The sequence below is a fragment of the Leopardus geoffroyi genome, chromosome A2 (genome assembly GCF_018350155.1).
Source record: "Leopardus geoffroyi isolate Oge1 chromosome A2, O.geoffroyi_Oge1_pat1.0, whole genome shotgun sequence".
In the NCBI taxonomy this organism is placed as follows: domain Eukaryota; kingdom Metazoa; phylum Chordata; class Mammalia; order Carnivora; family Felidae; genus Leopardus; species Leopardus geoffroyi.
Genome location: NC_059331.1, coordinates 142117876 through 142185537, shown reverse-complemented (window position 1 = coordinate 142185537; position 67662 = coordinate 142117876). Strand labels below are relative to the sequence as shown.

At 38.5% G+C, this 67662-nt stretch overlaps 1 protein-coding gene across 1 annotated transcript; it reads left to right on the top strand.

Annotated features, from left to right (window-relative positions):
* Window positions 1-25404: 25404 nt before the first annotated feature.
* GPR37 (G protein-coupled receptor 37) lies at window positions 25405-47822 on the top strand. Its single transcript, XM_045495495.1, has 2 exons — window positions 25405-27327; window positions 44224-47822. Exons 1-2 carry the CDS (start codon window positions 26305-26307, stop codon window positions 45040-45042), a joined length of 1842 nt encoding a protein of 613 aa, XP_045351451.1. The 5' UTR covers window positions 25405-26304; the 3' UTR covers window positions 45043-47822.
* Window positions 47823-67662: the final 19840 nt, after the last annotated feature.

Below are 67662 nucleotides of genomic sequence, written 5' to 3'. Positions count from 1 at the left end.
ACAAGATTAAAGACAAGGAACAGACATTAAGAGATATGTGGGATAATATCAAGTTGTCTAATATATGCATATGTGAAGTCCCAGCTGACAAGAGAGAAAATGGGAGAGAATGAATTCAAAACATAATACCTGAGGTATGAAAGCATACCTCAGATTTCAAAATCTTAGTAGAATTAATACATAGAAAACTGTAAGTGTACACATCATAAACTCTTGATAACAAAAACTAAAGAGAAAATCTTGAAAGTTGTCAGAAGTATGTGTGTGTGTTAGAATATTAGTATATACAGGGAAACAATGATTCAAAGATGAATTGAGATGATTGAAATCTCAACAGAAGACAATGGAACAAAATGTTTAAAGTGCCAAAAGGGGATCCTTTCAACTCAGAATTCTTTCTTCAGAAGAAATCTCTCTAAAAAATAAAGGCAAAGATTTTTCAAATAGATAAAAGCTGATAATTTCCTACCAGAAGACATACACTACAAGAGATGCTACGGGCTTTTCTTCAGGTTGAAGAAAAATAATGACTGGCAAACTCAGATCTGCAGGAAGGAATGCAGGAAGAAAGATGATTATGTACATACATGTGAAACAGTTATCTTTTTCTTCCCCCCTTAACTTCTTTTTATTAAAAGACCACTGCCTTTTAGTGCAAATATGATAAGCTTGTATATTATTTAATTATTTAATGGAAATATTATAAGCTTGTGGTTTACAATGTATGTGGGTTTGAAATATAGGTCAACAGAAAATGGGGGTCAATGGGATCATGCTCTATTTAGGCTTTCATATTTTAAGTCAAGTGGAAAAACATGAACTCTAGAGTGATAAAGATGTGCATGGTAATTATACATAAACTACTTAAATCAACACAGAGGTGGGGCTAAAAGCCCAAAAGATTTAAAATAGAATGATAAATAATAGTTAACCCAAAGGAGGGCAAGAAGGAGATCTGTGCATTTCACTGGATGTAAAATTTAACTTTAATAAGGCGTAAGAAAAATACAAAACAAAATGAACAAAAATAGATCTTGTGGATCAGAATTAGGGAGTGGGGTTCAGGAATTTGTATAACACCCACTCCCCCCGAATATGATGGTCGCTTGGTTTGAAACTACTGATGTAGATTGACTTCACCAACCTTCCTGTGCTTATGAAAGGACAAGGCCTCTCTCGGGCCATTCTCTCCACACAGACACATCACTCCGTTGGCAGATGGAGCGTCAGGAACCTCAGACTTTGTCAGCTGGAAGAAGCTGGATGTGGCCTGATGGTCTGCAAGAACTGTGTTATCAAAATGACAGCAGTTACCACAGCCTTGGAGAGCTTAACAGCTTGCTATTTTCTCTTTTATTCTTCCATACCGCTTGCTAACTTTTATCTTCCCTCAATTTGTCTGCCTTTTATAGGCATTTGATGGGGAGAGAATTATCATAATCTGACACTTCCATTTTTACAGGAAAAAGAGACTTGTAAGGGAATATCGGTGCTCCCTGTCAACTCACACATTTACGGCCCGAGCAGGTTTGGCATTGAGGTTTTAAGGAGACAAGTCTGTGGCACTTACTATACTTATATAAAACCAAAGCTGTGTGAAAGATGGAGAATCTGTCAGAAATGCTGGAGATTCCGACGAGACGTGTGCAGTACATTATCAAGCAGGTCATGAGAGATTTGATATAAGCCTCTTTCTCATGCCCTAGATGTCACCTTCTATCATGCTGATGCAAAAATGTAAAAGAAATCTCTTCAGGAAATATGCTGATTTGAACTCATGAGAATGATTTATAGCGGTAATATGCATGAGCTGAGCATGGAGATCACATGTGCAAACCTCAATGTGGATTTTTTTTTTTAAGTGTAGAATTCTTGGAATATAAATGCTTATTTAATGTAATATAAAGTAAAGGCAATTTTAATCATTTTGGCTATACTGATTTTTTTTTTTCCAGTAGCCTTCAAGGATGGCAGATAAGGTTCCATATTTCCCGGTACATAATCTCATAGGAATCTTCTAGTTTCTTAATTTAATACCCTGATTTATGGTTATGTCTACTTAATGTCTCTATTTCTGACTCTCTGAGTTGTCTTTTTTTTTTTTTCACTCACTTAATATTTATTCAGTAGCTAATATATTCCAGACTGTGCCAGGCCACGGGGATACTATCCCAATCCTTATCTCTCTAATCTAATGAGAGGTGCCACAATTAGAGTTATGAGATATTGTGTGAAGCGCTACGATAAGGAAGTACAAGCACATAGGAAAGGGCATGTAATTCAGACTCGGGAGATCAGGGAATGCTTCCTGAGAGATGGGAGATCTCTGAGAGATGGGAGATCTCTGAGAGATCTCTAAGATGAGACTTAAAGAATGATTAGCATTTGGGAAGTAATGGAAGAAGAAGATAACGTACAGAAGAATGTTCCAAGAAGAGATTCTAGCATATGCAAAAGCCTACAGGTGGGAGAAGGCATGGCAAATTCAGTAAACCCAAACTAACTCAGTCTACCTGAAATATGGAGTGAGGCAGAAGCAACTACAAGTTGTTGCAGTGTTTTAAAAAGGGGAATGACATGGTCAGATTTGTGTTGTAGAAAGATCACTCTGGCTGCAGTGTAGAGAATGGGCTGGGAGGCGGGGTACGTTTGGAAGGACTAGGGTCAGGAAGACTTATGTGGATATTGTTAGTTAATCTGTGTGCAAAGTAATGGTGACTTGAAATGGGATGGTGACTGTGGGATAGAGAGAGGAGTGTAGATTTCTGAAATATTGAAGTGGTAGAATTGCAAGACTTGCTATATTTAAAAAAAAAGGGTCATTGGAATCTAAACTGTTATAAAAAATGTGAATATCAAAAAGGAGTTCATAGAAGTGGTTTCAAGAGCACTGAGGTCACTGTGAAGTAAAACTTCATGTTTAATGAAAGTCACAGATTGAGAAAGCTGGAAGAAACTTTGTGCACAGAGTGGGACTTTCCAGTCAAGATCCCGGAGGTGGAGGAATGTCACGTGATGATAAAGCCCAGGATGTGCGATGGGGGGAGCTTGTGACTGAAGTTAAGTGGAGGTGAAGGTCATGGGGGACAGAGAGCCAAGGAGGCAGTAGGTGTAGCAGTGGAAGAGATCTTCACGTTTCTTTTGAATTTTATTTTATTTTTTTAAAATTTTTAATGTTTATTTATTTTTGACACAGAGAAGAGAGAGAGCATGAGCAGGGGAGGGGCAGAGAGAGAGGGAGACACAGAATCCGAAGCGGGCTCCAGGCTCTGACCTGTCAGCACAGAGCCCGACGTGGGGCTCGAACCCACAGACTGCGAGATCATGACCTGAGCCAAAGTTGGATGCTCAACCGACTGAGCCACCCAGGCACCCCATATTTCTTTTGAATTTTAAAACGAAAATTGAGGTTGACATAAAAACCATGAGTCAGACACTAAAGGCTTCAGTGAATGCGAGGGAGTTACCCGGAAGTCAGTAGATGACAGAAGTAAGGAGTAGAGGTTAGTATAGACTGAATGACATTATAGTAAGCAAGCCTGTCTATATAACTCAGAAGAAACAGAAAAAAATTTCCTTCAGTGACATTCTTCTCTAGCTTGCCAAGTCTCCCAGATGGAAGCTGATGAGTGCAGTGTTGCTTTTATAGCCTAGTTACATCTTTGACATCACTACCTCATTTAGCCTCTGCTGATTCACCGTTATAGGATCCCCTTGAATCCTAGTCCTCCAAGAGTCCTACTTTAGTGGTTTCCCTTATTCTAACATGTACAGATCCTTGGAAGTGTGTGTGTGTGTGTGTGTGTGTGTGTGTGTGTGTGTGTGTGTGTGTGTTGGGGGGGGGACTTGGGGGCAAGGATAATGGTCATTCTGCCTGTTCAGTTTTTGTGCTCCAATTTTAGCTCGTAGAAATGATGATTCTTTGGGAAGATAAGAAAATGAATCCATGACAAGAGGTCAGCTGAGTATACAGATGTAGTCAGGAGTATATAGACGATTGCATATGCACAATGTAGTCAGGATGGGCATAGACAAGCACTAAAGATTGAAAACATGAGAAGTCAGAGAATCACGAAAAGCAGCACTGAGAGGAGAGATGTTTAGTCTCTACCCTGTTTTAGATAGACCACTGTGCTTGAGGTTCTGGATTCTGAGGACTTCACCGGAGCCAGAACGAAATCATAGGTTTGCAGGAGTTCATCTTTCTGTTAACAGGGGCATGGGAGAAACAAAAGTGAGATGGAGGGGCAAATCGTATTTATAGAAACAATTATGAAGGCCTTTCATGCCCAAAGTAAATGCTATAAAATAGGGGAGGCCTTTTACATGTCTCCAAACAATGAGATCATTGAAAGCAAAAATTGTGGCTTACTATCTTTACTTTGCCTTTAAGGGTCCCTGCAACTTTATTATAAGATTTGAAGTACGAATTTACAATTTTCTGCTGGGGATTCATTGAACAATTCATTTACTGTATAATTATATTATTTACTTTCTTTCATATTTGCTTTCTCAATTTCTTAAAGTTCTCTTTCTTTAATTAAAATCAGGAGTGCTTTAAATGAAAATTTCCACTCAGACTTTCTTCAGACCACAAAAGTGATAATTTGGACTAGAAGCTCAGGTGAAAGCTTGCTAATGGTTATAAATTGTCAGAGGAGACATTACCTTCTTTGTTGTACTCTTCTAAAGAGAGGATTTAGTCCTTATTCATCTTTACTTTGAGAGTTTGGTATACTGGGGTACATGCTGTGTTTAGGCTGTAGCTTTCACCTCCTGTCTCCTTCCACCCAGTCCTGCGATGGGGTTGTGAGAAACCACTGATAATAAAGCTAATTTTGTCACTTACCTCCCGTGTTCTCACTTTCACTTCAGATTTTGACTCTAGTCCTCAATTTTGTGCCAGATTGGGTAGGCACTGAAAAAGATTTTTTGATGTTATATCTAGCATTTTTGTTGTCTCAGTAGGAGGACCATTCAAGGTATAGAACTCGAAAGCCTTTGAGTTCACTGTCAAGCAGGAGGAAGCCAAATACTGAAAGAGACAGGATGTGAGAACTTCCTCAGAGTGGATAGTAAAAGTTCCTGGGAGTAATGGCAGCTAGAGTCGTGCAGGATAAAGCGGGAATCTAGTCTGATGAGCACAGAGGTAGGCTCAAGAGCTGAAACAGGGGCGGTAAAGGGAAGTCTGGCTTGTGTTAAGGAAACATGCTATGTGCCATCCAGGAAGAGCGCATTTATATCAAAATGGAAAAAAGCATTGCTTCCTGTCAGCAGTTTAGCAGGGTGTCTGCTCTAGAACATATAAATTGAATGCACATTATATGGTCAAATAAGGTATCCCTCTTTTATTGAAAATCAGGGGGGAAATGCCAAGCGTAATGAATATGAAAGCAAATGATAAATCTTGCCTCTGAATTCAATGTTTATTCCTTTTTATTCCTTGGAAAGAAAGTAGAACTATACAAGCAAAAGAAACTAGAGTGGACATTAAACTTGTCACAGGAGGTAAAGGTAAAATGATAGCATTACCTCATCTTGGGGGAGAAGGAAGAGGATGAAGTGGGTGGTGGAGGTCAAGAAGGAGAAAATTGGGAATGTGGACAATAAGGCTTGAGGACAGAAGTGGAAGGAAACATCATGAGCAGGAAGAAAGCAAGAGGATAAATGCAGATAATGTAAAAGGGAAGGAAGACTAGGAGCAAAATGCAATGCATGTGGTTGAAAAACTGAGAGACTGAAAGAATTAAAAACAAAGAAACAGACCCAAGAAATGGATAAAGATGAGGACTAGAAAATTTAAAAAGGAAAAGAGTTCAAAGGAGAGAAGAGATGAAAATCCTGAGAAAGGAAAGGAAGTGCAATCAGTCAGTGTTTGTCCATGCCTCTTGGCTTAGTTGTGGGAATGTTTAGGCATGGCTCCAAAAAACATGGTCTCCAGTCTTTGGAGGAACTTACAGATTGTCCATTTACAGGGAGCTTAAATGTTTCTTCCTTAGTAATACAGAACAAAACGAATAGGAAAAGAGGTGTAAACAGCCCATGGGCAGTGAAACAAACCATAAATAATACTTGCTCAGAATAATTTAGTTTTTATAGGATTTGACTTCCTTTATAACTCTTTAAAATGGGTTTTTAAAAATTATTTAAATAACATGTAATTTGAGTAAATATCTAAAGGAAAAAAAAGTACTTTTCCTGTTCTTCTGTAAACTCTGCCAACAGGTGTTGTAGGACCCACTGCGTTTCGATTCCTATACAGACAGGCTCTGTGAGAGTTCAGTGGAATTTGTGACACACAATTACAAAGCAGACAAAAACATTAGATCTATTTATTTGTAGGCAGATAAAACATTTACAATCTGATTCTTGCTTTGCTACAGTGTACTTAAAAGTACTTTGAGATATACACTAGATTTGCAAATATGGAAAGAAAAGGAAGGAAGAAAAGAGAAAGAAAGAGTGAAAGAAAGAAAAAGAGAAAGAACGGAAAAGAAAAAGAGAGAAAGAAAGAAAAAGAAAAAGAAAAGGGAAGGGAGAAAACACCTTACAATTGCTTGGAGGATTTCCCACGTACATTTGTTAGTTTTGAAAGACTTAATTTTTTTTTTAAGTTTTATTTATTTATTTTGAGAGACAGAGCAAGTAGGGGAGGGGCAGAGAGAAGGAGAGAGAGAGAATCCCAAGCAGGCTCCGCATTGTCAGCATGAAGCCCGATGTGGGGCTCGATCCCATGAACTGTGAGATCATGATCTGAGCCAAAACCAAGAGTCAGATGCTTAACTGAATGAGCCACCCAAGCGCCCCTGAAAGACTTAAGTTTTATTAAAAATGTATGAAGACAGTCTCAAGAGTGTCTTAGATGTAAGATGGCAACATTACCATGTATCTAAATCTCTCTATGTAGATTGCCATTGAATTGAACAGTGTATTATTTAACCAAAAAAAAAAAAAAAACAATAATAATAATTAAAAAAGTAAAGAAACCCTTCACTAGAGCAGTTAAATATAGAATAGTGATGGCCACACTCCAGAAACAGATTTTTCTCCATGTAGAGCAAGGAGGAGAATGAAGGGCAAATGGAAACTGCCACCTCATAGCCAAGTGTCCCTGGGAATACGTGGAGAACATGTCAAAGAAAGTCTGGATGTTCACCAACTGGGGAGCCTGTGACAGAGTCACAAAGAGTGTGCTGCATCCTCCATACTTAATGTGTCCTGGTGTATTGTGCACACAAAAATGGTGGCCTACCACAGTTGATTTCTGGTTGCCAATCAAAACAAAATTTAGGGGCGCCTGGGTGGCGCAGTCGGTTAAGCGTCTGACTTCAGCCAGGTCACGATCTCGCGGTCCGTGAGTTCGAGCCCCGCGTCAGGCTCTGGGCTGATGGCTCAGAGCCTGGAGCCTGTTTCTGATTCTGTGTCTCCCTCTCTCTCTGCCCCTCCCCCGTTCATACTCTGTCTCTCTCTGTCCCAAAAATAAATAAATGTTGAAAAAAAAAATTTTTTTTTAAAAATTTAAAAAGCTAGTATCGTCAAAGGAGAAGAGTGCCCCTCTTTATTGCCTTCAGTCTGTTGTATCTCTTAGATAGCTGGTCAAGTAAATGTACAGCCTAAATTAATCCCTTTTCTCTTCCTCTGCACCCAGAAGATTCAGGCAGGGATCTGTACCAAGGTCTGATGGACCTCATTTCAACTACAGACCTTCCTTTAAAAGGTAGAGTAAATGGAAACAAAATAGGTCATTATTAGACTCACAAAAACACATTCCAGTTCACAAGAAAAGTACAAACATTTTCTTTGTAAAAAGAATGCAGCAGGAAATTTTAGAAAAATTTCCCCATTTCTTTCAATAAGTATGGGTAATTGCTAAAACTAGAAGTCATATGCAGAATGTTTCCAATGTAGCAAGGAAGCAATAGCCGTTTGAATAGACGATTCAAAATCGTCTCAGACATCTCCATTTATCAATTCCCTCCTTAGACTTAAACATGTGGCAGCATTTGGGATCAAAGGATGCGGGTTCAAGTCTTGACTTTTTAAATTCTATCAGCTGAATGTTCTCCGAAATGTTGTTTGGTACCTTCACCTATAAAAATAAGGAAAAAATATTCTACGATATTTTACACTTGGTGCAGTTAATACGAAAATTAAATGGAGTGAAACATATAAAAAATGCCTGTCCTGTGGAGGATTCTAAACACATCTTAGCTTCTCTTTCTTTGTCTCACCTTTTCCATTCTCCTTTCCTTGTTTCTATCACCCCTTTCCAATTAGTGGTTCATGTTTCTCCTCCACTTCATAATGAGATTTCTATAACAGACATTTTACATTTGTCAGCTTTTACTTTTTTACGCCCATCCCACTCTCTTCCTTTGTGTCTTATTATCTCATGGAAGCCCTAACATTTGTTAAGTTAATCTCTACCCAGATCCATTTCTCTTCTTTCTAGTTAGCCTCTTTTGACTTCTTGTTGTCTCTCATACCAAAAGCGAGTATTTCTCCTTCTTGCAGTCTTTCCTAGGCATCGTAGGTGCTATTGTGGATCCTCAACTCCAGTTCCACACTGAATTCATTGACCAGTACCGTACCCAGGAAATGGCAAAGAATTGTGGGAGAAAGCAGTTATTAGCCAATGGTTTAGCCCGAAATCTACAGTGTAGTGGTTAAGTACAAGAAGTCTGGAACCAGACCTTGATTGAAAACACAGTTCTACTACTTCCTGGCAGTGTGAGCTTGGTCAAGATATTTGACTCCCTCGGCCTCAGTTTGCTTAGATTTCCTGGAATTCTTGAGGTTTAAAGGGGGTAATAAATGTAATGTAATTAGCACAATGGCCGGTACATAATAGTAGCACATAAGAGTACATAATAAATGGCCGGTAACATTTGTGGAACACTCTGTAAGTGTTAATTCATACTAATTTGAGGATCTTCCAAATGAGTGATGAGAATTAAGTAAAGCACAGATGAGTGACATTATAGAAAATTACTTTAATTACTTTTGTGTTTATCTTCTAATCTCATACTTTTTCATAACAACTTCCTAACAGAGGTTGAACTTTCATGGTTAATATTCAGAAACTGTAATACATTTTCAAATATTTATGAAAAGAGAAAAAGAATTTGATCTCAGAATGGTTACTTAAATACACTCATTTTAATTCTGAAGACATGTCTGAAAACTCTATTTACTGCAATGAATATTATAACACATTGTGATGGAGGTGCCAGGTAAGGTTCTGAGTACAAGAGCGTTTTCCTCTGGCATTTTGAGTATTTATATTTTATATTTCATCTGTTACTAACAAGTGAAAAACTATCTGGTATTAATTAAAACTCTCTTGACCTTCAGTATGTCTACAGGTAAGACAGATCTTTCTGTGGTTTGTGTCATTTTCATTACAGGGCTAAAGCATTAAACTTTAATATCTGGTATTCATACATCTGTCAAAATTCATTTTAACTCCTGCATAAACATGTCATTTGCATGTTGATTAACTGCCACAATTTCCTCCGTAACAATCTCAGATTGGAAGTGCACATAAATCACAACGGAGCAGATTCCTATTAATTCCAAAACTTCATATGAAATAATTGTTGTTTTTCTGGAGAAAATCCATAGTCAACGTGCAAATTATACATTTTGTGTATACATGTGATCTATGGTTGATGTTGTAATTAGACATTTGTTTATACATGAAACTTGGATTTCCAAATGAAAGGCTATAAATATAAAAAAGATTTAGCCAAGCCAAAGTGCAAACTTTGTGTGATCAAATTAACTAGTTTGGCTGCAGGAGGCAGTTGACGAAGCCACCCTGGCGATTGCCCGCAGCGGCATTACCTTCTAGAGGCAGGCGAGGGAGCTCTTCCCCACAGTATCCTGGTCTAGTGGTCCCGGAGAGAACCGGGCGTGAGAAGCCAGCGCCGTCAGAGGAAACAGCCCACAAGTTTGAGCAGCATCATGGCAGTGCTGTGTTTGGAGACCTTGAGAAACATAATTAGGTCCATCGCAAAAACGGGAGGCCATTTTTGGATTCTATTGAGGTTTTCAGAGATTCCAAATGGTTTAGGAGGAATAGGGAAGTTACGGTGTCTACCCAGAGCTAAAAATGGAGGGCTTTGAATTCAGGAGGTTCATTCAAGTTCATTCCCAGCCTACAATCTGAAGTGTGCTGGAGTCAAGCTATACTATGTGGGTGGGGGCTTTGTGATACAGACAGTGGATTTTGACTTTGGATTCTGGATCGCTTTTTTCACATATCCTTTAAGCGTTCTGAAATACAAAGAAGTTTGTGATCTTTGGAGGGCTGAAATTTTGAACTGCCTGTGCACTCTTTAAAGAATGGTTTTAGCTATATATTTTGGGAGCTCAACAAACTCCTCCTGCATTCTTTTTATTCTGCTTTAATTTGCACTGTGCTTGTCACGAGCCTCATTGCTTTACTTAAAGCATCACGATAGCATGGAAATGCTTATTTTTGTTAACAATGAGAGGGAGTATTGCATAGTCCCCATCCTTAAGACTGAGTATCTGCTGATAACATCTAGGCCTACTTTTAAAGGAGGGTTGATATTAAATTGTGATGGGGTGAATTAAAAAGCTCACATTAAATTTGTTCTCAGAAATAAATGGAAACATCATCTGTAAGCTTACGTTATCATGTTGAAATGATGACATCCTTCAATAGGTTTCTAACATTCAGAAAATAGTCAAGGGGGTTATGTATGTTTTCAAGGAAAAGTTAGGAAAATGGCACCCAAATGGCATTCTATGGGCAAATTGACATCTAGCTGTTCTTCAATGAAAATCTTTGGCCAGGGAGGCAGTTTGGGCCGTAGCAGAAGCAGCAGGAGAGTGAAGACACCTGCTCCTGGGTCTACCACTAATTAGCTGTATCAATGCAATGTGTGTTTTCTGCTCTGAGTCTCAGGCTACAGAGATGTCAACTGTGCAGAATGGGGCATAGTCAGTTAAGGAGTTAACATTATTCACCTTTATACGGTATTAGAAAAAAACGAAAGTATATATTATATATGTGTATATATCTATACATACAGCTATAAAGAAATAAGACCTATATGTTAGATACAGGTAGATACTAATACACACAAACATGGCCTGATAAGGCAATATGGAAATAAGAATATGAAATATGAAAATAAGAATATGGAAATAAGTAAAATGTGCAAAAGCTGGAGACAAATAGTTTGTGGGTAATAATTCTCTTCTGTTGTTTTCATGGCACAGTTGCTTCCAAGTTTCTTGAGTTAAAAGGAAACAAAATGTAAAATATTTCTATCCTATAGAAATAAGTTTTGTTTCACTTCCAAGTTGAATGGGCTACTTTGACTTAATTACTTAAGTCAAAAAGGTTTTCAGAAACTAATACATAAATTTTGCTAAGCAATCTCATTCTTCACTGTACCCTCAGCTCCTGGAACAAGTGCCCGGGGTTATCAGAGATGCTAAAGAAGTATTTGATGAATGTATAAGTAAATGGAAAAAATATAGGATATGACCCCACCTTAATAGTCTGTACACCATTAAAGGCTGTATATGTTGAGACATTTATATCCTTAAACTGTTATGTTAATGCTGCCTGTATTAGTTAAGGTTCTCTAGAGAAGCAGAGAAAGAGAGAGATTTATTGATGAATTGGTTCACACAATTATAAAGGTCGGGAAGTTCAAATTCTGCAGGGTGGGCTGCCAAACTGGAGACCCAGAGAAGAGCCGATGTTACAGTTGAAGTCTGGAAGCAGTCTGCTAGCGGAATTCCTTCTTCACTTGATCTGAGCCAAAAGGCCCAGAAGCGATGCGGAATTCCTTCTTGTGTGGGGAAGGTCAGTCTTTTGTTCTATTCAGGCCTTTAACTGATGGGATGAGGCCCACCCACAGTATGGAGGTGCTTTGCTGAAGGTCCACCAACTTAAATGTAAATCTCATCTAAAAACACCCTCACAGAAAGAGTACTTAGAATATATCCCCCAAATCACCAAACTAATCTTTTCACCTTAGTTAAGTAATGAAATCAGTCAGCTCAAAAGGCATTTTGAAACTTTACAATTTTATTATTTACATGTCTACTACACGTGTGGCCCTTTGCTTCATACTGGCCTTACATAGGTGAATGAAATAGATTTCCCATATTCACAGAACTTACCGTTTGATGGTAAGATAAACATATGTGTAATATCACATTATGATTTTCATGTGCAATGTGAAAAAAAAAATGCAACCTAAATTTTCTCTCCTTAGTGTCACAATTACACACTTACGACACCGACTTCTTGTTCTTTGTGCAATGCTCACCCTATCACTGTGGCCTCAGCTCTCCTGCCTTTTCTAACAGTTGCATCCACAAAGGCCACACTTGTGTTGATCGGGACCTCGGCACTATTGCTTGTTAATTTGGATGGGTTACCGTAATGCTCAGAGCCTCCCTGTCTTCATTTCTAAAGTAAGTGAAATAATTTCCACAATGTCACAATGGGATGGTAATGTGATGGACAGAAAGATAGAAGGTTTTAGTGGCAGTTGGTTAGGAACTTTACAGAGATAGCAAGAACAGAGAGCAGTTACATACAATAGGGGTTAACACGGGTTTTAGAGGTGCAGGTATGGCTTCTCGTATTCCCTCCAGAGGCCAGTGGTATCCTGCAGCTTTGGATGACGCTGCCTGCGTGGAATAAGGACCCTTCCAAGCAGGAGAAGCTTCCCTTGCCATTTTCAAGCGTTCTTTATACGCTGCTGTTGGTATCAACCAGGCTGTTGTAGAGACTCTGGCTGCATGCCTGCCTCCTCACTAGGTGCAAATAACTAGTGCAAAATAAAATTAGCACCTTCCTGAGCATTTATATGGAGGTGGAATGAAGTGAGGTTCTATTACCCACGATCAGGCTTCAGCAGGCCTGGGCTTCAAGCTCTGTGAGGGCCTTTCCTGCAAACAACTAGCTCACAAAGATAAAGATGCAACATGGAAATGTTTAAAGCACCTGGCATATAACAGGCACTCAACCATTTAAAAACTGGAATTCCGTGACATATACGATGTGCATAATTCTGTAGGTGTATTACTGCATTATTAAATTGAGTTGAAAAGACAATATTCTGTGATCTGGGTTCTCTTTGTTGCTGACGTCAACCATAACAGCAAGTTATTAAATTACTACGAACGTATTATTCTGTATATTATCATTCAGCGTACTGTGCTCACACTGTATTCAGATTTTTCATATTCCTAACCTCTTGTGCATTTGCTATATTTTAAATTCTCTAAAAGAGGAACACTGTTCACCTTTGAATGTCACCAGATATTTTATTCATTATTATACAGCAGTGTATATGCTTAAAGGTGATTATTCAAACATTTAATTGGTTTTAGGATGAGGTTTTTTCTCGATTCTCTTCATCTTAAGAATAGCAAATTGTACTACTTTTGAACACAAATTGTACATTTAAAAGAGGCATTTGGTTGTGTTATGTTACAAGTGAACAACATGCAAAACTTGTGATTGTGTTTTATGTCTACTGACTTAATATTCTCTTTATATATGATGCTATATTTGTGTTTTTCCACAATCTAGATACAAACCACTTTATATTCAACTCCAATTGCTCTTACCATAGGAGAAACTGTTAGCAAGGACAGTTGTCTGTTGGTAAAATTCACAAGTGATCAAATAGAGTACAAAAGTAAATGTGACTTTGCCACTCACCAACCCCCCACCCCAGCAGACACACACACACGAACGCTCGCACGCACACCACTGAGCACTCCATTGACTTTATAGATCTTTCAAGATGCAAGTAAGCCCTTTATCATGCCATGCCTTGATGCTTCATGGCTTGGCTCCTTTGTCTTGAGCCCCGTCTCCAGCTACAGCACCTTGGCACGCTCTGCTTTAGCCACAGTGACCTCCTTTTAGTCTCTCAACTGATCACGTGCCTTAGGACATCGATGTTTCTTCTGCCTGGAGTATCTTTCCCTTCCCTTGTTGAGTAGTTAGCTTCTAAGAGTCCTTCAGAACTTCTTTATAGAAGCCATCTTAGACCCTCTGAATTGCTTAAAAGACTCCAGTCATAGATCCTAAGCATCACATAGCTGTCCTTTGTCAAATTTGTCTCTACTAAAATTTCACATTTACTTGTGTGAACTCTTAATTGCTATGCCTGCCTCACCATCTCTGTTAAGCTATGGGCTCTGTGAGGGAGTATTTGTCAGTGTCTGCTCACCGTAACAATCCCCCAGTGCCCAGCACTGTGCCTTGGAGTAGCTGAAGCTTGATAAGACTCTTTGTAGAAAGAGTGAAAAATGAGTATGAGTAGAGCATGAAAGCATATAATGTTGGCCAAGTTTCAAGGCCACATATTTGTGCGATTGAATATCAGAAGACATAATAGATGGTTTAATTTATGTGTTTGGAATTAAAAATCAAAAGATTTCAATGAAGGAAGTGTTATTTATTTCTGCCCTTGCTTTTGATTCCTTAGGGCACCTGCTAATTTGTCAAATGCCTTTGATGAAACTGTTTGCATTTTGTTTAATTTTTATTTGTTTTCTTGTCATCCTCAGGGAGCAGAATGTCTGTCTGACTCACCCTGACAGATCAGCTATGGCAGGTCTGCTGTTATAGAAAATTCTTCACCCCACAGGCTCTCCTGCAGGGAAGCCTCATGAGCAAATGCTGTCATTAGCAACCGTGCATTGCTGAAGACACACAGTGAGAAAATATGTCAGGCATTGTTTCGATGCATAGGTTTAAGTAGAAAAGTATAAAGATTCTCAGGATATTGAATACAGATTAAAGCAATAACAACCTTTAACCTGAATCTTGAGCGTTTCCCTTTTCGTTTTTATTTTTTGATTTTTCTTCCCCATCTTTTGAGAATTCATGCATTTGTCCTTGTATTTTTCAGGAGAAAGTACTTTCATCAGAGAATGTTTTAGCTATATGATTGGATTTCCCTTCACTTTTTACATAGTCTGCTTCATACTTCTTGGTAAGATCTCTTTTTTTTTTTTTTTTAAATGTACCTACAACCATATTGCACTGTCTTGTGCGTAACAGATAACCAATGCGTGTTAGTTGAGTTAATATTCTGCCCTCACGAACCATTCTGGGAAATAGTAATTTTTTTCATGTAATTTGGTGAAGGTATAATGTTTATTTTTTAATTTTCAAAACTGTGCACTAGTGGGATAATACCCGGCTCTGCATGGGACAAAAAGTTGGATGAATGAATTCCTGATTTGACCAAGAATGAAGTCTCTTAAAAAATAGCAGTAATTTTGGGTGCCTGGGTGTCTCAGTCAGTTAAACGTCTGACTCTTTGTTTCAGCTTAGGTTATGATCTCACAGTTTGTGGTTTCAAGCCCCTTATTGGGCTCTATGTGGAGACTGCTTCAGATTCTCTTTCTCTCCCTCTCTCTTTGCCCCTCCCCTGCTCACATGCTCGCTCTCTCTCTCTCTCTCTCTCTCTCAAAATAAATAAATAAACTTAAAAAATAGTACTAATTAGAATAATAGTCAGGATTAAAAGCAGATTATTAATGGGTACTTTGAGATAATTGTCTTACAGCTGTTTTCTTTCTGGTTGTTATAGTTCAGGAGGCATCTATGCTTTGCTGGTAATTAAAGAAGGATTTGAAAAGGGAGGATTGGTTTGAGATTCATTTGTAAGTCTAGTAGGAAAGGAGTCACAGAAATATTATTTATCCTACTATATCTAGAGAAATAGTTGTAATAGGAATTTTCTTATCTGATTCAAGTAGATCCTATAGTTGGTTACATCACTGAAGAACAGTCAGTGTAAGGAATCATCAGAAAGTGATTCATGCATGCCTTAAATATTTTAATCTTTATAAAACATAAATCTGTTGTTTATTTAAATCTATTTCTGAATATCCTTCATTTGTCTTTCTAACTATAGATTGCTTTTCTGTGTGCCTTTATCCTCATTGGAAATATGGCTGCCAACAACACCTGTCTGAAGATCTACCTAAATGGGAGCAACTCCCCATACCTTCTCCCTGTTTCTTTCATAGTTGGAAAAGTTCCAGACATGGGATTGATTGGCTAAACTTTGGTTAATTTGACAGAGCCAGTACTAGGACAATAAACTGGGTGGGCATACTTCCCAGAAGAGTGTGTGTGTGGTTGGTGGTAAGACAAAACAAGGGGTCCTTGCAAAAATTTCAATATCTTCATTGATATTCAAGCAACTAAAATAAAGCAGTTAAATAACAGTTACCAGCTATGGATGTATGTGAAAGTACACTCTGATTTTACATGCATTACCTTTTCCATCATTACAGCAACTTTTCTAGTCAGTGCAGTGAAGACCCATGACTTTTCCCGTTCAGAACCCCTTCTCTATCGGGAAATGCCCCCACGATTTTTCCGTGAATTCACTTAGCCATTCTACATATAGCACACACGTAGTTCCTGGCATAGAGGAGGTAAGCAATAAGTGTTATCGAATAAATAAAAGATTAATATGGATTTAAACATTGCTAGAATCACAATAAGTAGATCTCTAAGTCAAATGTCATCTCAGTATTGCCCTAATTGAGCATCCCTCAAAAAGTAAAATTGACAGTAAACTTTTTTCCTTAAGAACACAAATTCTCATCCATTATTCCTAGAAACCCTGAACTGCTTGGTGTTCTCTATACTTCAGCCTTTTTTCTGTTCTCCCTATTTTTGCTGGACTCAATCCCTCTGCTTGCACCATGGACTCTTCCTCCTCCCACTTCAGTAACTAACTCCTACCCTTCTGCCCTTGTACCATCCACCTCCTTCAGGAAGCCTCTCTGAACCACTGGCTGGTGGTCCTTTCTCTTCACTCTCAAAGAACTTGGGTTTTAGTCCAAGTTCTGTTCTGCACTGCATGATATAGGGGAAATTACCTCACCCATTTTGGTTTCAGTTATTTCTAAAACAAAGGAGGTTGTACTAGATGAATGGTGTTTAGTTTCTTTTTAGCAGCCAAATCCTCTTATTTTATAAGTAAAATTCTTTCATGGAGTTCAATATGCACATTAATGGAAGTCATGTCAGAGGGTGCAAGTATCGTGTTTTCTCTAATGATCTAAAAAGCATCTTGAAATCATGGAAACTACTCCACTCTACACTGCCTAAAAGAGGCCACCCTTGTGGACACCTTGTAATCCCAGGGGCACCTCGCTTAGAAGGTAGAGCACTGCAAGGGACTTCAATCATATTACATTATGTCCTCTCTGTCATACGAGAGGAGATAATCAGCTTCTTTGTTTTCTGACAGTTGAAATGAAAGCCTTCCCTTCTCCAAAAGGTAGATGCTCAGGAAAGGATATTGAGTTCGTGAAGGGATGAGCATAAAACCAGTCCTAAAAAAGCACTCTGTGGACCAGCTGGGGCCTTGGAAATGGCTGCATATGGTAGCCTGAAAATGCAAACACAAAAGAACTAATCTCAAGTACAAATTTAATTGCCTTAGCCAAATCTTAACATTTTGTTAATTTAACCACTCAAAAATTTTCTGTTATCAGATCAGTTTGTTGTAGTGATAATACTCAGTCACACCCTCTCAATATATCAAGTTAAAAATCACATAAAGGAGGTCTTCTAGGGGTTGTCTGGCTGCCTCAGTAGGTAGAGCATGCAACTCTAAATCTTTGGGGTGGGGTTGTGAGTTCAAGACCATGTTGGGTGTAGAGATTACTTAAAAATCACATCTTTAAAGGAGATCTTCTAAAAAGGGGAACACAAACCAGAAAAAATTATACTCAAAAGGTTTATTGTTTCCCTTTTGTTGACCAATCTTTAGGGTAGAGTTTTATGACTCTCACTCGCAAAGCAAACCTTGTTTTAGAACCGTCTATATTTCAGCTGCTAATCAAGAAAATAATTGCAAAAAGTGCCAAGACTCAAGGCTTAGATGTGTTCATTGAATTGATGTCTTTGCTGGAGCTAAAATTTAAAAGGTTGCTGAGAGACAGCCAGCTCAGTGATGTATTCTCTTTTAAAATCCTTCTAACTATCTCAGCTCTTCACTTTTCGTATAGAAATGCATGATCTTCCTTATTGGCTTGGTACGGAAAAATTGCATTCTGGTCAAATTTACTAGTATTTTTAAGTTTTAAACAAAGATAATGCTTCTCTAGCATTAAAAGCTTGGCTTGACTTGCTTTTATGCTTGAGTACTATTCAGTACCAATGTTACACAAAAACTGATTTAAAGAGTGATGTTTGGTCAGAGATGGGGCAACAGTAGAACAGGATGATTTGTTTTGGAGAGTCTTAGAAGGAACCTTATTGATACAATATACAACAACATGGATCCAAACATCAAAAGAAGGAAGTATAATGTGTCTTTTATAATATTACATTTTCTTTGGATAACTGTTGAAAAGTTCTGCTTACTGTGATTATTTACAGGAATAGAACTAAAGTAATAAAATTGCTAGGGAAGACATATTATTTGAGAAGTTATGAGGGACTGACGCCTGAGGTAATCTGGTTTCCTGGGATATCATTATTGGCTCAGTGCCAACTAAATATCATTGCTTCTCAACGAATTTTCATAAAATGGTGGGGCTGCATTTGATAAAGAATTACCTTGATGAAGAGACGTGAAAGGTTAGAATGTTTGGTTATATAATCTTCAATTTTATCCTTTTCTGAATTCAAGTTTCTTTCCAATTAACAACAACAAAAAAGATTTAGTTATGCAATATAGTGTAGTGGTCTAAACATAATTTATGCAGCCCAACAGCTACATAATTTTTTTTCTGGCATAAGTAAAGGACCATTTTAATTATTGTTTCATTTAAAATACTTTACATACTTTAATATTGACATTTTATTTTTAAGATAGACATAATCATATTAGTGTTTTATCCCAAACAGAACATTTTTTCCACTAATTATAATTAATTCTAATTAATTCTAATATGTGGCAAAGGGAGGGGGTAGAGTAGGTAGTCAAGGAAGCTACCAAACTAACATTTAGTAATTTAAGGATAGAGTTCGCAATCACAAACTGTAAAAAAAAAAAAAAAAAAAAAAAAAAAAAAAAAAAGACATACTTTGAATCTCAGAAGATAATAAACTATTGTTTGCATGTTATAATTTCTTTTAGAGAAGTGGTCCATTTGAACTCTCTGAAGCCGAAAGGAAAGAAATATTATTTGAGAAGTAAATTGGGTCCTGAGTAAAACTTCCTCTGTTCAGTCATGTATCTTAAAAGTTGAAATAGTCATTTCTCTGATTTTGTAATGTGTCCTAACTTCACACCAAACACTAAACAAAGTGTAATAGATTGTACAGAAATGCCAAGACATGTAATAATTTACATGTTCTGTTTTGTATATAAAAAAATCAATATTATATATTATAAACCCTGTGGGATGCTGACACAGAAAAATCCATGTTCAAATCAGTTCTTGTGCAGATAAATGACCCCTGATGTAAATCAGACAATGATTAGGCAACATATTTTCTGATCTATATATCTATGGTAGAAACTACAGAAATAGATGAGTTGTGACTATTCCTATTTTAAAAATTATGGTTACAGATGAGATAAGCTTTGGGAAAAGATTCAAAGACATTTGTTTCTTCTTTTTTGCAGTGAATGCTTTCTAAATTTAACCTATTACTTCAGACTTTCTTTTATCAACCATGATCTCCTTCACAGCTTGTGTATTCCTGTTGTCATTTAAATTTTACTAATAGCAACAAATAGTTGAATACTAAAAGGAACAAAGACAGATATTGTACATTTTATGAAGTGTTTTCATATTTGCCTAATCATCATAATGACTTGGGTGGGCACAGCTGAGAACAGGTGTGAATATCATTGTTGTACAGATAAGAAAATTGTTGCCAAGAAGATAAATGATTTACATTGTTCCAGGCTCCAACAACGTGGCTGGAGCTCTCCGTAGTTTTATTCGCGGCCACAATAAGCCTTTACTTAAGGAGCCAGAGCATGGTAGCCATCCTAATAGAAAGACACTATTGTTCAGGCAGGTTAAGGAGGTATCATCTCAGACCAGCAAAGGCAGCCAGGACTTCCCTAAGCAACTCCCCAAGCTGGATACCTTAGTTCTGCAGCTTACCACTCTGAGAATGATGCCCACCTGAGGGCAAGCACGTGTCAGTTACAGTGGGTTTCTGGGAAGGGTGCAAAGAGATTTTTTTCCTATTGAGTTTGGCTTCCTTTCTGGGTAGAGGTGAAAATTAGTGACACATTATTGTGATCTAGAGTAAAAAGGATATAAAAATATCTGACCCTTATTAACCCAAGCTTCAAACTAATGAGATAAGAGGGGAGGCAATACCTCTGGTTTTATCTTGGCAACTATTTTTTCTTGTTCTGGAATTAACCCAGATTACCCCCTCTTGAATTGTTGTTTGTTTTTTTTTTAAAGAAAATACGAAATGCGACAGAGTAGAAGCTCTCTCTCATCCCATTCCCGTCCCTCTAGCCCCAGAGGTAACTAATATTCTGAAGCTGATATGTATTTTTTCCTCCATATATTTTATACTTTTGTGATATATCATGTATGGTTTACCATAGTGTTTTCTGTTCTTTTTAAGAGTTACACAAATGACAGCATAGTATAGTTGACATTGAATCTTGCTTTTTTCCCCTGACATTTATATTTTTCAGATTCAGCCTTGTTGATATGTGTAAGTCTGGTTTGTCCTTTTCATGAATATACTACAATTAATTTTTCCATTCCTATATTGATTGACATTTGCAATGTTTCCATTCTTTTTATTAAAAATAAGTATAAAGGTTTCCTTATGCCCACATTCAAGAGCTCCTCTAGGGTTTATTCTTAGGGGTAGTGTTTCATGTTCAGAAAGTATAAACATCGTCAACTTTTTTTTTTAATTAAAAAAAATTTTTTAATGTTTATTTTTGAAGGAGAGAGACAGAGCATGAGCAGAGGAGGGGCAGAGAAAGAGGGAGACACAGAATCTGAAGCGGGCTCTAGGCTCTGAGTTGTTAGCACAGAGCCCCATGTGGGGCTTGAACCCGCAAGCCATGAGACCATGACGTGAGCCAAAGTCGGATACCTAACCAACTGAGCCATCCAGGTGCCCCCTTTTTAATTTTTTTAAATTTTTACTTATTTTTGAGAGAGAGAGAAAGAGAGACAGAATCTGAAGCAGGCTCCAGGCTTTGAGCTGGATGTACAGAGCCCGACGCAGGGCTTGAACTCACAGGTCCCTGAGATTATGACTTGAACCGAAGTTAGATGCTCTATCAACTGAGCCACCCAGGCGCCCCGTCATCAACTTTTTTAAGGTATTGACAAAATACTGTCTTCCAAGAGCAGGTTATGACAGCTCCCATTTCTTCCTACCATGTCAAACAGTTGGATATTGACATTCTCTATAATAGTCTAATAGAGGTAAAATGGCATCCCATTGTTATTATAATTTGTAGTTCTCTAATTATTAGATTGACCATAGTTCCACATTGTTTTTAAAAAAATTTTTGATGATTATTTATTATTATTGAGAGAGTGAGGGAGACACAGCATCTGAAGCAGGCTCCTGGCTGTCATCACAGAGCCTGACACAGGGCTCGAACTCACAAACCGCAGGACCATGACCTGAGCCGAAGTCCAACACTTAACCAACTGAGCCACCCAGGTACCCCCATAGTTCCACATTGTTAATGGTCATTTGAGTTCTAACTTTGTGAAGTTCCTGATCTCATCCTTTGCCCATCTTTTTAAAATTAATCTTTTTTGCTTCTCTTTATAGGTGTTTTTTGTAGATGTTGGAGGCCAGTCCGTTTGCCCTGTTGCAGGACAAAAAGTAAGTTCCAAAGATCTCTGTGGAACGTGGATTATTTGAGAGAAAATGATAAAATGGTAGTAAATAACCTCAAGACTACAGCATGCATGAGTGTTCCCATATTTGCTCCTCTTCATCCTAGAGCAAAATTTTAATAAGTTGTCCCAAACAGGGATACTGCTAGGGGGACCACCTTGGGAAGCCCTCTCAGTTTTACCAAAGTGCATGCAAATTAATAGAAATTGTATCACTTTGTTATGATGATTTGTGTAATAATAATTCAGCTTTGAGTGAGTATGCTGGGTGATTACTTTGTATTTCAGGTGGGCAGTTGTAAACCTGTACGGTAGCATGTTTTGTGTCTTTAAAAGACCCACTGGAGCTAGACTTTTCTCTCATTGATAGGCAGCACTATATCTATATAGTAATATAGATATCTATATCTATATCTATAGTATATATATATATATATATACTATATATATATAGCACTATATCTATATCTATAGTAATAGATCTTACTATTCTTTTTGTACCACAGTTGGCTTCAAACCTGTAGCTTGATTTTAACTTTGCTGTTGGTTTCCTTGTTGGTTCAGAAATGTAAAACTTGAAGATAATCATATTTATCGTTATTATTTTTTACACTTTTTCTTCTTCAATCATATGAAATCTTTCCTACTCTTATGTCATAATATTTTCCTATATTTTCTTCTCAAAGTTTTAAATACTTGGTTTTCATATTAAAATCTTTAATCTGAAATATATTTTATATATAGCATTAAAAAAAGAAATATAACTCTATTTTTTCCCTCTATGGATTGTCAATTTTTTTCAGTACCATTTATTGTCCAGTCCAACCATTCCAACTATTTTTTTTTATTAAGTTTATTTACTTTTGACAGAAAGAGAGAGAGACAGAGCATGAGTGGGGGAGGGTCAGAGAGAGGGAGACACAGAATCTGAAGCAGGCTCCAGGCTCTGAGCTGTCAGCACAGAGCCTGATGTGGGCGGGGCTCGAACTCATGAACTGTGAGATCATGACCTGAGCTGAAGTCAGACACTCAACCGACTGAGCCACCCAGGCCCCCCCATTCCAACTATTTGTAACGGCAGTTCTCTTGCTATGTCAAATTCTAACATAAGTTTATGCATGCTTACCTCTTTTCTGTTCTGTTTCATTGATCTATTTGGCACACCCTGCACCAATATCATGCTTTTTTTGTTACTGTAGCTATATAAGCCTTGATACCTTAATTCGCTTTAAATTTTGTATGTAGGCTTATCTAATCTACAAATAACACCAACTGTACTTCTTTACTACAACTATTTCTTTTTCTTGTCTTATTGCATTGATAAGTATTTTCAGTATAGTGCTGATTATAGAAGAGGTGGTCCTGTCTTGTTTCATTTTAAAGGGAATGTGTCTGTTATTTTGACATTCATGTTTGCTGTATTTTTAAATTAACATTTGTTATATTAAAGTGTTTTTTTTTCTAAAGGAGTTTGCTAACAGTTTTAATAATGAATGATGATGGCATTTAACCAAATGCTTCTTCTGCATCTGTTGAGATAAATATATCTTTGTCCTTATTTTCATAAATTGCTTAATTTCATAAATTATAAAAAAATATTCTGTTAAACTATCCTGATATTCCTGGGATAAACCCTATTATATGCCGTATTTAAAAATAAAACAGGTAGTGTTGAAGGTTCCTCAAGGTTTTATTTGAGATAATTGGATATATGTTTGATAATATAAAAATCACCTTTTATATTAAAAAGGCTTTCACTGCCCATCCTTTTAACATATTTCCCTAATCCATTACTCTACTTCCTTACTCTCCATTCTTTTCTCTCTAGCACTTATCATCATCTGATGTATTGTATATTTATTTGTTTATTATCTGTCTCCCCCAAGAGAATGTAAATTCAGAGGGAGCAGACCTTTATTTTGTTCACTGCTCTTCCCTAAATAATGTGAGCAGAATATTTGTTTATTGGATTCATGCACTTGAGAGAATTATTATATGTAAATGAATTAATGTATAAATGAGTGCTATTAACCCTTTTTTTTCCTTTTTCTGGCATTTTCCAATTTGATATTAAGGTTATTCTGGCTTCACAAAATGGGTAGTTATCAAACATTTCATATAAAGCATAATTACTCCTTAGGATTTGATAATGTCTAGTGCTTTCTGATAAGTTGAACGTGATGAATGATTTCATTTCTTTAATGTTAAGGTTCTACTTAGGTTTCTAAAAATATTCTTCTTGAGCTATTTTTGGTAGTTAATATTTTCCAATAAAATTGTTGTTGCTGTCTACATTTTCAGGTTAATTGGTATATTAGTTTATTATTGCTGCTGCAACCAATTACTACAAATTTAGTGGCCTAAAACAACACAAATTCATTATCTTATAGTTCTGGAAGTCAGAAGTGTAAAATGAGCAAGCGGGGACTTTTCCAGCTTCTAGAGATTGCTTGACTCATTGCACCACTCTGACCCTTCCAGTTCCCTCTTGTAAGGACCTTTGTGATTTCAGTGGACCCACCTGGATGATAATTCTTCCTATCTCAAGATCCTTAACTGTATCACATCTGCAAAGTCCCTTTTGCCAGATTTTCACAGGTATTGGGAATTAGGATGTGGACATCTTTTGGAGGGCCATTGTTCTATACCTGTCACAATTGGCATCATATTTTTCATTGTATTTTCTCTTCTTTCTAGGTGTTGCTTTTTTTTTTTTTTTTCATTTCAAAATGTGTTTTTTTTCTTCGTCTGTCACTTTCTCTCTTAATCAGTTTGCCCATTTTATGTTGTATTTGTCTGTCTTACCAACTATACCCTGAACAGCTTTAGCAGGGTTCCTGCTAAAGGTTGGAAAGGCATGGTCAGCCATGCCAAGTTAATTTTCGCCCACCTGTCATTTCCCACTAGTTCATCAAACGAAACTACTTTCTTTGTACTCTGGGCATTCTAAGTAACCCCTGTTAGCATGCTTCCTAACTCGGTGTTAAAGGTAACGATGCATCCTGGACATTTTCACTGCCCGTCCCATTCCCGGAACTGCTCCTTCTCTGCGAACGAAACCTCTGAGCTTCCTTTCTCTCGAGTCTCAGCCCCCGGGAATACCGAACGAGGTGAGCGGGCTGCTCACCTTACTACTCCTTCGGGGCCGAGGCCTGGGCATGCGCACGGCGGATGGGAAGAGAAAGCACGGGTCTCGCCCCTGCTCCTCCGCACCCGGCTCTGGGACCTGTCAAGCTGGTTCCGACCTCTGGGGAATTAACGTGTCCCGCCCATCTCTAGCTCCGCGCCCCGCCCTTGTTCCCTCTCCGCTTCCAGCTCCTACGAGTGAAAGCAGCTACAAAGGGCTTGAATGAAACGTGTGTGGGTTTAATGAGTCGTAAACCACCAGGGAATCCAGTCTCCCCACAAACCGGCATCTCTCCGAAGAGGCAGAGGAGGGGGAGGAGGCAAGGAGCGGAGCGCTGGGTGTCGCCCTCGCGCGCAGCGACAGGAGCCGCGGGGAGAGGCCGGGCCACCTCCCCCTTTCCGGCCATGCACCGCCTCGCCCGCGGCGGCTCCAGGCACCACACTCTCCGCCCGGGTAGCGCCCGCTGTCGCCGCCACCAGCTCTTTCGGCCGCCGGCACGGCACCGTCCACCGAGGAGCGGCGCCCGCCCTCCTCACTCCCGCCATCGACTCCCTTCTCCGCCAGGACGCACCGCCCAGCAGCCGGCGCCGCCCCCTGGTCAACTTTGAGCTGGAGGAGAAGCAACTTTGACAGTGACCACGGGTTTCGCATCCCGCTTCTCCACGGCAGCCGCGGCCTGGCGAGTCGCTGGGGTTAGGTGGGGCAAGAGTTTCCCGGGCGCGTCTGCGCGGCGTCTGGCTGTTTGCAACCTGTTTCCAGCGAGCCGGGAGCGGGATTGTGGCTGCCAGTCATCTGAAGAAGGGGAACTTGTTTTTCTCCCCCTGTAGCGACCTCAGCTTACAACTGGACAAAGCGGTTGAAAGGATGTAAAAAGGCAGCACAACTGTTACCAACTGGATAAAGCTGTATCGAAAGGATGTAAATAGGCAGAGCAACTGTTACCAAGAAGGCAACCACCCAAAGGCAGGGAGGAACGTGGGGCTTGGTCCGGGCTTCTCCCGGTAGCAACATTCATCAACAGTCAGGTGTTGGTTACAACTTTTCAAGGTCAGCCGTCGGGAGCAGTGACTCCCTCTCTGAACCTTGCGGGGGGGATACGCAGCGCTCGGGGTGGGTTCGGCCGAGAGATGCACGGGAAGCCAAACGAGGAAGGATTGTAGAGGGGGAGGGTTTGTGACCCAAGACCCATCCCCCAACCTCCCCGTAATCTCCCGTCCCCCACTGCCGGGGCGGGGGTGAGTATGTGACATGTGTCTAACTCTCAGCAGCAACTTAGGCAGCAGGTGTCGGTCCTAACCGGGAGCCGCGGCCGCGGGGAGCGCCCTCACCGAGCCATGCGGGCCCCGGGCTCGCCTCTCGCCCGCACCTTGCGGCTGCTGCTTCTGCTACTGCTCAAGGTTTCTGCCTCTCCTGCCCTCGGGTCCGCTTCTTCGCCAAGAAACGAAACTTGCCTGGGGGAAAACTGTTCACCTGCACTGAGCCACCGTCGCAGCAGGGACTCTTGGGGACTGGGAAATTCTGCAGAAGACCTGCTAGCCCGTGCGCTCAGGGAGGAGGAGCAGGGGGCAGCGGTGCGCGCACCGCCCTTTAGGGACATAAGGGCAGCTCCGGGCGGTGACCCAGGTGCGGGCAGAGGGGCGGAGGCGTTGACCGCAGAACCCTCGGGACCTCCAGCGAGGCCGCCTGGAGCCTGGAGGTGGAAAGGTGTCCGAGGTCAGGAGCCCCCTGGAACTTTGGCGAGAGGGAACCCCCCGGCTCTCCAACTCCTCCTTCAGATCTCAGAGGAGGAAGAGAAGGGTCCTAGAGGCTCTGGCATTTCTGGGCACAGCCAGGAGCAGAGTGTGAGGACGGAACCTGGCGCCAGCGACCTTTATTACTGGCCAAGGAGAGGCGGGAAACTCCAGGGCTCCCACCACGACACCCCACCCAAGACGGTCAATGGACTGTCTGGGCACGAAAGGAGGACAATTGCACCCCCTGGCAGGGCGCTGGCCCAGAATGGGTCCTCGGGCGAAGGGATCCACGAGCGCGGGGGTCCCCGCCGGGGAAACAGCACAAACCGACGCTTGAGAATAAAGAACCCCTTCTACCCACTGACCCAGGAGTCCTACGGCGCCTATGCGGTCATGTGTTTGTCTGTGGTGATCTTCGGGACTGGCATCATTGGCAACCTGGCGGTGATGTGCATCGTGTGTCACAACTACTACATGAGGAGCATCTCCAATTCCCTCTTGGCCAACCTGGCCTTCTGGGACTTTCTCATCATCTTCTTCTGCCTTCCGCTTGTCATCTTTCACGAGCTGACGAAAAAGTGGCTGCTGGAGGACTTCTCTTGTAAGATTGTGCCCTATATCGAGGTAATGCCTTCCAGGGGGTCTCAAGCTACTGGCTTTACCCATTTCTGGGATTTATAGCATCAGAACTGCTGTTCCACGCACCTACCTGGCTGCTGAACCCCTTCACTTTTTTTCTGGGTACCTTCCTCCATTTCTCTTGCCAATCATTGAGAGAGAAGGAGGGAGGAAGGAGGGAGGGGGGAGAGAGAGAGAGAGAGGCAGCTTTGTTCACCCACCTTCAAATTCATTTTCTCCTGGATTATGATATAATCAATTATGATCTCATAATGTATAGAATTGTTTAGATTTTAAATTTATCTCTCTGAATATGGCATTTATATATATTTTTTATTTGGCACCTATCAGAGATTCTAGGGTTAATAAGTGACCAGTCAAGGTTGTCTTACCAGAACTCAGCAACCACAAAAAACCATGTTTTGTTTATCCAGTAGGGCTCCAATATGATTTCTCCCCAAGAAGATTATTGCATTTTTTCTTAAATATATAAGTTGGAATACTATTTTATTTAATAAAGGAAATCTGCTTTTGTCAGTTGGCTTCATGATATGTTAATAACCTTCCAAAATTAGTTTACGTGTCTTTGGCTCTCTGCCATGCTATCCCATCTAAATTCTTATGTCATTTTTGATTTCTTCTTTCCTTTTCCTTCTCCATTTCTTAACAGTTTTATTTCTTTCGTGTGAATGCACTTAAGCAAGAATAACACGTTGGCCATCATGGCATAGAATTTATATATAGATATATAAATTCTCAGAAGTATACAACATATACTTGTCATTTGTTAGGGTATTGATTAGCTATTTTAAGGGATTGACTAACTCTAGAAAATTTCTTAAGAAGAAGAGGGAATATAACAGGTTCAAAACTTTGGAAACAAAAATATTTCTGAGGAAAATCTTATTGTTTCTTCTTACAGCTAGTGTCCTGAACCATTATTATGGTGGTTGGAATTTGCTCTTTAAATGGCCTCTCTTTAAACACCAGCTCTTGGAAGGAGCCCAAGTGCTTTGTTGCCAGTTGTGTTTTTAGCCAGCTGGCCCTTGATTTCCTCCATTCAGACTGCCCATTTCATTTATGGAAGCAGAAGAAGGGAAACTGTAAATATTCCAGAGCCCCTGATCCTGTCTGGCACCAGGGCCAGTGACACTATGTTCAACATTGTTCCAGGGCCTAAAGCTAGGGGATAAGTAAACAGAAAACAGTACCTACTTAGAAGAAGTAAGGGAAGAGACAGTAAATGAGACCCTCTGTTATCCTGGCAGGGATCAGACGCAGAATCATTCCATGCTGGCTAAATCAGCTGTTGCTGCTTCACCAAGACCTAGGGTTTCTCTTGTTGCCAGGCTCCAAGTAGCTCTGAAATGTCTAATTTATTTGGTAGTTCATTTTTGAATTGCAGAGGAGGTAATTGAATTCATGTAAGAGAAATGTGCCTATCAATTGCAGCTTCAAGGTCAAGATTTAAGATTTCTCTGATTGTTTGCTTGAATAATGCAGAAGAAATTGACATATAAGAATGAGACAAAAGTAAACTATACAGTGACCAGGAGAGTTACCCGCTCCCCACCCCCCCCCCCCCCCCCCCCGCCGCCATACAAGAGAAGTGTATTGGCTTGTCTAAAATGTACTGGGCATGATAAAACCTTTATACATTAGAGGGAAAAACCATATAAAGAAGACAGAAAAAAAAATGGGGAAAGAAAAAACATATTACCCAAGTTCTTGAAAAAAAAAAAAAACTTTAAAAGAAAGGAATCCCATCCAAATTCAGAAAAGGATATAAAAACTCAGGTTTAATGCAACCTATGAGTTTTGAGTGATGATGGTATTATGTATGTCTTTTAATTGTTTTTCTAACTCTGAGGATTCTTAAAAAATGCGTATTTTCATTTGTATTTCATTTTTTAATTCTCTGCTTCTTAAGTTTATTTTTTACCTCTTTTATTATTAAAACAATTACTGCTTTTTTTTGTTTTGTTTTGTTTTGTTTTGTTTTGTTTTGTTTGCTCTGTAGTTTTTCCTATTCTTTATAGCCCCATTTTTTTAGTTATTAGTACTAGGTTTTATTTTCCCTAGAGAAGCAAAGGTTGGAAAAAATTTACTCATTTTTTTTCTTTAAAAATTAGACTATAATATACATTTTTTATTGTTAAAGTAATGAATGACTATCTTCAGATGTAGTGTTTCTACATTCCTACCTAATCCTATTCTTCTGAAATAATTTTATAATGTGTTAGTATGTTTTGTGAAAATAATTATTGGATAGTAGTATCAGCCCCATAGTTCCTGATTTTGAGAACAATAAATACAGTCCAAAACTCAAAATAAAACAGTTCTGCCTCCAAGAAGTAAGAGATTTAGTGCCTGTTCCGTGTCACGTCCCTGAGAAATCCGACCCAAATGTGGATATTTGCTTCACAGGAAGTTTATTGGGGTGTGTGCTTAGGTTCAGTGCCTCGTAGGGAATGAAGGAAGCAGAATTGGGCAGGGGGGAAAGTTGAACCGTGATACAGATCCCACTGAGACCTCAGCTGATACCACAGGGAGTTGCAGGGCCCCGAGGGCCTTGTACAATATCCTGAATTGAGGCAAGATGGCCCAGACTTTATGTCCCCTAAAGGGACCAGTCACCGGATGCAAGTTGCTTCCAGGAAGGGGGCATAACCTTGAGCTGGGTGGATCTCTCTGAAGGGCAGTTCCTAGAGAGGGATGCAGCTAAGAGCCGTCAATCACCACTAGTCCCAGAAGTTGGAATCAGCACTTTATACCTGAAGGAATTCTGTGGGGAGGCAGTCTGGAACCACAGCCCTCACTACAGTGGTTTTTGAATTATCATGTTAAATTAGAACCAGCGGGCAGTCTGATCCAACCCTCTGATTTTAAAGATGAAACATGAGACCCAGAGAGGAGAAATGATCATCCCAAGCATATATACCTATTCCGTGGTAGCCAGACATTTTGTCTCAAGCTTGTTTATTAGACAAACATCTAGGAGGCAAGAATATCCAGGGAGTGTTTCTTTCTATGTCTGCTCCTTGGTGTCTTTTAAAGAAGATTTTTATATCCAGTAGGTAGGGAAAAAATAAGCCCAGTTAACATCATTTGCTATATGCTGAAGTTTATGGCTTTTTATATTCTTAGGTTTCATCTTGTTTGTCTTAAATTAACAGTAAGTTCCAGGGGTGCCTGGCTGGCTCATTTGGCAGAGCATGAAACTCTTGATCTTGGGGTTGTGAGTTTGAGCCCCACATTGTGTATAGGGATTACTTAAAATAAAACCTTTGAAAAAACCCAGAACATTAAGTTCCAGAGTTGGTAGCTGTTTTTAAAAAAAAAAAAAAAAATTTTTAATTTCAATAATCTGATACAATTGCAGTTTTTAATATGTCAAGCATGATTACTTTATCAAATCAAGTTACATAGGTTACATTTCATGTTCGCAAAATCACGAAGTGTTTTAGATTGGTAAAAGACACTATAAATAATTACATTTCTTTAAACTTTCTCAAAAACCTTTCCCCCACCAAATTGTTTTCTTCTTGACCACAAGACTTGTAAAATTATTTGAATTTTATTTCCTTTTATTTAGATTTTGCCTTCTCTTCACTTTTTACTTTCTTATATTTACTTTATTTGTTGACATCCCCCCATGCACGTTATTATTGATTTATAGTGTATGATTTACCTTTTAGATAGTAATCTGTTTTGCCTTATCCAGTGTTTTTATTTTTAATATTTCTTAGTATAAAATTTTATCCACAATTAATTTTTATTTTTCATTGATGTATAATTGACATATGATATTAGTTTCAGGTGTACAACATAATGATTTAATAGCTGTGTAATCGTGAAATGATCACCACAATAACTCTAGTTAGTATCCATCACCTTACATAGTTATGACATTCTTTTATCTTATGAAAATCTTAAGATCTACTTTTTTACTTTCTTAGCAACTTTCAAGTATGTAATGCAATGTTATTACCTATAGTCACCATGTTGTACATTACATCCCCATGACTTATTTTATAACTGGAAGCTTGTATCTTTTGACACCCTTCAACCATCCCCAGAAATTCCAGCCTCTAGCAGACACCGGTCTCCTCTGTTTCTATGAGCTTGGTTTTTGGTGTTTTGAGATTTTTCATTCTTTAGATTCCATATATAACTGAGATCATATGGTCTTTGTCTTTCCCGGTCTGGTTTATTTCATTTAGCATAATGCCCTTGAGGTCCTCCATGTTGTTGCAAATGGCAAGATTTCATGCTTTTTTTGTGGCAGAATAATATTCCATTGTAAATATATACACATACATACGCACACCACATTTTATTTACCATTCATTCATCAGTGGACACTTTGGTTGTTTCCATATCTTGGCTAATGTAAATCATGCTACAATGAACATAGGGGTGCGTATATCTTTTCAAGTTAGTGTTTTCATGTTCTTCAGATAAATACCCAAAAGTGGAATTGCTAAATCATATGGTAATTCTATTTTCAAATTTTTGAGAAATCTTCATACTGTTTTTCATAGTAGCTAGACCACAGTTAATTTGTATTCACAAATTTTCTCTCCTCTCTTCTCTTTGCCTTCTTTTCCTCTTCTACGATAGTTCTTTCCCAACTCCCACCCCCCCTACAACTTCAGTATTAGCATAATCTTAAGGAGACAGTGGAATTTGGGGGAAAGTTGGGCTTGCGTAGAAAAAGAGGAGTTGTTTCTTCAGCAGAAATTACACATCTTTGCAATTTACATTCAACTCTTGTTTTTATTTCACTTTGTTGGCATAAGGCTTGACGAGAGTAGCCAGCTTCCTGGGTCTGTTGCTTGAGAGTTGTTTTATCACATTTAAGGTTGCTATGAGTGGGAATATACCAGGAACTGTTGTACTTGATAGCTTCTCTCTTTCTATTCCAGGATTCTGGTATCTTTGGGGCCTAGTGATAAATCCTGTAAAGACCAAGGGCGAATGGAATGGTAGGAGAAGGGGATAGGAGAGAAGAGAATCTGAGTGGATGGTGGTCATCCTAACAGACACATCATTTTAAACTCATTTATCAGATAGTAGACAAAATAGACACAATAAACAAAACTATGCTCAAAATGATAGTTGTATGTGGAAAGAGAGGGGCAAGGGAGAGGGAGGGAAAAAAGGAGGGAGAGAGAGAAAGATGGAAATGAAGGTCTGGGTATGGACTGCAATAAGAGAATGGTGTAGGAGTTTCCTACCATACTATCCCTTTAAGGATGTAAAAAATTATTAAAGCCAAATAATTCAGGCACTGAATATGACAACTGGAACAGATCATTGCTCATTACTTGATGGAAGCCAACCGGTCAGTGTATCGTCTGATTCCAGTCCGCTGCCAAATATTTATTTCTGTTGGGACATCAATTGGAAGTTTTGAATGATACAGGCTCCCCCTTAGTTTAAAGAACTCATACCTTCATGATGCGTGATAGGGAAGAAGGCTTCAAATAGTCGTAAGATAATCCCAGATCGAACTTTATTTTTATTTTACTGGGACACAAGATTCCTACGTGAGGGTAGAGGATGGATAGAGGGAATGCATCTCCCCAGGACCCCTGGACCAGGGATGATTTGTGAAAGATCTACAATCTTTTGTGGTGAAAAGAGCCAAATTCTCCAATGGCTTTAAAAATACTGTTTTTAAACTGAGTGGAATAGATGGCCCTTTAATTGCCTGAGACTGTAGTTAGCACTGGCAGGTAAGAAAGGAAGGATCCTGGAAGCTGAAGATGACTTACCATACAGGTATGCGATTCCACACAGATTGCCCTAGAGCCCCACATTCAAGTAACAGCGCACTTAACATGGCAGATGTCAAATTTGCTTGAGTTGTGGATTAGCCGTTAGGTATTCTGATGGACTTGTAAGTGGAAACAAACAGGTTTTTGAGCAATTTGAAAGTTACTAATAATATTCTCTGGAAAAATAAACTCACTGTGTGAGAATGGTGCTTAACAAATATTTTATGACTTCCCATTAATCCTTTTATAATCGTTTTCTACATTTCCACGGAATAAAAATAGTTGATGATTCTCACAGACAAGTTTTAAAAAGTTATAGAATGAGCTCTTATTTACAATGCCATTTATGAATAGTGTATGGCAAGGTTTACTGAATTTAGATTCTACATAAATAAAAGTTTTATGATAATCAAATGTGAAATTCAAATAATTTCCTTAACTATTTATTATACTGAGAAGCCATCCTTTTCTAAAGTTTATCAGTGAAGACACACAGAAATATGGATTTTCTCTACTCCCCTTCTTGAGATATTCATTGGCATTCAGCTTGGAAGGATTATATATAAAACAGCAGCACCCAATAACTAATTAAAGAACAATTTGAGTAATTCATTATCTTCTATAATCCTTTTCCATGTATGTCATCATTCATTCATTTATTTACTATTCATTTATTAATCAAAAATTTATCGGACTTTTCTACTATGTCAGTTACCATGTTAGGTGGGGATGGGAGTAGAAAGCATGGGAGAAAAGGGGGGAGAGTTTCCAGAGATGAATAACATAGATTCCTTACTGCTTTTAAAGTTATAGAATAAGTGAGGCACCTGGGTGACTCAGTTGGTTAAGCATCCAGCTCTTCACCTCCCTTCAGGTCCTGATCTCATGGCTCTTAAGATCAAGCCCCAAGTCAGGCTCTGTGCTGACAGCCTGGAGCCTGCTTGGGATTCTCTCTCTCTCTCTCTCTCTCTCTCTCTCTCTCTCTCTCTCTCTCCCCCCCCCCTCACATGCGCCTGCGTGCACATGCACATACACACACTCTCTCTCAAAATAAATAAAAATAAACTTAAAAAAATTAAGTTATAGAGAAGTAATGTTCTGCAGTGTAATGAGTGCTATAACAGGTTTATTTAATTTTTTTTCATGTTTATTTGCTTATTTTAGAGAGAGAGAGAGTGTGTGTGTGTGCACACATGTACATTTGCACACAAGCAGAAAAAGGGCAGAGAGAGAGAGAAAGGGGAAAGAGAGAGAGAGAGAGAGAGAGAGAGAGAGAGAAATTCCAAGCAGGCTCTGCACTGTCAGTGCAGAGTTGGATGTGGGGCTCTAACTCATGAACCTTGAGATCATAACCTGAGCCAAAATCAAGAGTCCGACGCTCAACTAAGTCACCCAGGTGCCCTATAACAGAGGTTTAAACAGGATATTATGGAAGTCAGGAATGGGTCCTGGAATGAGTCCACTCACAGTTGTACTCAGAATCAAAAATGGAGAAATACAAGTGAAAACTGTGCTCTAATTATTTTTCAATCGTATTCTTATTAATCTGCATAAATCTATACAGCCTAGGTCCATGATGAAAAGATACAAATATGAAAGTTTCTTAATTCTTGCTTTCTTATTTTCTCAATATTTCATGGGATAGGAAGCCCATTAGAATGATTGGCAAGATAATTGGGCAGATAGGACAGCCCTAGAAATTTCACTTAGAACACAGAATTACTCTAAAAATTGAATTATTATTTGGAATACATTGCCTGAGGTAACCATCTCTGCCTTGGAATTATGAGTCTATTAGCCATAAGGAATTAAGTAAATCAAATTTTAAAATTTGACTTAAATGAATGATTTATTTAACAGTGTAATAAATAGTACACTGATTTGAGTCCTTTTCTTCTGAAAAATCTCAAAAATGTACCTCTTATTTAATTGGACCTTAGAGAACCTAGGAAGAAGTGCTGACAATGGAGATACTTTAGACCCTATTATAGATACTTCAGACCCTATTATAGAAAGAGTATCAGAAAGAATGGACTTTCTCAAGAATTGGATTAATTTTTCAAGCAAGAAAGATTCTGAGTGAGGACTTATCCTGAGTTCCCATGGATTGCCAAGATACCTAGTTATATTAACAAAGCATCCTTCAACAGCAAAAAGGAAGCAAATATACCTGCAAAAGCAAAATAGGTCTGAGTTTATGATTCCCAGGCTGAGTAGGTGAAGGCGTATCTACCATGCTTTTCACCCGTCCACACCATGGACCTTGATAGGATGTTTCCACCTTTAAAAGCTCTTTCCATGTGCTGCAACTAGATTTAACAGTGTCACATTGGAAGCACAGGAATCTGTGTCTGGGGTGTGGACTATGTGGGGAGAGGGATGGGCAAGCTCCTATGCAGTGAGATTTGTGTCTGGCATTGCACTTCTGATTTCATCCTCTTGGGATCCTCCTGTCCTTTAACTTCCCAAGAATTGACCTGCCAAAGTCTACTAATTAACCCAACCTTCTTGTCAAGACTAACTCTCAAGTATCCTAATCAGAATGGCATTCTTTTTGCCAGAGGAGATGATCTCATCTAAACTTTCAAGGTAGAGTGGAAAATGGGGTTGCTGCAACTTCAGATATGGGGCCTCTCTATTTGAAAAGTAGGTATACATACTTTCCATAAAACTTCCATAAAACACAGGATGGAATCACAGTGCCAGGCTTATTCCCGAGATAGAATACTTTCAGTTTGTGAATTTATGATGGTTTTCACTGTTATTTGTCAGCACACTTGAATGGTTCATAGCATTAACAAGGCCAAGGTCACTGATTTGATCCAGGACTGGAGTGAGTCATTTTCATTAGTCTATGACTGTGCTCAAGGCTGCCATTTTTTACTTCCTGCTCGTCACTCCTCACCCTAAGTGCCTTTTCTCCTACCTTCACTGTCTTCTCCTTGGTTCAACTTTCTCATGTATAGGAAAAGATCTGTTAACTCATTCACAGCAAGATGAAAGATTTAGAGGTACATACCTTTTACAGGAGGATTGAGTGAAGAAAGAGTACTTCCTTAACAGACTACCAAGAGTGGAGTTTTGGCTAAGAGAAGAGAAATTTTGTCTTCAAAATTTCGGGTTTCTTAGTGTCATTCAAATCATAATTACCCAGCCACAAATGGATGAGGAATATGTTTTTAGTTTAGGTTTTCTGTCATGCAAACTAATATTATTAAGGACAAAGGAAAATTTGTGAAAATTGATTACTGTTCTTTGGAAACTCATCAGAGCTTGGGATGGCCAAGCTTGGGCTTGGGATAAATATTACATTTTTAAATGGATTTTAATTATTGAGAATCAACATGGAATATATAAATTATATATATTAACATCTGTTGATTTCAATAGATTGTTTCCCTCCTAGGACAAATGATGTTAATCTTGCTTCGCTGTTATTTTTTATACTAATGAGCATTGACACATTTATAACCAAATTATAATATTTTACGCAAGTTGTAGTAAAATGTGTGTGTGTGTATGTATGTGTGTGTGTGTGTGTGTGTATACATACATATATATATATGTACTGTTATACTGTGTATATATAGTACACAGAAATGTACTGTGCTGCAGAAGCCAGAAGTCACAATTGGTAGGAAACCTTATGTCAAGGTGGGACAATCAGGTAAAGAAAGATTTATAACATCAATACAAGTTTTGGGGTGATATGTTAGCTTTTAAATAGTCTCAATTGAAAAAAAAAAAGAGAGAGAGAGAGAGAGAGAGGGAGGGAGCCAAACCATAAGAGACTCTTAAAAACTGAGAATAAACTGAGCGTTGATGGGGGGTGGGAGGGAGGGGAAAGTGGGTGGTGAGCATTGAGGAGGGCACCTGTTGGGATGAGCACTGGGTGTTGTATGGAAACCAATTTGACAATAAATTTCATATTAAAAAAAATAGTCTCAATTGTTTTTAAAATAAGTAAGAGCGTGTTACTAAACTTAAGCAAAAGGGAGGGAGGTAGAGAATGAGACAATAGTAATAGTCAATATCTTCAAAATATTTTGCTTTTCCATAACATTGGGAATCAAGTATAGATGAAATATATTGGGTATAATTGAAATAAATGGATATTTATAATATGTGGGTGTATCAGATTAAATCCTAGTGATTTTGATAAAGGTAAGAAGCCTTCTCTTTGACTGTGGAAGAGTGGCTGTAAATAGCTTTATTTTGTTTTAGAGATGCACGCATGCCTGGAAGGGGTGTGGCAAATCTCTCCTCCTTGCTCTATTTTGACTTGGAAACACTAATGGAAGTGTGTTACTACCACAGTGTCATGACTTGCATGCTTTCTGAAATGAAGACCTCTTGAAAAAGGCCATCTTATTCACAACAGAGTCTCTGATAACATGTTAGTCCCACCGGTGTTCAAAGAAGCGTCTCTTTCCTGGAAAAGTTGCCCTCAAGTGCTGTAAGCGTAAGGATTATGGAAAATGCAAGAGGACGCCAAAGACATACAAGCTGAAGACATTTAGAGTTTCAAAGGAAACTCTACCCTGTGCTCCTCCTGCTTTTTTCCTGACTGATTGTTAGGCCTGTAACCACAGACTTATAATAGATTATCATTCATGGTCCAAATGAATGGGTTTTCTTAACAGTAATGCCCTTGTTTTGTGAGTTACTTGTATACAAAGGAGTACACAGAAATAGATCTACTTAAACATCTTTTTGAGGTAAAATATAAGTTAGGATAGAGTACAGTTGTCATGACTTTAGTTAGAAATGTCCCTATTTTCTAAAAATCAGCCTATTCACTGTACTGAAGCATATAGACCTAATTTCATATGAAAGACATTTTGCTTTGGAAGTACATTGGTCTTCCCCACCCCCCCATTGTTATCACTGATTTATATCAGAAAGTTTAGCAAGAGATACTATTTATTTGGTAAGAGTTGTACTTTCATAGCTTACTCTCATTCAAAATGATTTCTTATTTGTCTGTCTGCAGTACGCTTCTGAGAAATGGAGCAACAGATAAGACAACAGCCAAGGATCTTCCTACAAAGATCCTTACCATTTTTCATAAAGCATCCGTGCATACTTTCTTCCTATCATTTTGAGGGAACGGGAAAAGTGACTATGATGGCCTAGGCTTTCTCATGGGCTGTATTTTTGTATTGAATTTGAACTTGAACAGTGGGAAGAACATTTTGACCCCAGAGCTGCTGCTTTCCCACGGTGAGTACTCATGTATCAACTTTGTGCCTGCCCAGTGCCTCGAAGCAATGCCGCAGGTGGCTGCAGCTTGGAGAAGCCTCACCACTCTGGATGTGGACTGAGCGGGCGCTGAAGGAGTTTTATGGTTGCTCCTCTCGGATATGGAGAAGGGCAGAGCATTGCTGTTTGAAAGAAAGATTTTTGAATTGTTCCTTTTTTTTTTTTTATTTTTTTTTTATTTTTTATTTTTTTTTTAAATTTTTTTTTTCAACGTTTATTTATTTTTGGGACAGAGAGAGACAGAGCATGAACGGGGGAGGGGCAGAGAGAGAGGGAGACACAGAATCGGAAACAGGCTCCAGGCTCTGAGCCATCAGCCCAGAGCCCGACGCGGGGCTCGAACTCACGGACCGCGAGATCGTGACCTGGCTGAAGTCGGACGCTTAACCGACTGCGCCACCCAGGCGCCCCTGAAAGAAAGATTTTTGAATTGTTCCTTTTGATTCTCTTGTTTGTGCATTTTGATGCCAACACCCTCAAATGCTTAATATCTTTTTCCCAAATAGTTAAAAATTTATGCTTCCAGCTTCCCTCTGATCTTCATTCTCAAAATTAATAGTCTTGTCTATTAGAAGTGTTTACAGTTCTGCTTTTGTTGATGTTAATTATTTCTCCCATTGCAGTTTAATTAATAGGAGATTGCATCTTACTCATTCCATCTCTCAGGATGTTGCTTCAAAAAACCACCCCTTACCAGCTTTACTCCCAAGAGCATATTTCTTAGTGACATTGAATTTTAGCAATCTGATATGGTCATTAAATGCAGAAGATCCAGCATTTATGATACGGTTTTATAATTGCATATAATTGCACTATTCATCTCAGTAGAATTTCTAATGAGCTGTAAGTAAACAAATATGTTTGAAAATTGTGATAGAGATCTTTTCATGTTACACCAACATTTTGCATTTTTAATTGCATGGATAGATTTCATATCTGAGATAGCAGAAATTAGCCCACCACCCATGATCCAGATGTTTTTTATCAATTAATTTCTGAAGTTGATTCTTTACAGATGTTTAAAGCCTTCTATAAATAATTTGGGAAAGTACTGAGCAGGGGCTTTGTACCTTTCTTGCTCTTTCGCTTCATAAAATCAAGTGCATAAATGGATTTGCAGAAAAGTATCTGAAGTGATAGCACTGCAGGCAGTGGCAGTAAGAGGGAGGAGACATCTAGGACCGGCCTTGGGGCTGCGGTTGCTGTTGGCAACTACATGGTAAGTGCCATCTGCATTTGGGGCAGCATTTTACTCCAAGGCCCCAGCTCTTGTGACTTTCCTGCTTCAGCTGGATACTAACGGAGGAGAACACTATCAGAGAGAAGTACGATTTGACAACAAGAAACTAGGTGCAGGAGCCTCCTGAAACTTGTGTATGAAACTTGGGAAGCTTCCCTCAAACCGCGATTTGGATTACAGATCAAATATGTTCTTTTAAACATATTTGGTGCTCAGTCCTAAAGCTTTTGAGAATATGGCTGAAGAACTAAGCATCTGCAAATAAAATACAATGTAGGAGGGTGCCTGTGTGGCTCAGTCGGTTAAGCACCAGACTCTTGGTTTCTGCTCAGGTCATGATCTCATGATTGGTGGGATCAAGTCCCACGATGGGCTCAGGCTTATAGCATGGAGCCTGCTTGGGATTCTCTCTCTCCCTTGCTCTCTCTGCCCCTCCCCTGCTTTCACATGCAAATAAAGTAAAAAAAAAAATAGCATAGAATTCCTGAGTGAAAGTAGGAGCACATGTAAATTTTGCTTAAAACTTGCTCTGGCTTTTGTTATCATGTGCAATGAAATATACAGAGCCTAGAAAGCATTTTTTGGTTTTCTAGCAAGTGAACTTCTTCTAATTAAAAGTGGATATGTATCACAGTTCATAAATATCTAAGGAGAGGCAATCTAACACACCCTTCTTAGTACATGTCCACCTACGTTCATTGGTTATTACCTTTCATGAAATGCTTTGCAACAGACTGAGAGTTAGGTATGCAAATGCTAGCTCTTGTGATCATTGGTCCAGATCTTAAATCTCTGTGTTTAAAATTAAGGAGATTAATCAGGGGAGAAGATGCTATCTCTTGAGTCTTATGTGTTCTTTGTAAAGAATGATAGAAAACTACCAATCAAATAGATGTTCCAAGTCTCTGAGAGATTGCCTGTCATCAGATTCCCTAGTGTTTTTGTCTTACCAAGCTTTCCTTTTATTTTATTTTATTTTTTTTATTATTTAAAAAAAAATTTTTTTTTTTTAACGTTTATTTATTTTTGAGACAGAGACAGAGCATGAACGGGGGAGGGTCAGAGAGAGAGGGAGACACAGAATGTGAAGCAGGCTCCAGGCTCTGAGCCATCAGCCCAGAGCCCGATGCGGGGCTCGAGCTCACGGACCGTGAGATCGTGACCTGAGCCGAAGTCGGACGCTCAACCGACTGAGCCACCCAGGCGCCCCCAAGCTTTCCTTTTAATAGAAATGCTATTCATAATTGTAAAAGAATGCACAGCATTAACCTTTGTAGCTTTATTTATGGACTGACTCAGGATACATGGGTGACATGCACAAAGATTTGCATTAGTGAAGATGACACAGAAAGCCTTGCTGAGGATGTGTGTGCATTTGATAGTTGGAGAACCTTTTGTTGTTTCATGTTCTTCTAGAGAAATGAATCAAACTGCTTGAAAAACTAGTATGTAAATGTAATGTTTCAGAAATCCATGAAATAAAATACTGCAATTTCTAAGTAATACTGTTTGATACAGACCTTGAGAAGAGAGCAAGTCCTCGGGTTTCCATTCAAAGTGTGGCAGTTACTGACAGATCTGATCTTAAGACAGTCGCACAGCAGGGTCCTCAATTTTAGAATTATTTTGAATCTCTGGCAGAGATGCAAAATAAATTACCATCAAGATGAATGATTCATTAATTTGAAGGTTAATTTTAAAACCGTGTATGTAGAGATGACTTTTTACGGCAGTCATATCGGATTGATATTCCTTGTACTGGTATGTATGCAAAACTTTCTGAAGATTTTGTACAACAGGAATTGTGCTTATAAGCTCAGTCATGTAGTCTTGATCTGCCCTGATGTGGATTGTGAGTCATACTTTTTCTTCAGTTTTGCTTTTCATACACTTAAGCCCTCATTACATCTCGTTTTCAGACTGTCTCCACTAAGAGTTGTGAGAATAGTCAGGGCATGGATGCCACGTCCTTACTTTCTGTAGCGGGACTGGTAGACGTTGACTAATGTGTTGCGTGTAAAAGGGGGAGAACATTGGACATTGGAACTCTCGTAGAATCTGCAAGGCAAGTTGCCATCGTTCCTGGGGAGAGTGACAGCTTGAATGTGGCAGATAAACAACCAATGTGTTGAGTGTCCAAATTGTTATGACAAATGGTTTTCCTTTTTTCAACATGATCCCTTTGAGTTCCAAAAAATTAGACATTAACATTTATAAAATGTTAATGTCTAATTATATATATATATATAATGTTAATGTCTGTTATATATATGTCCAATATATATGTAATATATATATGTCTAATATATATATATGTGTGTGTGTGTATATATATATATATATATTTCCCCCCTTGCCCCTTTGCCAAGGCATGACCAATAGCTGCCAGAGGAGAGTGCATGCACATACCGAGTGTCCAAGGTGCTACACCCCAAAACATCTTTCCCACCTAGGGAGTTTTTGTCTCCTGTTTCATCTTAAACCTCATGGACAGTTTACCATCTACCTTCATTGTCTTTACCTAAGTATACAAATAATGGCTACATGTATTAAACATTAAATTACTTCAATTTCCTCTGAATAGTTGAGTAAACCTGGTGCTCCCAGATGACGACCGTGTTTATCTTGTGACTGTGAGAACCACCTTCCCCCTCTTGGCTGACTATGACCTCTCTGAGGGAAAGAACGGTTTCTTGTTTCTTTCTATATCCCCAGTATCTAGCAGAGTGTTTGGCACATAATTGATATCAACAAATGTATGCTTGCGTTGAGTACATGTCTGTGTACCCTATTAGAGTGTATGATGTTTGTAAATATTTTACAGACTACAGAATGATAGTATGTTTACATTAGGAACATGCATTTATATTCCTGGCAAAGTATCTGTGTGAAAAAAATATGTACATAGTTTTGGTTGTTAACCTTTAATTGTTGATTTAGCTAGATGCCTGGGCCATGTGCATAGATGACTTTGGATACAGGGCTCTATGTGGGCAGCGTCAAAAGGTTCTTTGATCTGAAATTTTCCTATGACTGGTATATTTAGACATTATATCTGGCTCCTTTTTGCATATTTTCATGGTTACTTTTATGTCTCCTATTTCTTTGACATTCTTTTAGTATCATTTAATTTTAAATTTCATAATGTACTTATTTCATGGTAAATGTATACGGCTGATATATGCCTGATTCTGTACCTTGCTTCTTTTGGCACATAAGTTCACAATTGGTGGGTTGTCTCTTGCATATCGTGATTTTTAATTGTGAATTCATGTTCCCTTGAGTTTTATCTGTGGATTTCTCTGAGGCCCGCTTTTAAAGTGCGTTTTTCCAGAGAGGTTTGTGCTTTCTTCCACCAGGTGCCTGGGACAATTTAAAATTGTAATTTGGGTTTTTCTGAGCCACATAGATGGTGTTAATTCTGGCCTTAGGCCAGTGTAATTCGGGCTCCTGGTTAGAATTTGCCCTTTTTTTAATCTCCAGTTCACCTAGATCCAAATCATGTAATGCAGACAAGTTTCTCTACTATTTCCCTTTATGTTTTTTCTCTATATACCCATGAAGATGTCACTATTTGGGGAATTTGAAATTCATAAGGGGATCTTCGACCTAATCCCCACAAACACTGACTCTAGCCTTGTTTCTTAGCTCTCTACCTGGGTACCTGGCCCCATCCCTCTGGCTAAAACCAACCTGAAACTCTCACTAGGAAATGCAGATGTCCCTAGGGCAAGCATGCAATGTGCAGGGGGAGGAGTCACTGACCTGTTGGGCATTTGTTTTTTCATTGATTTCAAATTCTGGAGACTTTGCCTTTCTTGTTTTCCAGAAGTATATCATTTGAAAATAATATTAAAATACTTTATTTTACATTAGGAGAAATTGGAGATCTCTAGTCATCTCATTTGTTGGAAATAAACTCTTGTATGTTTTAAGTTTATTTATTTGAGGGAGGGAGGGAGAGAGGGAGGGAGAGAGAGAGAGAGAGAGAGAGAGAGAGAGAGAGAGAGAATCCCAAGCAGGCTTTGTGCTGTCAGTGCAGAGCGAACTCACAAACCGTGAGATCATGACCTGAGCTGAAACAAGAGTCAGACATGTAACTGACTGAGCCACCCAGGTGCCCCGATAAGCTCTTAAATGTTTGCTGTGTGTGAGGTGTGCTATCGGCCCCCACACTGGAAAACGTGATTACCCTTGTAGTAATGAAAATGGGATACACTCAACTATCCTTCCTTATCTAGATCTTCTGGTGGCAGGCATTTTTGTGGTGACTGAAATTCTTGGGGTGTCTGTGTTCTTTTCATAACAAAGTGGTATTGGACTAGTGGGTCCTTATGGATCCTTCCAGCTGTAAATTTTTCTGACTCCATGACCCTGAACCACTACATTTCTTTCCTCTTTTTTTTTCCTGCCTATTTTCATCTTTACAATGATTTGGCAAATGTCACCAACCCAGTTAACCAGTTAACCGTGCCTCATTCCAGGAAATTGTTCTATTTGTGTTTTTTCGTTTGTTTGTTTTGTTTTTTCCCCGTTTTGCCAATCTGTATTTATTGCCTAGTATTCCGATCTTTCAGAGATCACCCGGCATAAACGCATTCTGTGCTCCTCCCGCAGGTGGCTTCCCTCGGAGTCACTACCTTCACCTTATGTGCTCTGTGTATAGACCGCTTCCGAGCAGCCACCAACGTGCAGATGTACTATGAAATGATCGAGAACTGTTCTTCCACAACTGCCAAGCTTGCTGTTATATGGGTGGGTGCCCTACTGTTAGCACTTCCAGAAGTCGTTCTCCGCCAGCTGAGTAAGGAGGATTTGGGGTTTAGTGGCCGAGCTCCCGCGGAACGCTGCGTCATCAAGGTCTCCCCTGACTTACCGGACACCATCTACGTTCTAGCCCTTACCTATGACAGCGCAAGACTCTGGTGGTACTTCGGCTGTTACTTTTGTTTGCCCACACTTTTCACCATCACCTGCTCTTTAGTGACTGCGAGGAAAATCCGCAAAGCGGAGAAAGCCTGTACCCGAGGGAATAAGCGACAGATTCAGCTGGAAAGCCAGATGAACTGTACAGTGGTGGCTCTGACCATTTTGTATGGGTTTTGCATTATTCCTGAAAATATCTGCAACATTGTTACTGCCTACATGGCTACGGGGGTTTCCCAGCAGACCATGGACCTGCTTTATATCATCAGCCAGTTCCTTTTGTTCTTTAAGTCCTGTGTCACCCCTGTCCTCCTTTTCTGTCTTTGCAAACCCTTCAGTCGGGCCTTCATGGAGTGTTGCTGCTGTTGCTGTGATGAGTGCATTCAGAAGTCTTCGACAGTGACCAGCGACGACAATGACAACGAATACACCACAGAACTCGAACTCTCGCCTTTCAGTACCATCCGCCGCGAAATGTCCACTTTCGCTTCTGTTGGAACGCATTGCTGAAGAACAAGCAGCCTTTTCTTTGGTTAGATCTATGTGTTTGATTTTCATATCCTGTCAACATTTTTACTTCATATTTTTCCCTACCGGGGAAAAATGCAACGAAAGAGAGAAATATTAACGACTGTAGAACTGATTTTGCAAATTAATATTTGTGCTTTGAAAAAAAATGTTTATATTTAGTTATTTAAGACGTATGAGAAGGCCAATAGTTTTAGATCATTATATCTGGGATGGTGCTAATATTTTATTTGAAAAAAGTTACTGCACCTTAACTTAATTAATTACTAACTTTCTTTTAAAAATATAATCAGTGTATATTGATGATAGCCATGCGATTTTGTAGGTTATTTTATGTTTGAGTTGTGATTGACAGTATATTGTATATGGTATTGTGAGATGATTTGTAGTTAAGGAGCATTCACAAAGTAGCACCAAATAAATTATACTTTATTGTTTAATGTCATTGTCAATCTACTTTTAACCGAGATTCAATAAATCTTTTAATTGCCTTAAATACACAATTACTGGTTCTACGCACAATTTAAAGTCAGCCTTATTGCTTTAAAGTTCTATTTTCCTTTAAGGCAGGTAATCACTATGTTCTAAAGCAGTTTTCCTAATAGTACTATTTTATATGCATGATTCATATACAACTATATTGTATGTTCAAACAAAATTGTATTTTTAATACTCAGATACAGATGTAAAATTACTTCCAAGTATTTATAAAATGTGAATAGACAGTAGAGCAGGAAGAAAGTATCTTTTTTATCATTATTATTCACCTCTGAACTAGCATATAGAGCTATAGATTTTCCTGTTATGAATTATGAGCAGAATCGAGGACTAAAACATGATGCACCTGTCATCTGATTTCCTCTGAACACTGACCTTTGAAGCACTCTGAATTCTAACTTTTCTCCACTTAAAAAATGAACTTGGTTACATCTGTGTGATTTAATTTCTCGAAGTAGAATGAAAGCACAGTAGTAGGATAATAAAATATTTATATATCTTGATTTGAACACTTGAATATTCAAATTTATTTTGAATTGATATTCCATAAGCTTCCAACAAAAAACTAATCCTCTCCATTTGAATATTAGATTCCCCTCAGGAGTTTAAGCTCTGGCAGTTGTGTAGGATGACTGCCTGCCACGCAGGACACGTGTCTAAATCAGGTGGCAGAGACAGCGGCCTAGCAATAGATGTAATGTCTGTCTTCAGACAAAGCATAGAAGGGAAACCAATTTGCTGGCCAGAAACCACCCTCTGTTTTGTCAATTTCTGTACATTGAGCATAACCGAGTGGTGACTTCTTTCTTCCAGATTATAGCATGATGTTATTTAAATTGTTAAGCTTTAGTGTTAGAAAAATTAAAGATACTTAATCTAGACCGTTCATCTTCCAGATGACACTCAGATTAACTAAATGACAATGTCCAGAATATCTCCTTTTCCCTAGTCCAGTACTCTGTGAAGGGATTTCCACCCACCCCACTGCCCCACTATCTGTATTGTATGGAATTTGAGGGATTTGAGAATGAGAGAAAAAAAAAAAAAAAGATACCATTGTCTTCTTATAGATCCCTGTAATAAATCTTTGGAAAACTTCTTGAGGACACCTAATTTAGGTTTTGGCTACTGAGATCAACAATTGTGATTTCACAGTGTCTCTCCTGAGACTTAGTCAACTTTATAAATCAAGAAATACTGACTGAGGTGGCTCAGTCAGTTAAGCATCCGACTCTCGGTTTCAGCTCAGATCTGGCAGTTCGCGGGATCGAGCCGTGCGGTGGGCTCTGTGCTGACAGTAAGGATCCTGCTTGGGAGTCTCTCTCCCTCTGCCCCTCCCCTGCTCATGTTCTCACTCTCTTTCTCACTCCCTCTTTCTCTCAAAATAAATAAGTTTTTAAAAAGAGAGAAAAACTGAGAACATGATGTAGAAAATGTTCTATGTTATCACCTATAGTAAATAAAAGTAACCAGAGCTTAGTGTCAGATTTTCAAAATCAGGCAGGGGTGGCATGAGAAAGCAGAAATAAGACAAATGCGTGTACAATTATGGTTAAAGCTGGGACCTGCTAGGGAGGTGTAAAGGTCCATGATGGATCAGAAAAGAGAGAGAGAGCCCACCAGACTGGGAGAGATCGTGAAAGGCTGTGTAAGATAACTGGATGGATAGTCTGTCAGAAGTTTGATAAAAGTACTATGAGGAGTGAACACTCCAGGAGGAGGGAGCTGGTTAAAGAAAGGAAGAGAGAGAAAACTCGTGGGGTACGACTGAAGAATAAATGTTTGGTTTGGTCCGGTCTGGTTCCCATGCTATGTGTGCATAGAAGCCTCATGGAATATGCTGATGAAAATATGCACTGAAACCATATTATAAAAGGGTCATGCTTTGAAAGATGTTCAGACGGAGTCCTTCAGGAAATGTGGCTTGTTTTTTGAGCACTGGAAAAACATTGTCGCAACTCTGTGGTAGGAAGATCAATTTGAAGACAATTTAAATGAGCTATTGGGAAGAGTCTGAAAGTGAAAAAACAATTGGGAAAATATTATACAGGTTGGACTCCAATGGAGGCAGTTGGGACTCAAATTTCTTTTTTCCTGGTATCCTTGACTTTCAGTTGAAACATATGCCTTCTTATTGAATGCTATCTCTGTCAAAGTAGAAACTTTGATAACCACAATGAAGTCATCCCAAGGGTGAAGTAGCTTGGAAGTTTTCTCATGGCCTTGATCACAGCTTTCTCATAAGAATTCCTACAGCATGCTTTTTTAAAAAAAAAAAATTAACCTTTTTTGCTCTACTTCTTTCTAATCCAGATCCCATCCCGTGTCTTCCCCCTCCTCAAAGTTTCCTTAAGAAGAGAAATTCATGCATAAGATTAAGTCTACTAAAATTCTGATTGATCAGAAAACTCTACAAATGGTGTCTGAGCTACTGAACCAAATCAACTCTGTGGTTTCGGGATAGTCAATGAAACTCTCTTCAAAATATCTATGTCTGTATCCATATATCTAGATGTATGTCCATATAGATATAGATTATTCATTATATCTATTATATATCTATAACTGGATAGTATAATCAACTCAGCATTTCCTTGATAATTCACAATTCTGAAGACTTCAAATCTATGACTTCAAAAATCAACTCACTTACATTCAACTCAATGATCCTTTATTAAACCTCTTTATGCCTGGTGCTAGGCTAGGCAGTTGGAACACATAATTTAACTTCTTTTCTTTTCTTTTTTTCATTTATTTTGAGATAGAGAGCTAGAATGCATGAGCACGCATGAGTGGGGCAGGGGCAGAGAGAGAGAGAGAGAGAGGGAGAGAGAGAGAGAGAGAGAGAGAGGGAATCCCAAGCAGGATCTGCACTACCAGCGTGGAGCTTGATGTGGGGCTTGAATTCACGAACCATGAGATTATGACCTGAGCCAAAGTCAGATGCTTGACCAACTGAGACACCCAGGTGCCCCTAACATTCTTAACCTTAAGATCCTTGCAAATAAAATTTCATGTGACAAGTGCAGCATGCATGAAGCACAGAGTGGATGGTGGGAAGCTGAAAGTGAACCAATTCCCTTTGAGAGCTCAGTGGTTGGGAGGAAAGAGATAGGAATGAAGGCTTCACAGAGGAGGAAGAACAAACGAGCACTTGGTTCCATATTTTAGATCTAAGTGATTTACATCTGAATCCAGATGAATTTGTGTTTATTCTATGGACACGTTGATACTGTTTTTACAAATATATGCTTAATAATTCTTTTTTTTTCATCATTTACTTTTTTCTCATAAAAGTGGAATTAGAATAAAGGTCCACTTCCTTAATAATTATGATAAGATTGATTTTTAGTGTGTTATAAAAAGTATGCAAGTGAAATTGAGTGCAGAGCATGGATGGGTGAAATAATGACTCTTCCATTATGTCTCAATTCATTTATTCAACCAATGAATACCATTTATTCAACTTACTACTATATGTTAAGCACTGTTATGTGTGCATGTGCCATAGCTGTTAAAAAATTCTGAAGAAGCCCTCCCCTCTCTTGTTGAGAGAGACATAAATTATACTAAATAAATGTTAAAGTATTATATACACCTGGTATGTTTGATAATGAAAAGTAACATGGACAAAAGGAGTACCAGTGTAAGGAGGGATTAGGAAGAAGACGTTGGTGTAAAGGTGATATTAGAGTAAACAAGTTATATAGCCATCTGGGGGAAGAGCAGAGGGAATAGGTGAGGTGCAAAGGCTCTGAGGTGGACACATGCTTGATAGGTTTCGGGAATAGAAAGTGGCCAATGTGGCTCGAACAGATTGAGGGAGGGGAAGAGAAGTACCATATGAGATCAGAGAGCTGAAAGGATGCCAGATGATAAGCTATTGCAATGACTTTGCTGTTTATTCTGGGTAAGACTCCGTTGGATGGTTTAGAGAGAGGACTGACTTGACTTTTTAAATAACATTTAGTTATTTAGTTTTAAAATTAAGATACATTTTTTATTAAGATATAAATTCACCCCTTTTAGCATATAGTCCTGAGCACATATCATCATGTAACCACCACCAAAAAGTATAGAACAGTTCTATCATTCTAGAAAGTTCTATAGTTCTATAGAACAGTTCTATCTTTCTAGAAAGTCTCCAAAGACACATGGAGGCATGTGTCTTTGTAGCCAACTCCTTATTTCACCCTCAACCCACCTACTGATCTGTTTTCTGTCCTTATAATTTACCTTTTTCAGACTGTCATATAAATGGATTATACAATATATAGCTTTTGAGTCTTTGCGTAATATATTGGATATTCATCCATGTTGCTGTATCAGTAGTTTCTTTCTTTTTATTGTGAAGTAATATTTTATTGTATGGATGTATCACAGTGTATGCCTTTCCCAGTTAAGGGACATTTGCACTGTCTCCAGTTTCCAGTTTGTTATGAATAAAGTCACTATAAACATTGATGTATAGTTTTATATGTGGACATAAGTTTTCATATCTCTGGTAAACAGCTAGGAGAGGAAATTTAGGTAAGTCTACTTTTTAACTATGAGAAACGACCACCTGTTTGCCAAAGCTGCTGTACCATTTTGCCCTCTCACCAGCGGTGTATGAGAACCCACATCACTTTCTCCATATTGCCAACAGTAATTGGTATTGCCTGTTTTTAATTTTTAAAAATTTTCGCCATTCTGATAGGTATGTAGTGGTAGCTGTGGTTTTTGCACTTCTCTAATCAATTTTATTTTTTAAAAAAAGATGAATAGAAAAATCAAAAGGATAATGAATATGTGTACATTATTCACTTGGAATCACAAATTATTAACAGTTTTCACACCTGCTCTCTTTTTTTTCTTACCGTTTGAAAATAAGTTACAGATATTAGTGATGCTTTACTTGTAAACACTTCATCATGTGTCTCCTAAGAACAGGAACATTCTCCTGCTGAACTCAGCATCATTATCAGAGCCAAGAAATTAAACATTGAAACAGCCATATTTCCTAATATCCAGTACATTTTCAAATTTCCCAAATTATGCCCAATAATGTCCTTTATAGGAGTTTCCCTTATAAAACTTCTTTCCCTATCCCTCCACTCTTCTTTCTTGGTTCTTTTTAGATTTGGGACGTTACTATTATCTTAGGTGGGGTTCCTGAAAGCAAAACCAGAGAAGGATTTAAGTGCCAGTGACTTATTTGTTCCTTCTTTCCTATTTTTGAGGAATATTGGTCGATAGTTTGTATGTTTTTCCTTGTGATGTCCTTCTCTGGTTTTATTTTTTTTTAATTAAAATTTTTTTCATGTTTATTTTTGAGACAGAGCATGAGCAGGGGTGGGGAAGAGAGACAGGGAGACACAGAATCCGAAGCAAACTCCAGGCTCCAAGCTGTCAGCACAGAGCCTGATGTGGGGCTTGAAGCCACGAACGGTGAGATCATGACCTGAGCTGAAGTCGGACGTTTAACCAACTGAGCCACCCAGGCACCCCCCTTTTCTGGTTTTATTCTCTGAGTAATACTGGCTCCAGAGAATGAGGTGAGAAATGCTCCACTCTTAATTTTCTGAAAGAACTTCTGAGGAATTCCTATTATTTCTTCTTAAGTATTCAACAGAACTCCTGAGCAAACCATCTTGGATGGGGCTTTTAATTGTGGAAAGATTTTAAATTACTACTTCATTTTCACGATGTGTATGGCAATGATTACATTTGAATTCTTCACCTCTCTGAGTCTTACAGACTTTTCATGTAGGAATTTCTGTTTCAGACTCTGAATATTTCACATTCAGAAAGTTCCCTGATTCTGTGAAAAGTCTTGGATCCATTATTTATCACATGAGACACTATCTCTTTTCCAAGCTAATTCTCAGCCACTGGATCTGAATCTAAGTCTATGGTGGGCTAAGCACCCAAGTGGTTCTGTTGGGGACCTCTCTTGGAGAAACATTGCCATAGATGTTGCAAATAACTGTGATGATTCTTCCTTTGTTCATTCTAGCCTTTTACAATTCCTCAGAATTTCCAAGAACATGTAACTAATTTATAATTATACGAATATTCTCTCATGGTTGATATTTTCAGGGACCTACAATATTGAGTAGATGAATTAACATATATATAGAGAACAGAGTCTTTTGTAGAATAAACGCTCACTAAATATTAGCCACTATTATTATATCTTATTAATATTATTCTTATGTATTAGCAACACTATGAACTCAAAAAGGACACGCTTCAAATTTCCTCAACTTCATAGTTACTTAGCAATACTTACATTATTTGTGTCAACCAGAATGTTCCATTTTAGGACTACCTAGGTTAAGAACTGGTCTGATCCTACAGAAGATGACTTTACCATCAGATATTCAAAACACAAACTTATACTCCTGCAGACTGGTCCATATTCCTAAAGCTTGTATCAGTGAACAGCAGTTATTTAAACTCATGTCTTTGGCATTCCAAATGTCCTGCCCTCCCTTTATCCTGTACTTGAATAGTATGTCTTAATTAGCAGCTGGTGTAGCAACTTTTCCCCTATAATCACTCCTGGTCCTGACTTGGAAAATGTTTGCCAGGGAGCTCGGTTCCTCTGAGAAACATTTAAGATACTTCTATTCAAGAAATGTTCTTCTCCAAACCTTGCCTCTCAGTTTAAAAACAGATGGCCTTAAGTGCCTGGGTGGCTCAGTGGGTTAAGCATCTGACTTCAGCTCAGGTCAAGCTCTCACGGTCCGTGAGTTTGAGTCCCACCTCAGGCTCTGTGCCCATAGCTCAGAGCCTGGAGCCTGCTGCAGATTCTGTGTCTCCCTCTCTCTCTGCCCCTCTCCCACTTGCACTCTGTCTCTCTCTCAAAAACAAAACAAAATAAAATAATAAAAAATATATAAATAAATAAAAACAGATGGCCTTTGGGAGTGCCTAGGTGGTTCAGTCGGTTATGCATCTGATTCTTAATTTCAGCTTCAGTCATGATCTCATGGTTTGTGAATTCAGAGCCCCACACTGGGCTCTGTACTGACAGTGTGGAGCCTGCTTGGGATTCTCTCTCCCTTCTCTCTCTCTGCCCCTCCTCCTCTCATGTGCACACATACACTCTCTTTCCCTCTCAAAATAAAAATAAATTAATTAAAAAAAGAGATGAGCTTTTTCGAGTCTTCCAAGAATTCTTCAAAATAATAAGCTAAAGCCTCTTCCTGATGATTTGAAATCATCTTGTATTTTCAAGTACTCTTCAGTTACTTTCTGTTGGTTTGGGTTTCTATGTTCTCTTTCTAGAAAGCATGTTCCCAGCATATCTACTTATGGCTAACCGTTTTCATAAAGAGGAAGAAAAAACATGCTAAAGTTTCTGCAATGTCCCAATCATGTTTTATGAGTATTCCCTCTCTCCTTCTGAGAGAAGAATATTTGCTATATTTTCCTTGGCCTGGTCTTGTAGTAAATGCAATTGAACAGTACGTACTGAACCCCAGTTTTGCTTTGCTACTTATACTGTCTATTCTTTCATTTGAAATCACCCAAAACAGGGCTTACGTAATAGACTGGAATTACATTACTGTAGAGCTCAAAATGATCTCAAACTCATCCAGTATTACCCAGCTCTTTCTTTATATATATAGAATGAATTCTCTGAGAAGTTAACTGACTTACACAAAGTCATGTAATTTGACCCTTATTAAATATAGATTTAGCATAGGAATTCTAAGAAGTAGGAGATCTTCCAGGAATTATAGATAATAATTCTTTCCTACTTAACTGATACACTTAACAACAATCTATGAAATACTATCTTAATTTTGATAACATAGTAGGTGTTCAATAAATATCTGATCAATGAAAGAATAAATAAATCTTTAAACTGAAATAACATGCAGAAAACAGGCAAAATCAGCTGGAAACCAGGGCTGTGAGATAAGCAGCAATAAAAGAAAAAGGAAGAAAGTACAGGTTTTTGCTTTTTTTTAAGAGTGCTCAAACTGTACAATTTGCAGTCCGGCATTAATCAAGTGATATCACGAACATAGTTATGGCCACATTCATGGTATGTATTTTAGGCAAATGGTAACATCTGAGTGCTACAACGAAATCTTCAAACTTCTTCATCCCAAAGTTATTGAGTCCAAGTATCTAAAAAGCCACTTAAATTTTTTTTAACATTTACTCATTTTTGAGAGACGGAGAGAGACAGCGCATGAGTGGGGGAGGGGCAGAGAGCGAGGGAGACAAAGAACCAGGAGCAGGCTCCAGGGTCCGAGCTGTCAGCCCAGAGCCCGATGCGGGGTGTGAACTCACCAATGGGGAGATCATGACCTGAGCTGAAGTACAACGCTTAACCCACTGAGCACCCAAGCGCCCCATAAAAAGCCCATATTAATATTTTGCCCACTTTGTGCCCTCCCTCATTCACTGCATTAAACACTTTGCTGCCAGACATTATGCTAAATCCTAGAGACCGAACAATATATGAATTAGATACAATTCGGACCCTTTTGGAGTTTACACCACGGCAGCACCTACAGGTTTTAAACATTATTTCCTCAATCAAGTATTTACTGGAAGTATGAGTAATGCCGAGACAGAAAGTTCAGAAAGAAAAGTGCTCCGAGAGTATTAATAGGGAAACAGACCCAGTGGCAGTGTCGGAGAACGGTTCCTTGAAGAAGCGCTAGGAAAGGATTGAAGAGGGATGGGCCAAGGTAGAGGGAGAACAGCAGTTTCGCTTTCTTTCCGAGTTTCGGTTCCTCCCCGCCCACTGCACTCCTGAAGCAGAGGATCCGCCTGACGAATCAGCAGAAGGTCAACAGTAGCCTGACCCTACGTCAGGGGTGCTCACGTCGTTCACCGCGCTTCTCATCACGTAGGCATTTTACCGTCTCATATTATCAGGGAAGGAGGGTGAGTACAGGACAGTAAGGTATTTTGCAAGTATGCACTTGTGAGACCGCCTTCACATAACTTTTATTACAGTATATTGTTATATAACTCTTCTGTGTTATTATTGCTATTAATCTCTACGGTGCCTAATTTACAAATTAAACTTTATTATAGGTGTGTATATATATTCCAAGGTTCCCAGTGGATGCTTGAAATCACAGCATATATATATATATATATGGATTTCACAGCAAATATATATATATATATCACAGCATTTATACTATGAATATATATATGCCATGATATTGATATGTTTATAAAATATATAAAATGTGTATATATGCTGTGATAATATATATGAAATATCATATATATAAAATACATATAAATATATTTTATATAAAAAATATATATATGCTATGATTTCAAGCTTCTGCCGTGGCCTTGGAACGTATCTCCCATGGATAAGGGGGGACTGCTGTACAGTATTAAGATTCTTTGTGGAGACAGAACAGAGCAAGTTCAAGAACTGAGAAAGGCCAAAGAAGGCTGGCATGCAACAAGCCAAGGCAAGTGAGAGTACCGTGAGACCAGGATTTGTATGAAGCAAATTGCTGTTCATCTACAGTGGGTTCCTGTTATATGTAGTTAGAATAACTTCACTTGATCAATGTTAGACTGCCCTTCTGTGGTTCATAGGAGACCACCTATCATTGTTATTAGAAAACTGACTTCCTACATATTTGAATGTAACAGCCTCACAATTCTCAGTCTTGATCTTTCATTACGTTTTGCTGAATTATGTTTTCCCACTTGCACCCCAAACATGGCAATCTCAAATAGGGTAATAATTCATTGATTGAAGAGATTGTATTGGTATAAGCAGAAGATAATTATTATTTACTATCATAGTTATGATATCTTTGATTCCTAGAACTTTGGTGCTAAATCACTTTTCCATTGCATCCCATAAATTTGTAGAGGATTTGAAGTCTTGGCTCAAGGGCTCAAAACTTGAAGACCAATTTAAAAAAAACAGTTTTCCTTAATCAGTCTCAAAGTGAGTGTTCTCTTGAACTAATAATACTTTATAATCAATCAGATAGCTATTAAATGACATTTTGACTTTCTACTAGTCCAATTATTATCAATTCTGGAAACTGAATTCAGTGTTTTTTCTTGAATGTTTAAGAGATATAAATAACTCATATTCAATACATTCTGTGAAATCCATAGAAACTTTTCACACTGAATGCCTTGCTATATGGACAGGGATTTGATTGGTTTGTTTCCTACTTTGTATATATATGCTGAATTTAAGTATAAACATACACATTTGAAATTTTTCTATTTAATCATCATTTATTTTCCTGAGTTTTAAGAAAAATGGTCTTCAGTAATTTTATTCTTACTTGAATTTGTGTTCATAATGTGTTTAGAAATTTAAGTCCACTAAGATTTCTTTTCCCTAATTAAATAAAGTATTTTGAACTTGATACAGTTTGAAAGTTTACCTTGGACAGAATTTGGAAGTTTACAAGAACAGTGCCTCTGAGAGAGAGAACATTTGAAATATCTAGAAGAATGTGTGGTTTCAAAGTTTATAAAAATGATATAATCATATTTTTCTTCTGTCTTCTTCCTCCACTAATGACTTTTGTTTCTGAATATCTTATTGTTCTAATTCTGTTTACCAATTAAGTGGCCTCTAATTACCAGTGCTTCCAAGATGACCTAAGTGCAGTGACCTAAGTCATGAAGCATTTTGGCAATGGGAAGTTATGTTGGGATGTGCTTTAGTCATTCTAAAAACACATCCATGTTTTTGTTTAAAAACAAGTTTTAAACATATAGACATATTTAAAGTCTTCCTACAGCTTGTTTCTATCACATTGACATTTCAAGTTTAAAGTCTAAACATTTTAAGAATAGTTTGTAAAGATGAATATGTTCTTTTGTGAATTAGTGTGAGGACAGGAGGGACAGACAGCATGAATCACATTAGAGTCCTGAAAGTCATGAGGGTCATGTTTTCTTTTATTTTGGAAATACGCTTTTGTACCATATAGTTAGGTTAATGTGGACAGAGTTTTTAGTTCTATTAAGTTTTAATCTTGCCTTCCCTGCTCCTGGAATGAAGACTGTTTTTTATTTGTTTGTTTGTTTTTTGTATCTCTACATTTGATTAGCTTCAGTGACTTGGTGTTAGGGCAGCCTTCTATCCTGATTTACTCTGATTTGAATTCCAAATTGATTGAACAAACCCCACATTAATAGGTTGGCATTATTCTATGGACATAATACAGTGATTGTTGGAGAAGTGTGGCTTCAAAGTCCACCCAGGGTGTCAGATAGTAAATGGGCCTTTTGTTGGCTTTGGGGGTTGGATTATTTTTCTTTGTCTTGCTGATTTTGAGATTGTTGGACAGAAATGTAACTTTTTCTTTTCTTCATTTTGGCAAGAGATTAAAAAATCTCAATAATGTTGCTTTAAAAGGCTTCTCTGACTTCCGTACAACTTTGTCTCCGAATTAACTTTTATCTCCTGAAAATGTTGGGGCTGGGGATAAGCCAGGCATTTACATGACATTTACAACAATTAGAAAGTTCACTGGTTGGGACTGATCTTTGGTCACTGAGTTTAAAAAGATTGGATGCTGTAATGCCAACTGATTGTATGATTGTTTAAGCCTCACTCATAAAGGATTGTAGCTGAAGAGTCTTTGTCTCGGGCAGCCCTGTGAGACCCAGCTGCATCTGTCTCTGGAATGAATGCCTTTGTGTAAATGGTCAGCCCTGCTCTGATATTTGATCAGCCCCTATTTGTATCTCAACCTATTTCTACATCAGCAAAGTGTGCATATAATGCTGGTCTTTGTAATCTGGTTGAGAATATGCTTGGGTGATCAGAGGTTCCCCCTATACTGTCACCTTTAGATGATTACGTCTAGTGGAAAGAAGTGTTATGTGAATAATTATAAGTGTTAAGTGAATGGCTGATCCATACCAAGCGAGTGAGGACTGGGACTTTGTTTCCAAGTCTGCAATTCCCTGTAACCAAGGTGAGGTATCTGACTTGGCTGTTTTGATTGATCAAATTAACTAGAACGTTTAGAAGATTTTCATTTCCTACAGACCCAAGGACTATGTCATCAGGCTTCGGCCATTGAAAAAGGAGAAGAAATATTTTTTATTGTTAGAGCCTTTTGAAAAGTAAAGAAATTCATAGAAAGCCAGCTATGCCTACACCCATCCACCTCCCCACCCCTACTGCTGTATACAGTAATATGGGAGCAAAAAGCCAAGCTGGTAATACTATTTCCTGATTTAGCATTGGGAAATTCACTCAGACCTCCAAAGTCTTTCTGTTTTAAATCATAACCTCATAAAGTCACAGTCAATCCTTACATCATAAAAAACTAGGAGAAATGTTTCCAATGGAAATACAATTGGCGTTTGGGGCAAAACAGTTTTTGTCGTTCTTTCTTGTGTGTAATTCTCCCGATGTTGCAGTAAGTTGACTATATCTGACCCTTCAGGACCTAGATACCACCCTCTTCTAATAGACGTGACAAGAGAAAACTCCTTCCTTTGTATCACCACCTCCCACATTTACAAATGCCTCTGAGAAACTGTAGAGTGGTGCCCAACTGAGAACCATGGTAAGGTAGTATGCGTACTGAACTATTTTGAAAAATACAGAGGCATAGCCACATGCATAGTTTACCATGTTTTATAAAAATTAGAATATGAAGGGGCGCCTGGGTGGCGCAGTCGGTTAAGCGTCCGACTTCAGCCAGGTCACGATCTCGCGGTCCGTGAGTTCGAGCCCCGCGTCGGGCTCTGGGCTGATGGCTCAGAGCCTGGAGCCTGTTTCCAATTCTGTGTCTCCCTCTCTCTCTGCCCCTCCCCCGTTCATGCTCTGTCTCTCTCTGTCCCAGAAATAAATAAACGTTGAAAAAAAAAATTAAAAAAAAAAAAATTAGAATATGAAAAGTAACATTCAGCCCTAAAACTATAGAGTACGTGTAGACAACTCCTACCTTTTAAAATATTCCAAAAGGATTTACATTTTTAAAAAGTAGTTATTTAATAACTTTATACACACTTTTCTATAGAAACAATTAGGCTGCATCACCAAGATTTATTCAAAAAGTTGTAGAGTTTTTTGACTAGAAAGGCCAGAGACTCATAGAGGTGTGGCATCAAGCAAGAGTTGAATTTGACAAAGTCCAGATTCTGGTTTTTAGCCTTGAACTTCTTCAGTATTACCCAGGACAATGTGACTGGGTTGAGAAGCTTGCTGGCTCAGATATGACAAGAATATCAACTAATTTGATTATTGGGGGCCATAGAAGCATATTCTCAAACCCTCTATGGTATTATGTCCTAAGATCAAAGATCCTGAGGATTTGCATTAGTAACCGTAGTGAAAGAAAATGACAGGTCCTGAAGCCCAGCTCTTCTAGTCCATGAAGATATCTGGGCAAATGTCCTTTCATAACTGAAATGCCCATGTCCCTCAGATTCTGATTCTCTATCCTTAGGACAGTGGTAGATAAGCCGCAAGAATTTACTTCTATATACCTCTGTGTTAACTTCACAGATTAAATTGAATGCTGTTTCTAGCCAAGTTCACTGTTCCACATGTCTAGGAAATGATCTATTGCTTCCTATTTGGGGTTGACATTAATTTTACTTCAGAGGGAAATAGTGTTCCTCACATCTCAGAGTTCTTCCTGATGACTCAGGAAGAAATGAGTCATCTCATATACTGCAGATACTCATATAGATAAAATAGCATTAATGACAGCAAATATTTATAGAGCATTTACTATATGCCAGAAATGGAAATAAGCATAAAAAGTTAGAAAATAGGTCTTTGTTAATACACATTTAAAGAACTATTGAAATACCTCAGTGAACTAAGAATTATGTAATAAATTTAAATAGGTTGCTATAATATTTTTCATGAGTTTATGATCTTATATTGTTCTAAGTAGGAAAAACATTGTACTCCTGTAAACACTTAGTCATAGTTGTGTCTCATCCTTATTTTTCTTCCACTGAATCATTCTTTCCTCCATTAGGCATCAGGCAAGCAGTCTCCAAGCATGAAACATCATTCACCTCATTTCAGACAGACCCTGTGACAAATTACAGCCTCCTCAGACATTAAAAATACATTGATCAAGAGAAGTTGTAAGACATGGAAGAAAAATTAATCCATACCTCTCTTAGAAAGAAAAGAAGGAACCACTTTGCTGAATGACCTTTGAGCTGAACAGACCATCGAGTTTTAAAAGTACCTGCCAGTTTCACATCCCTTCTGAGGTAAGTGTACTAAAAAACATATTCTTGACTTCCCATCCACATTTATTCTTTATTGTGAAACAGCCGCGAATGGTGTGGATTGCTTCTGCCAGCTCCAAAGGGAGGCTCATTGATTCTTACCCCATCTTTCTCTCCAGAATAATTTGTTTGGTTACTTACTGCCTCAGCCGACCAGCTCATAGCAGTTCCCTTGCCACTCTGATATGTTCAGCAGTGGGTCTAAATTTGCCCAACCCATGTGTCCTTATTCAGTGTATTAGTATTTTGTGGCTGTTGTAGCAGATTACCATAAATTTAACGACTTCTACAATATGAATTTATTCTCTTACAGTTCTGTAGGCCTGAAATCTGATATGTGTCTCACTGGGTTCATAGCAAGGTGGTGGATTTTTTTTGTTGTTTTCACCTGAAGAATCCTAACATATACATACTCCAAATGGTTCTTTTTGGTATATTATATCATGATTTTTGAAACGTGTAGGGAATAAAACAGTTCAGCTATCTAGCAACAAACTTACAATTGTCACAAAGGCAAACCTAAACAGTAAGGTATATCACAACAGAAGTATATTGCCAATGAATTGACCTAGCAGAAACTTTTCCAGTAAGGACATCCCAGAATTGAGTAAGGCAACCTGGGCCAAATCAAATCTTCCCTTTGGGCTACAGACTTGCTGGGTAATCAAATAAAAGTTAGGTCACTTGAGCTTAGATTATTCCACAAGCTTGCTGTCCATCTTACTCTTAAAAGTTTTGCTAACACCAGGACCAGAAAAATTCTAGACCAATTAGGCTATTCTGTCCTATTGCAGAACAGAACATGTTTGTCATGTTATACAACCTCAGAGGTTAAAGGAGATTTTTTTCACGTATAGCATGAGGAAACCAGAAAACCTCAGAGAGGACACACCACTGAATTCAAAGGAGAAAGGAATAGACACCCAATAAAAGATACTTACTTAGATGTTTTCTAAGAATGGTAATTACATTTCTTTTCATGCCGCCATTTTTCATCAATCCAATTTAATTAAAGCAATCAAATAAGTTAAGTATGTAGATATATGAAGAACATAATGCCATAGACTGAGCCACATTAGTATACTTCCTTCTGATATTTCCAGTGACTAAGGAACTAGATTTTGTTATAATTTGCAAAGTGGGTGCCATAAAATAGGTCATCGTTGTTTGGAAAAAGAAAAATAAAGAATTATACTTTCAAGCTAAGTTCTTTCTCCCTTTGTTTTATTTTCCCTAAGGAAAAACTTTTAAACTGTAAAAAGTGATAATTAACAAGGCAGTGTAAGGAAATAATGAGAGGAAAACATTACTTAGGAGTAAAAGGGATTATTATGAACATCAGAGATTACTGGCTTTCAACTGGTTTTAATCACACTTGAGAATAGAACTGTAATCATATATTGAAAAGAGCAGAAGTACAGGTATTTTTAAATCTTCAATAATAAAAGTATATAATTACCTCCAACATATTTCAGAAAACATATGTAAAGTATTGCAAAACAAAACAAAACAACCCTCGTTAATTTCTGCAGTTTTTGTTTCCCCATAAAAATTGTTTCTTTATCTAATAAGATCCCTCCCAATAATTTTGTGTGGACCATGATTTTAAGCTTAATTTTAAACTATTTTTGCTACTTATAGTATAGTACAATATTGTTTTTTTCTCTCCAAACTAGCTGAGGAGGATTTAAAAACAGTTATCCACAATTCTACAGGCAGGATTCCTATCATATAATTCAAACAACATTTTCAAATATTCAGGTCACATAATGCTTATACATGAAACTGGGTGTTAACACTTAGTATTTTAAAATTCATGTTTTTGAACATGGCAGAAAAGTAGGGGGACCCTTTGTTCCCTTGTCCCTCAAACACAGTAGTATTGAGGCCAGAAGACTTGGAATTCCAGGAATCTGGACGACAGAGTGACAGAAACATCTCCAGGGGCCCACGGGGACAACTTGGAGGGCCATAGGTGTGTAATCGCAAACTGGGAGAGATAAAACAGGCAGTGTAGGCACAGAGGGGAGGGATCGCCTTCTGTGGAGAGATAAAAGGAAGAGAAAGAGAGGCTGTGGAAGTGTAGGATTGTATTTGGACAAGAGAAAAACCATGAACTAGGGAACGGAAAAAGCAGAGAAAGAACCAATTTCTAACTTGATCCAGGGTTGCAGGCTTTCTCTGGACCAGGCCTGCCATCCTGTATGCCACCTGGGGAGGAGGGGGAGCCAGCCCCGGGGTCTTGAGCAAGCTCAGAGGCCCAGTTGGAGAGAGCAGTCTTCTCCCTTGAGTGCTGTGGGAAGAAGGCATATAGCTGCTCCAAGGACAAAAGACCCTACAGGTGCCCCCCAGCCAGAGGCCCTTTGTCAGTGGGCTGGGTGGAGTGGCACTACCCTGGAACTGGGGCACAGGGAGTGGGATCCTTTAAGACATCAGGGTTTGAATCACAGCTGAGTGCCTGGGAGGCATGGGAGACTGTGGAGTGAGACAAACCAGAGCGCTCATGCCCCTGAGGCATTGTGAGGACAGCCTGAACAGAGTGATTTGGGTCACCCAGTCCAGGGAGGAGAGACTGGGGTGTTGCCATTTTTCTCCCCATCACCAACAAGGTGGGGCTTCAGGGAATGGAAAAGGGGCCCACAGTGGAGGCAGGACCCACCCACACCAAACCATGCCTCTCCGTGCCTGGTAACTGTGTATCTACCAGAACAAGATTGACACTGACCAAACCAGATGGCCCCTCCTCCAGACCAGCACAGCCACCAGTTCCAAGGCACCATTTGATATGAGTCCAGTGGTTTTGCATTATCTGATTTGATTCTTGTTCAATTCTTATTATATATATATATATATATACACACACACACATATATATATATATATGTGTGTGTGTGTATATATATATATATGTATGTATATATATGGTTTTTTTTCTTCTTCTTCTTCTTGTTTTTCCTTTTCTTCCTCCTATTTCTTACCTTCTCTAGCCTGGTTGTTAGTTTGTTTAAGCAGACGTTTTTAATCCCCTTCTGTATATCCTTCTTTATTTTCTTCTCTCTCTCTCTGGATTAAGCTGTATAATTTCTCTGATTTTCTGCCTGGTAACATTTTTTTTCTTCTTTTCTTTTTCCTTGCCCCTGTCATTTCTCTCTTTGTAGGAGATAAGGCTTCTTCCACCACCACCCCCTTTATTTAAAATTTTTTCTGGGGTTACTTCAACAAACAAATCAAAGCACACCTGGTAGAAGGTCCAAACCACCACTATGAGTAGGGCGATAAAGCAACCAGAGTCACAATGACAGGGAGCATGCAACACACTCCAAAAACATCTTCTGAAGGGCCAGGCCCTGGACAGTGTATGACCCCTTTTTAATATAGTAGTCCTTCAGGTGTGGGACACGTAACAAGCTATTAAAACACATAAAAGAAAACTAGACAAAATGATGAAATGGAAGAATTTTCCTCAAGAGAAATTCCAGAAAGAAATGACAGCTAGAGAATTGCTCAAAACAGATATGAACAATATATCTGATCAAGAATTTAGAGTAATAGTCATAAGATTAATAGCTGGGATTGAAAAAAGCATAGAAGACAGACAGCAGAGAATCTATTGTTGTAGAGATCAAGGAACTAAGAAATAGTCATGACAAATTAAGAAATGCTATGGGGTGTCTGGGTGGCTCAGTCAATTGTGTCTGACTTTGGCTCAGGTCATGATCTCGCAGTCTATAAGTTTGAACCCTGTGTCAGGCTCTGTGCTGATAGCTCAGAGCCTGAAGCTTGCTTCAGACTCTGTGTCTCCCTCTGTCTCTGCCCCTTCCTGCTCAGGCCTCTCTCTCTCTATCTCTCAAAAGTAAATAAACATTAAAAAAAATTTTTTTTTAAAGTAAAAAAAAGAAATGCTGTAAATGAGGTGCAAAATAAATCAGATGCAGTGACAGCATAGACGGAGGAAGCAGAGGGGAGAATAAGTGAAATAGAAGATAAAATTATGGAAAATGATGAAGCTGAGAAAAAGATAAGAAAATATAGACCACGAGGGGAGAATTAGAGAACTAAGTGATTCAATGAAATGTAATAATATCCATATCATAGGAGTTCCAGAAGAAGAAGAGAGAGAGAGAAAGGGGCAGAAGGTTTACTTGAACAAATTAGAGCTGAGAATTTCCCTAATCTAGGGAGGGAAGCAGACATCCTAATCCAGAAGGCACAGACAACGCCCTTCAGTTTTAACAGGAATAGGTCTTCTCCACAGCATATCATAGTAAAACTGGAAAAATACAAAGATAAAGAGAGATTTCTGGAAGCAGCCAGGGACAAATGGGCCTTAACTTACAAGGGTAGACACATAAGGGTAGTAGCAGATCTGTCTACTGAAAGTTGGCAGGCCGAAGGGAGTGGCAAGAAATATTCAATGTGCTGAATAGGAAAAATATGCAGCCAAGAATCCTTTATCCAGCAAGGCTGTCATTCAGAATTAGAGGGATAGATAAAGCCTTTCCCAGACAAACAAAAACTGAAGGAATTAATGACCACTAAACCAGCCCTGCAAGAGATCCTACGGGGGACTCTGTGAGTGGAATGCTACAAAGACTGCAAAGGACCAGAAACATCACCACAAGCATGAAACCTACAGATAACACAATGACACTAAATCCATCTTTCAATAATAACTCTGAATGTCAATAGACTAAATGCCCCAATCAAAAGACATAGGGTATCAGAATGGTTAAAAAAAAACAAAAACAAAACAAAACAAAAAACACACCAAGATCCATCTATATGCTGTCTTCAAGAGAACTGAGGACATCTTCAGATTGAAAGTGAGGGATAGAGAACCATCTATCATGTTCCTAGAAGTCGAAAGAAAGCTGGAGTAGCCATACTTCTATCAGACAAACTAGATTCTAAACTAAAGGTTGTAACAAGAGATGAAGAAGGGCATTATATCACAATTATGGGCTCTAGCCATCAAGAAGAGCTAACAATTTTAAATATTTATGCCCTAACTTGATAGCACCCAAATATATAAATCAATTAATCACAAACATAAGCAATCTTATTGATAAGAATATGGTAATTACAGGGGACTTGTTAATAACCCACTTACAACAATGGACAATCATCTAGATAGAAAATCAATGAAGAAACAATGGCCTTGAATGTTACACTGGACCAGATGGACTTGACAGATATATTAAGAACTTTTCATCCAAAAGCAGCAGAATACACATTCTTCTTGAGTGCACATGGAACATTCTCCAAGATAGATCACATAGTGGATCACAAAACAGCCCTTAATAAATATAAAAGAATTGAGATCATACCATGTATGTTTTCTGATCACAGTGCTATAAAACGTGAAATCAACCATAAGAAAAAATTTGGAAAGCCTCCAAATGCATGGAGGTTAAATAACATCTTACTAAAGAATGAATGGGTCAACCAGGCAATTAAAGAAGAAATTTGAAAAATATATGGATGCAAATGAAAATTAACACAGCAGTCCAAACCCTTTGGGATGCAGCAAAGGCAGTCCTCAGAGGAAAATACATTGCAATCCAGGCCTATCTCAAAAAACAAGAAAAATCCCAAATACAAAGCCTAACCACACACTTAAAGGAACTAGAAGTAGAACAGCAAAGAAACCCCACAGTCATCAGAAGAAGATAAATGATAAAAATTAGAGCAGAAATAAACAATATAGAATTCAAAAAAGCCGCAGAACAGATCAGTGAATCTAAAAGCTGATTTTTTGAATGAGTAAACAAACTTGATAGACCCCTAGCTAGGCTTCTTAAAAAGAAAAGAGAGAGAACCCAAATAGATAAAATCATGAATGAAAGAGGAGAGATCACAATCAACACCACAGAAATACAAACAATTATTAGAGAATACTATGAAAAATTATATGCCAATAAACTGGACAACCTGGAAGAAATGGACAAAATGTACCCCAATGTTTGTAGCAGCACTATCAACAATAGCCAAGTTATGGAAAAAGCCCAAATGCCCATCAAATGATGACTGGGTAAGGAAGATGTGACTTATATATACAATGGAATACTGCTTGACAATGAGAAAGAATGAAATATTGCCACTTGCAACAATGTGGATGGGACTGGAATGTATTATGCTAAGTGAAAAGTCAGTCAGAGAAAGACAGAAATCATGTTTTCACTCATATGTGGAATTTGAGAAACTTAACAGAAGAGCATGGGGAATGGAAGGGGAAAAATAGTTTCAAACAGAGAGGGAGGCCAACCATAAGAGACTCTTAAATACAGAGAACAAACTAAGGGTTGAGGGGGGGTGTGAGGGAGAGGGGGAAATGGGCATTGAGGAGGGCATTTGTTGGGATGAACACTGGGTGTTGTATGTAAGCGATGGATTGTGGGAATCTACTCCCTAACCCAAGAGTACATTGTATACACTGTGTGTTAGCTAACTTGACAATAAATTATATTAAAATAAAATAAAATAAAATAAAATAAAATAAAATTCATGTTTTTCCCTCTTAGAAATAAGTTAAAGATATGATGGCTTAAAAATGAATATTATGAAAATAATTATTGCAAAGGTAAACATTTAAGCCTTAAATCTGCTGTCTAGAAAGGTACAATTTTTATATTCTCTTAGAAGAATATGTGTGCTTTTAATTACATGTTTGAGAAAATAAACCCATTTAAATCCCATTTGTCAGTTAAATTTGTCCCATGGGTGGTCTGTTTGTCATCCCTGTTCCAAAGGTCATCAGCCCATAACCTCACTGCCAGTGAATAAGTTCACTTTAATCACAGTTGTACATTCCACGGGTTGCAGCAATTTCTACATTATTTTCCCACTCATGCTGCCATTCATTGCTGTCCATTTTAGCATGAATTTAGTTATAGAGGGAGGTGTGAGGGAGAAGGTGGAATTGGGAGGGTTTTTCTCAGGGAATGACTCACTGCCATATTGATTCCTTAGACCTTAGACTATCTATCAAGGTAAACTATCTTCAGAAATGCAGGCTGAACAGGGTTCTTGGAAGGAGGAGGAAAACGGAATTGTCTCCCCACCCCCCACATCTCCTCAAATGCTTATTCTACAAAATATTCGGCAAGAGACACATTGTAAAATCCAGGGTTTTCTTTTGTGACACTTGCTTCCTTCCTTTTTTGTTGTGCTTCTCAAGGTAAAGCTGTTCACGGGGAACTTCTGCTTTCTGAGTAAGATCTCTGCTGGGTTCTTATTCAGTGGTTAACACCAAAGGCTCCCTTTGTACTTTGGTTAGATTTTTGCAAGCTGCAATTTTTGGCCTCTGGGCAATTTTCCTCCAGCAGCTGGGCATTCTCACATGACACCGTGATGCCTAGAAGGCTCAAAAAAAAAAAAAAAAAATCCAGTGTTTTTCAGAAGAACTTTATCTTATGTTGTAATGCTCCACAACATCTACATTAGTACTAGGCACAGAATAACTGCTTCTTGATTGATTAGTAACAGGAGTGACGTTATGTAGGTCAGAAATATAGGACCATGTCACTAAGATGCTTCAAACATTTCTCAAAATATCTACCAGTAAATATCCAACATCAGTATCAGAGCACTTCAAACTTATATCATTAGTGACTGTTTTCGACTTTCTCTTAAAATGTAATTATTACCAAAAGTGAGTGTTATTCTATTAACTACCATTATTACAAACTATAAAATCATTGTAAAATAATCTGTAAAACTAGGGTTGCCTGGGTGACTCAGTTGGGCGTCCGGCTCTTGATTTGAGCTCAGGTTATGATCTCACAGTTCTTGAGTTTGAGCTGCGTGTCAGGCTCTGCACAGACAGCACGGAGCCTGCTTGTGATTCTCTCCTTCTCTCTCTGCCCTTCGTGTGCA

What these genes read in the sequence shown, in the direction of transcription:
- GPR37 (XM_045495495.1), top strand. Translation starts at nt 26,305, where the DNA reads ATGCGGGCCCCGGGCTCGCCTCTCGCCCGCACCTTGCGGCTGCTGCTT. An exon ending in AGATTGTGCCCTATATCGAG is followed by an intron (nt 27,328 to 44,223) that starts GTAATGCCTTCC and finishes CTCCTCCCGCAG; the next exon opens with GTGGCTTCCCTCGGAGTCAC.